The 58,829-nt window shown below is 31.0% G+C and overlaps 7 protein-coding genes across 7 annotated transcripts; 2 read left to right on the forward strand and 5 right to left on the reverse strand.

Moving 5' to 3' along the window:
* Positions 1-9,069: 9,069 nt before the first annotated feature.
* LOC145325547 (uncharacterized) lies at positions 9,070-14,878 on the reverse strand. Its single transcript, XM_080168525.1, has 3 exons — positions 14,820-14,878; positions 13,495-14,236; positions 9,070-9,987 (listed from the first exon to the last, which is right to left on the reverse strand). The coding sequence occupies exons 2-3, from the start codon at positions 14,209-14,211 to the stop codon at positions 9,082-9,084; spliced, it is 1,623 nt and encodes a 540-aa protein (XP_080024651.1). The 5' UTR covers positions 14,212-14,236; positions 14,820-14,878; the 3' UTR covers positions 9,070-9,081.
* A 1,859-nt stretch (positions 14,879-16,737) lies between these two features.
* On the reverse strand, positions 16,738-17,954 carry LOC145325741 (uncharacterized). Its single transcript, XM_080168682.1, has one exon. The coding sequence runs from the start codon at positions 17,930-17,932 to the stop codon at positions 17,072-17,074; it is 861 nt and encodes a 286-aa protein (XP_080024808.1). The 5' UTR covers positions 17,933-17,954; the 3' UTR covers positions 16,738-17,071.
* A 1,051-nt stretch (positions 17,955-19,005) lies between these two features.
* LOC145325740 (uncharacterized) lies at positions 19,006-21,328 on the reverse strand. The gene has a single exon (XM_080168681.1). The coding sequence runs from the start codon at positions 21,305-21,307 to the stop codon at positions 19,925-19,927; it is 1,383 nt and encodes a 460-aa protein (XP_080024807.1). The 5' UTR covers positions 21,308-21,328; the 3' UTR covers positions 19,006-19,924.
* A 2,920-nt stretch (positions 21,329-24,248) lies between these two features.
* Positions 24,249-26,280, reverse strand: LOC145325742 (uncharacterized). The gene is made up of 2 exons (XM_080168683.1): positions 26,191-26,280; positions 24,249-25,793 (listed from the first exon to the last, which is right to left on the reverse strand). Exon 2 carries the CDS (start codon positions 25,791-25,793, stop codon positions 24,420-24,422), a length of 1,374 nt encoding a protein of 457 aa, XP_080024809.1. The 5' UTR covers positions 26,191-26,280; the 3' UTR covers positions 24,249-24,419.
* Positions 26,281-27,023: 743 nt separating this feature from the next.
* Positions 27,024-30,516, reverse strand: LOC145325743 (uncharacterized). Its single transcript, XM_080168684.1, has 3 exons — positions 30,428-30,516; positions 28,491-29,919; positions 27,024-28,071 (listed from the first exon to the last, which is right to left on the reverse strand). The coding sequence occupies exon 3, from the start codon at positions 28,044-28,046 to the stop codon at positions 27,099-27,101; it is 948 nt and encodes a 315-aa protein (XP_080024810.1). The 5' UTR covers positions 28,047-28,071; positions 28,491-29,919; positions 30,428-30,516; the 3' UTR covers positions 27,024-27,098.
* An 8,003-nt stretch (positions 30,517-38,519) lies between these two features.
* On the forward strand, positions 38,520-40,341 carry LOC145325744 (uncharacterized). Its single transcript, XM_080168685.1, has 2 exons — positions 38,520-38,642; positions 39,114-40,341. Exon 2 carries the CDS (start codon positions 39,139-39,141, stop codon positions 39,937-39,939), a length of 801 nt encoding a protein of 266 aa, XP_080024811.1. The 5' UTR covers positions 38,520-38,642; positions 39,114-39,138; the 3' UTR covers positions 39,940-40,341.
* A 3,060-nt stretch (positions 40,342-43,401) lies between these two features.
* Positions 43,402-51,437, forward strand: LOC145325548 (uncharacterized). The gene is made up of 4 exons (XM_080168526.1): positions 43,402-43,466; positions 43,991-44,091; positions 44,362-44,789; positions 50,750-51,437. Exons 2-4 carry the CDS (start codon positions 44,016-44,018, stop codon positions 51,278-51,280), a joined length of 1,035 nt encoding a protein of 344 aa, XP_080024652.1. The 5' UTR covers positions 43,402-43,466; positions 43,991-44,015; the 3' UTR covers positions 51,281-51,437.
* Positions 51,438-58,829: the final 7,392 nt, after the last annotated feature.

The following is a 58,829-nucleotide window of genomic DNA, read 5'->3' on the forward strand; positions in this document are numbered from 1 at the left end:
CCATGGTTAATATCCGGTTAGACCCAGAATTGGATCATGTTACTTGTCGATGCAGCGCTTATCACATGTTACTTGTAGATGCAGCAAACTCATACATGTTACTTGTAGGTGCAGCAATATCCCCCCTCCATTCCCTATAGATATACTAATAAAAAAGTGTAGAGATAATAAAAAAGTGGGACGAGTTTTTCTGGTTTAATTTGGTTGGAATAGAAGGGAGGGAGGGGGTTGTACCTGAAATTGCCCTGAGTTATGTTTTATAGAGGGTGGAGATTTTTTAAATCAAAGGTTTAATTTAGAAATTGGTGGAAATTTCTCAGGAGAAAAAGAGTGGGAGGAGTTTTCCTTGTATAATTTGGTTCAAGATGAAGGAAGTTGTTTGGGGTTTTAAAGTTCTTCAGAAATGACTAAAAAGCTTATTTTCGATAAAAAATATAACTAACATTGTCTGCCTATCTCCTTTTTTTTATCTCCCTTTAACATGTTACTTGTAAGTGCAGCATAGTTAAACATGTTACTTGTAAGTGCAGCGCTGCATCGACAAGTAACATGATCCCCAGAATTAACCTAGCAGCATGCATTGAAGAAAATCAATGGGTAAACTTTACCTAAAAACAAACTAAAACATTTGTTTGTCTAATCAATAACTCTACAAAACCAGCTAAAAATTATTAACAAACACTTGAAATTGAATAATTCCTATCTGCGTAAAAAGCATTAAAGGTACAAAAATTACAGTTGATTCATTAAAAAAAAAAACAAGGATGGCATCCATAAATACCTAAGAATAGATTAATTACAGAAAAAAATTTTTTACTTTTATCTATATTATGTAATATGACTGACGGAATAAGTGGATGCTCATTAGTAAAGGAAATCATCACACACAAAAATTCAGCCATCTGCATTAAATAGCAGCTGAGAAAATCACATTTCCCCCATAACATTACAGACTGACTGACTGTAGGACAGACAAACTAAGTTAACTATGGAATATTTTTGCAACTAAAAAAGGTTTTGGATTGTTGGAGTTTAGCCCATCACAGGACATTTCTTTATGTCCAATGTAAAGATATGTAAACAAGTAGCGAAGCTCAAAAATTATGAATGGATATCTGGAAAAAATGTACTATGGAGTAGTGTCAAACAAAAATCATTAAACTTCATAAGGTAGAGAAATCACGAAACTTTTAAAATCATGCAACCTGTAAATCACAAAATCTTAAAAATATAGAACCGATTGATCTAGCACCGTAATTAATGGACAAAACTTGATGGAAATATGTAGAATAAGGAGCATATTCAATCCCTGAAAATTTCAGCTGTCAATCCTGAATAGAAATAGATAAAATCACAAAAACCTAAAAATCTAGGAATCAATCTAGCACCCCAATTAATACACAAATCTGAATAAAACTCGGTGAAAATATTGTAAAATTAATAAATCCCTGAAAATATCAGCTCTCTATCTTGAAAAGGAGTTGCAAAAATTAAAAAACTTGAAAAACATGAAATCGATCTAGCACCCCAAATAACAGTCATATGGACAAAACAATGTATAGATTAGATGGGCATATGGCATAGAAATCTTTACTAAAAATTTCAGCTGTCTATCTTGAATAGGAGCCGAGAAAATAATGTTTCCCCCAATTCATTAATTACGGCAGAGGGAGGGACATTTGGAATTATAGAGTAGATTCGCTACTAATAAATAAGGATGACAACATCCATAAAAGCGAAGCACTGAAACGGTAGGACAAACGGACATTAACAATTGTATAGTGTCTGAACTGAATAACTAGAATATATAAGTATAAGAGTCGAAACAAAATTATAAGTAAATTTGCTGAAAAACTGCTTGATACAGGATAATGTTTATGGACATACTTACATTTTCAGGGCTTGATTATAGAGTTGCTTTGCTTAAATATTATTCTTTGTTGTCCCAGGAATCAATATACCAAAAATTAAATCAAATGGATAATAAGACCACATAAAAATTTGTTTTAAAAAAAGTAGAAAACTCAACGTGTTTAAAATGGACGTACGGACATTCAAGTTATGATTATAGAGTTGCTACGCTTTCTAAATCCTACCTAACTACTACAGGAATCACCAGGCAAAGTCTGAAATCGATAGGACAATTCTAACATGCCTAAATTAACGAATAAAAGCTATCTATCTCGGACAGACGGACGTACGGACCGACCCTAATTATAGAAAAGCTTCGCTTTTATAAAGCAGAGATTTCTAACAAAAAATTTTTGAAGTCCGACCAAATACTTGGGAGGTGGTAATTTGTAAGATTGATAGAATATCAAATACTTTAAAAATAATAAAGAAAAATTTTATTTAAAAAAATCCCCCCCCCCCCCTATTATCTCAGCTTCTATTAAAGCTACAGGGATAAAAAAAATTTGTTTTGCTGAAAATGTTGATCTTTATGTAAATTTGATATTAGAAATCTCAAAATATAAATTTCGGTGGCCGCAGCTGTACTTGGCAACTGCCAGCCGCCGCAGTCTGTGGTCAGCCGAAAAACGGCGGCAGATCTTTTGACATGTTATGTGGACATGTAAGAAAAGCTCAAGTTTAAAATTTTAAGTCTCTAAGGAAAAAAATTCTGGAGACCTGCAGGACCATACCTGGAACCTAAAATTGACTTGAACATCTATATTTCATATAAGGATTTACTACTAGAGGATATGTTAGTATTTTGGTTAGCTAAATTACGTTCAACATCCCCCTTCCCCCACCCACCCACAATATTTCTAAAAGTTCATTTTGTACAATTTTAAAAACTTCCACGGTGCTTTGCCAATGCTTTAAAGATATGAGGTTGTTGTTATTTTGGCTGCTATTCCCTCCTATAGACCTAATGTAGGGTAATCTTTTAATTATATTAATACAAATATCAACTTTAACACATATCTTAAATTTTTATAACAATGTTCTACTTCCGCTGGAAGCAAAGCCTTGTGTAAACACTTAATTAACATAAATTAATAACAGTTAGGGAAATTAAAGTACTTACACATCAATTAGATAAGTTATTATTATCAGAATCTCAAGAAAAGAAATAAAAGTATTTACAATTAAATCAAATTTTAGCTTTTTAAGTTCTTTAACCAATATTTGTTCTATAAACAAAGTCTTTTATCCGAAGGGATGAGAATGTGAGCTTAATATTTGATGTTAATTATAAATGACCCATCTTATAAACAATCTATTAAATGATATTATACTATATTTGTAATTAATGTTTAATTGATCCATAAAGTAATCCATTATGGCTACACTAATCAAAGAAAGAACTTTTATTAACCCAACATTAAGTTAAACAAATTGTAAAATGTTAGTTTATAATCAAAATAATGTTTCACACATAGGGTTGTGAAGATTTTCATTATCACATAATAAAGTTTTTAGCTCTTAATCATTGTAAACTTTACAGCTAACCTGTGTTGTGAAGAATAACATAAATTTTAAAAAAATGCTTTGTTAAAGTCAAAAAAAAAACATTTAGATTTTTACATGGATTAAGAGTTTTTTTTTACCTTGATTACCCTGCAAGGTTTGCTGGCATCCTGTGCCCGCCAGTATGAATTGGAGAAATTTAAAAAAATTACAACTCTCAGTTATGTGTCATAACTATATTTAAAAAGTCACTGAGTTATAGCCTTCTATCTTTCACACACAGAAAAAAAAACTGGAGGGGGAGTTTTCAATGCCTCCTCCCCTCCCACCTTTAAAGGTTAAGTTTTATTTTTTTAACTTATATGAAATATTCTATCAAAACACTAGGGTATGTAACTATAAACATTTGTTACCATGGAAAATGTTTGCTTAGAACACCAATATTCAACATTAAAAGTTACAATTTACCTTCAACCTTCTAATTGTAAAGATAACTTGAGTCACATAATATAGTACAAGAATAGGGAATAGCTAAAGAATAAAAAAAAGCTAATTTTAGCTGGTTTGTGGTATTTTGTCAAAAGAATCTTACCTTCTACCTAAAGCTTTAAGACCCAAAAACAGAGGATTCTAATCCCTAGTTTTAAAAACTTAACTTTTAATTGAATCATCACATCATTCAATATAGTTCAATGGATCTTCAAAATATCCTTAAATGTTTTGTCTCCATAATTTCATTTGTCATGTTTTGTTACCAGCTAAACATTGCTAAACTTGATGGATCCTCCAACAGTTTTGTCACAGTATGAGAGAGATGCCACTTATGATGATATGCCTATCATCACAGTATGTCCTACAAATCAGGCAAATATCACAAGGCTTTGGGAACTAGGATATTCTGGTTATGATTGGATGCTTTTTGGAAATGCAATATGTAACAATATTATGTGTACATCCTGGGGAGCCCATTTGGGTCTTACTTTTGATGAGCTCAAAACCCAAGTATTTGATTTGGACAAAGTTGAAATGTTAGATTTATATCAAGGAGGAGAATTTAAAGATAGTCCAGTATTCCTACCTGGATATGGATTTTGCAAAGAAACAAAGCTTCAAAATTATACACAATTAATGAGAGTTGATAATTGGAATCCAAATGATGCCATAGTGTCCGTAACAGACAGAAACTACAGAAGCTTCAATATGCCTGATATTGCTTCTCATATTGGAAGTAAAATAGTTATGAAACCAGGCACAATGCATTACATCAATGTTAAAATCCAAGAAAGGCAATACTGCAAAAATGATGAAAATCCTGTGTCAGAGGCAGATCATAAGAAGTGCGTTGATGATAAAATTCAAGATGAGTTTGAGAAAAATAATATTAGCTGTATTCCTCCATGGTTGTCAGATATGAACCAATGTACACAAACATACCCTGAAATGACGAAGTTCTATGGTAAATTTTTGGATGTATTTATTACAGACTATGTAGATAGAGTTACCATATTGAGAAATATGAGAATTGAAGATGAGCGCAGACAATCGTGCAAAGAAATGACTTATATTGTAGATGAAAAGGGTTCTAAAGATAGTTATGCCAGTATGGCTTTTCTTTCTTTCAATCAGAAAGTCTTAGTTACAGATAAGGTGCCAAACTATGACATGTTCAAGTATATTATTGATGTTGGCAGTAGCTTGGGACTCTGGTTAGGACTTTCTGTCATGGGACTTCATAATCTGTTTGTCTGGGCTGTTCAATTCATCAACAACAGCTTCATCATTAAGATGATAAGATCTGTAGTCACTAAATAAGTCAAAGGTATTCTATTTTACTAATAAACTTTAGTCACTTATTCGAAGAAAAAATCTTTTTGTAAAATATTTGAACACTGAGTTTCATCAAGGGGGGGGTTTTTAATGCAACCATCTCGTAATCAGTGATTACATGGCACTTAGAATTCGAATTACGATCAGAAATTTTGCATGAATAATCCTTGGTAGGTCTATTTTCCCTAAATCGAACAAAAAGTTGGAAAAGTAACGGCTAACGGCTGGCGGCTCAGCTGTTTTGCCATTTTATTACTATCTTAAGAGCAAAAAAGTCACGAAACCTATCTTCACATAATACTTTTTCTCACTCAAAAACCTTATCAAACGGTTCTAGCCGGTAGCTTTTGGTACTAGAAATTTAAAAATTGGTTATTGCTATCATTTAACAAGAATTAAACCAAAAATATGTTTTAAAAAGTTGTTTCCTACGTAATTAATGATGAATTTGCCCTGAAAATAGGCAAAAAACGGCTAAACGGCTTAGCCGCCAGCCGTTACTTTTCAAACTTTTTGTTCGATTTAGGGAAAATAGACCTACCAAGGATTACTCACGAAAAATTTTGGATAGAAATTCGAATTCTAAGTGCCATTTAATCACTGATTACGAGTTGTTTGCATTAAAAACCCCCCCCTTTATAAAAAAATTATGATATTAGGGAAAGTATTTAATTTAATTTTGCTATAAATATGTATAAATGAAATAATATACTTTACATATTAGAAATTACATAATATTTTTCAAATTTGTTGAGGAATTAAACCAATGTTTGAGACTCTCTTAACCCTTGACAATTATACACATAAATTGGTCAGCAAAAAGTTCTCAAAAGCAAGTTTATATTAGCTTGAATTTTGAAACCTTATTTTCAAAATTAAAAAGATTTACTATATTTTCATTGTTCTCAAGGTATGACAATTAGAGAAGCTTCATTTGCAACATCCACCATTTTCAAATATCAGAAAGCTTTGGTATGAAGAAAATGGCTAAATTCATCAACTGTAAACCATTTTTTTTGCATTTTTTTTGACAAGTTTTATTAATCAACTAAAATAAACCTAATACATGATTATTGAAACATTGTTTAAAACATTTTTTATACTGTTAAGTATTACATTACATTTACAATACATTAGATTACATTGATGTTAATGCACATAAATAGCAATTCTTATTGTTTGTAAGATTATATGTCATCATAATACAATTAATGTTTCCTTTTTAACCTGAACAATTACTTAATATCATCTTTAAAATGAATATTGTATCCACACATTGTGTCTACATAGGATTGACCCAATATGATATCAAAGAACATGTTAGATTATTTATTGATGTTTTTTCATTATTGTAATTAACTGTATATATATCATTATTAGCATACATTTATTATTTCAACAAACACATCATTTAACTAAATGAACATAGGTAGTGAATAGGTAGTTAAAAAAAAATGTTACATATATTAGATTGCTTTTTACGGATGTTTTAATAACTGTAATAATGTTTTTGATTGTATATTAACATGTATCATTTTTCTCTCACACAGCATTTAAATAATTAAACATAAAAAGTAAAGGTTAGCTTTGTTTGATTAAGGTTTTTTATAGTTAAGTTATGAATCATATCCCCTGTATGAGACATCCTAATTGCACCATGATAATACATAGATTGTAAAAATCTTTTTCCGTTCATTTACAAATTAAAATAAAAGAAATTATTATCAAAATTTTATATTTTTTTATATAAACTTAAATAACTTTAATGTCTATTTGTTTTTGTTTTTAAAAATTTTGGTGTTACATCTGAAATAGCATATTTTTTAAGGGAAAATATTTTAATTGTAATTGAAGTTCAAACAATAAGAGAAATATTCAAAATAATATTTAGATTTAAAATATTTTATTAGATAATAACATAAATGTAATAAATGTTGATTTATAATAAAACAATAAAAACAAAGAAAATGCTTTGATCAATTATTTATTTAGGTAGATAGATGAATAACAGAGTCATGTTTCAACAAGCCGAAAATTCTCAACTCACTTAGTGCACCTTGACCGTAATCACTTTAAAAACAAGGACGACAATATCCATAAAAGTTTAAAAGCAAAGGTCTTTAAGAAATTTATATTATTGTTGTACCTTGTTATCCTATGGATCATTATTAAAAACTAATATAATAGCATTTTTTCATAGACTTACGGACTTTTTGGTAATGATCATAGAGTTGCTGCGCTTTTAAATTGTGCTATAAAAACATAATACCCAGTTTGAAATCAATAGGACGATTCTATCTGTCTAAATTAAATATTAGATAGGTACATCCATTAACCTTAATAATAGCAAAGCTTGATATAAAAAAAATAAAGGACGATTTTGACATGACCAAGTTATTGATAATAGCTATTCTTTGCCTGCTGACGGACAGACCCTAATGGTAGAAAAGCTTCTTTCTACTATTCTTTCTGGCGAAATAATCTCTCCACTGTACGGGCCAGCGAAGGGGCTGGTGATAATTATGCCACTGCTGTAACTTCTTAAGCTTCAACTGGTGCTAATCTAAACACATTCAAAGCGATCCAGTATTCTGCGTTTTCCTACGGCGTGACGCAGCCACTCTACACCAAGGGTATGTCTGTCATACATTCCTATTTATTAATATTATAGCTTGTGTCTATCTATAAATATAATATGTCCAAGCAACTTAATAAAAAGACTAAGTTTCATATTTTTATTGATAGATTTTAAACAAGGTTGACAATAACTAAAAGTAGAAAAGTACAATAAATCATGGATGGATAAATGGACAAATTGAGTTATAGAGCTGATGCTCAGTTGTTATAAAAAAAGAAGGAGAGATGATATGCCAAAATATCTTAGAATATAACAAAACATAAAAAAAAGTCAGAAGTGTAGTTTTAATATTTTTGGCATAATTCACAAGATTAAATCTTTTTACAAGAATAGATCTCAGTGTGTCTAAATGTATTCATAATGCCAGAAAACTTTTTTTCACAAGAATCACAAGAGTATGGCTTCTCTCCTGTCTGGATCATCTAATATGAAAAGCTTTTATAATATATATTACAAGAATGTATGGCTTTTCACTTGTATTAATTCTGATAACGTATCGTTAATATACTTTGTTGTGAGAAACCCTTTTCACATGTTTCACAAGAGTAAGACTTCTCTTCTGTATGATATATTTTGAGTCTTGTCAAAGCACTAATATGTAATATCTAAAGATACTAAACAATGGTTTCTCACCAGTTTTAACCCTGATATGTTTTATTAAATGTCTCATGTAAGATAATTTTCTGTGGCAGATACGACACTTGTTCATTGTTTTAATCTAAAGTAAAAACAGTTTTAGCAAAATTAATAAATCGATAAAAGTGTAATCTTACTCTAGCGGCTTTTTCGTATCCTAATTTTTATGGGTGGTGGAGTGTTGTTAAATGTTTATACCTGCCTTGTAAATAGAAGAATTTACACTAGAAAAGTCAAACTTTTTACTGCATAGCCTCTAAGGGGACAGGCAAGACACATACACTGGCAGACATTGTGTTACTTTTGTAAAAAATTATTAATATCATAAAAGAAAAAAACAGTATAAGAAATATCCTTGTTTTTACAATATTTTTCTGTTTTGTTAGCTACACTCATGCATTTCTTTATGATTTCATTTTATTCATCTGAAAAAAAATATAAGATTTGGAAAATGTGAAAAAAATGTGTTATTTTAGTTTTTACATAACATCACAAAACAATTATTCATATGAATAGTATATATTTTAACTTCATTAGGATTCTCTTTAAGTTTCTTCAACAGTTTAAGCCTCCATGTTGATAGAAAGAGGATCTTCATCAATAGTTTCTTCTTCTTTTATCTCTAGTTTAATATCTGCTTCACCACAATCAACAAAACTGGTAGAAGTAGAAGATTGAACTGTATTCTCAGTAGATTCTAACTTCTTGAGATGTACAGCTGATTTTTTATGCCTTGACAAGTCTGAACTGGAGTAGTAAGATTTCTGGCATAATCCACAAGGGTATGGCTTCTCTCCTGTATGGATTCTTTTATGAAGAGTTAGTGCACTTTGTTGTGTGAAAGCTTTTTTACACGTATCACAAGAGTATGGCTTCTTTCCTGTGTGGATCTTCATGTGATTTGATAATGTACTTTTGTCTGAAAATGAATTTTCACATGTATCACAAGAGTATGGCTTCTCTCCTGTATGAATTCTTTTATGGACAGTCAAATGAACTTCTTGTGAGAACGCCTTATTACATGTATCACAAGAGTATGGTTTCTCTCCTGTATGGATCCTCTCATGAAGAGATAATGCACTTTGTTGTGAGAAACACTTTTTACATGTATCACAAGAGTATGGTTTCTCTCCTATATGAATCCTCTCATGTCTTTTCAAATCACCATTTGTACAGAAAGATTTTTTACATGTATCACAAGAGTAAGGCTTCTCTCCTGTATGGAACCTTTTATGGACTGTTAATTCACTTTTTGTACGAAATGCTTTTTCACATGTATCACACGAGTATGGCTTCTCTCCTTTGTGTATCCTTATGTGCTTTGTCAATGTACTATTTTCTGAAAATGTCTTTTCACAACGATCACATTTGAATGGCTTTTCTCCTGTATGGGTTCTCATATGTCTTGTTAAATTGCCCTTTTGGGAGAATTTTTTTTGGCAAATATCACACGAGAACATGATGGATTGTTATTTGTTCTTGCACCTGAAATAAATAATATTTAACATAGTTCCAGAGTAGAAAATAATGATTCTGTGCCTGTATTATTTCATTCTATTATTGGCTATGCACAAGTATGTAGGGGAGTTGTTCTACTTACAATATTGATTCTTATTTTCCTGCTTTGCCTTAAAGTGCCCAGCAAGTAGAAGCAACCTCTTCCCCCTCCTTATAAAAAACTAATCCTACTCTGTAGGGCCTATTCAGTTGTGCTACCTTGTACCTAATATAACCTAAAATAAAACAAATAAAGAACTAACAAACAACATAGAAGGGGGGGGGGGGGCAGTTCTAAGCTCAACTAGGCTCTTTGTGGAAAACTTTCTATTCTTAAATAAAAGAAAAAAGAATTGTAAATTTTTCTTGTTGCCGTTTCCTATAAATGGTTTGTACTACACTCCAACAAAAAATATACTTACACTTATATCAAGATATTTATTTTCTTTTTATGTTACAATATAATTCAGTTTTATAATCTTGAGTCTTATTTCATTTTATATTCTGTCTGAAAATAAAATACAATTATTAATTTACAAGTAACACAATTTTAATTTTGAGAACAAATAAATATGAGAAAATGTGAAATACATATTGGTTAAATACCAAAAATTTAAATGTGTAATAAAAAAACCATTTTTTCAAAATATCATGATTTTTTCTTTAAAATTGATTTTGGAGAAGCAATATTTTTTACACATATTATCAAATCTTTAATATTGACAAATATTTAATAAAGAACATACTAAAAGACGACGTTTACAACAAATTGGCAATTTAGGTTCATTTTTTTAACAAACAATAGCGGCTACGCCCGTTGGAGTAATTTTTACTAGGGGACGATTTATATTAAGATGGTGGTGGTAACCGCCCCAAAATAGTTGGTAACCTTCCTGGGGACTATGAAAAGCTACCCTGTTAAGGAGAACCTGATCAGTTCACCAAATAGTGAGATTCTTTGCTACAAACATACAGACAAACACAAACAGACAGACTTACTTACTTGGGATACTTGATGTTGTAATTCTCTGTGTCCCCAGCTAGGGGCCCTGTGAGAATGTCTGATATTCTGTTAAACTCGTAACTGCATCCATTCAACCAACTTTTGCTTGAACTTTTTAACATCTGGTGTGTGTTTGATGTCCGAAGGAATTAGGTTCCAACCCTCCACTACTCTCTCGCAGAAAAAATTCCTTCTAATCTCTAGATTACACCTAGATTTAACCAGGTTTAGAGGTTCAGCTCGAGTTCTAGTTAGATTATTTTCTCTGTTTTGAACAAACTTCAGACCACATTCTACATTTCCAATTTTATTTACAATTTTGTGAACTTGGACCATATCAAACATTTTTCGGCGCTGCTCAAGGGTCCAAAGATTGAGCTCTGTCAATCTGTCTTCATAGGTTCTTGATGTTAGGCCTGAGATCATACCAATAGCTTTCCTTTGCACATTTTCCAGACTCTGTATGTCAAGAATAGACCACGGAGACCACACACACACCCCACCCGAAGGCGTGTTAGGTTAGAAAAAACCCCCCGCAGAAACGGTTTACACAGGATGTACTGGGACCTTATGGTGGTTTCAGAACATGCTTTCCCTAAATTGAGTTAGTACCTTCCCATAGTTGAAAATTTTAAAATTACTTTTGGTGATCAAATATTACTTTTATTTTTAGACTACCTTAACCTAACCTGCTTTATTGTCTTATTTTGTCTTTCATGTTTATCATGCAAATTCGCTGACATTGCAGTTGAAATGTCAGATATTGGAGCTTTCTAAAAAGGTCTCTAACATTTTTCTAGCTCTAATACTTTTTTAGATATCTTATTTCACAGTATTGCTGTAAAATCATCTTTTACACAACAAAAAGTTGAAATAAAAAATTAGTTATTTTAGAGTAAATTACATGTATCTTCATATAAATCACTATAATTTTGCTCCAAATTGACCAAATTGGACAGTTAAGGTGCCTAAAACTATCTACATTCAATGGACAATCCAAATACATAGTTTTTAAGACTATATAAGCCAATAGGAGCATGCTGAATCCAAATACACACTTTTTGAGACTTTATAAGTCAACAGGAGAAGGCTAAAATGAAATATCAAAGAAACAAATGTAATTTAATTTTAATTAAAAATCACTATTAAGGCATTTTTAATAATGTAAAAGGAGTATTAAGGTACAAGAAACTCATAATTAATTATGATTTATTATTTTTAAAAATCTCAGCACTAGTTTAGAGTACCTAATAGTGTTTATCAACAAAAAAAATGTGGCCTAAGAATAAATTGTTTCTTTTATTATATGTGAGATCATCCATAAAAGTCTTTTAATTACTATGTTTTTTTTAGTTAAGATGGCAAAAACTAATTTTGTTTCATAAGGTTATAAAAAATCAAAAAAGCCAATCAACTATTCCTATAAAAAATTACTAGAATTAGTAGATTACATTTGTAACCTGCTTGGAAATGATTAAAATTCTAACCAATTTTTGGTTTATTTTCAATGTTTATGTCTATTTTTCATAAGATATGTTTCTATTGGTTCAAAATATCAGATGATTGTGTTTTATTGGCTTTCTAATTACAAAGTGACAACTTTATACACCATAACTTACCTTAAAATCCTTTCTAAAGTCGATTAAATTTCAATTTATTTTAAAAAATAGGAAATATTTTTTTCCTTTAGCATTTTTAAAAATCATTTCAGCATGCTCCTATTGGCTTATATAGTCTTAAAAACTATGTATTTGGATTGTCCATTGAAAGTAGATAGTTTTAGGCACCTTAACTGTCCAATTTGGTCAATTTGGAGCAATATTGGAAAGATTTACATGAAGATACTTGTAATTTTCTCTAAAATAACTAATTTCATATTTCAACTTTTTGCTGTATAAATGATGATTTTACAGCAATACTTTGAAAGAAGATATCTAAAAAAGTATTAGAGCTAGAAAAATGTTAGAGACCTTTTTAGAAAGCTCCAATATCTGACATTTCAACTGCAATGTCAGGGAATTTGCATGATAAACATGAAAGACAAAATAAGACAATAAAGCAGGTTAGGTGAAGGTAGTCTAAAAATAAAAGTAATATTTGATCACCAAAAGTAATTTTAAAATTTTCTACTATGGGAAGGTACTAACTCAATTTAGGGAAAGCATGTTCTGAAACCACCATAAGGTCCCAGTACATCCTGTGTAAACCGTTTCTGCGGGGGGTTTTTTCTAACCTAACACGCCTTCGGGTGGGGTGTGCACAGAGCTAGAAAACTCTAAATGTGGCCTTACAAACTGTTTGTATAGCCTCAGAAAAACAACTTTATCTCTAAAGTGAAAACAGCGAGTTATTTGGCCCAACACTGCTCTGGCTCTGCCAACACTTTCCTGAATATGTTGAGAAGGTTTAAGGTTTGAGTGAACACAGACTCCAATATCTCCAAGACCGACATCCTGTTACTTTATTTTTATTTTATGTACTTAAACTTATCTTCACTCTTAATTCCTTCTTCCTCCTTTATTTCCTCTTTTATAATTACTTCCACACTCTCAGCCTCCATCTTTATAAAAAGAAGGTCTGCATCAAGAGTTTCTTCTTCTTTTATCTCTAATTTTACTTCAGCTTCACCACAATCAACAAAACTGGTAGAAGTATATGTTGGAACTGTATTCTTAGTAGAATCTTTCTTCTTGCGATGTCCAGCTGATTTGATATGCTGTGACAATTCTGATCTGGAGTAATTAAATTTCTGGCATAAATCACAATTATAAGGCCTTTCTCCTGAATGGATCTTTCTATGCCTTGTTAAGTCACCAATGTTAACAAATAATTTTTTACAAGTGTCACAAGAGTATGGCTTCTCACCTGTATGGATCCTGCTATGACGAGTTAAATCACTATTTATACGGAAAGCTTTTTTACACATATTACAAGAGTATGGCTTCTCACCTGTATGGATCCTCATATGACGGGTTAGTTTACTATGTTGTTTAAAAGCTTTTTCACATGCATCACAAGAGTATGGCTTCTCTCCTGTATGGATCCTCTTATGAACAGTTAAATAACTTTTTTGTAAGAAAGTCTTTCCACATGTATCACAACAATATGGCTGCTCTCCTGTATGCGTTCTAAAGTGTCTTGTTAAATTACTCTTTAAAAAGAATTCCTTGTGGCAAATATCACAAGTTAACATGATGGATTCTTATTTGTTCTTGCACCTGTAATAAATATTTTTTTACACAATTCCACAATAGAAAGGAAGAAAACAATAAATAACATATTTTTGATTTTTATAAATTATTCTAATATGGATGACAACATTCATGAGTAGAAAAGCTATAAGATAAAAAAGACAAGCAAAGCAAATGGAATGAGAAAACTGTCAAAAATATCATAATAAAGTAATTGCAATGGTTATATATATCAGATTAATGTGCTTAATAAATTTTTTTAATAATCCTTTATAAAATTGATGAATTCTTTCTTATTTTTTACTTTGAAGTTTTTTTCTACATGTACATTAAGGCCGGAAAATATGAAATAGCCTAAAACCATCCACAGACCATTAATAAACATTTAGTCATTTACAAGATCTTAACAAACAATTACTACTTTATGCCCTTCCCTCCTGAGATAGTCTAAAACCATTAATAGGTCTTTAGCCCTTTACAAGATCTTATGGGACATACAAAAATACAACCTACTACTTTTTACAAGTCCATTCCTAAAGAAATCCTTCATCTTTAATAACATATTGACTCACTCTAATGCCTAACCACATAACAATGGAGTTCTAAATACCTGTTTTTATTTGTGATATTTTAATTATTCCATTTAATTAGATTTCATTTTTGTGTTCTGAAAATATAAAAAATGATCAAGAAATAAAATATTTTAAGTACTGATTACAAACAAGAATTACAGATGTACACACAGAGATAACTTTACAATTCTTATTTAATCAATTTAATAATGTGTAAGGAAATAAATAGAATGGAAAAAAGTTCTTGCTTATGTAACAAAGAAAAAAAAACTTAGTAGGTAAGTAATATATAAACTTTTTATATAAAACAATTTAATTTATTAAAACTTTATCTTTCTTATCAAATAACATTCTTTTTTTTGATAAAATAAATACTATCATAGAGTTAATCATATTCAATTTAATGTTTCACAATGTCAATACTATTCATATAATCCTAATCAGGATTCTGCTCACAAGAATTAGAATCTTTATCCTGGATTTCTACTTCTTCTATTTCCTGTTTTATAGTTTCTTCAACATTCTCAGTCTCCATGTTGATAGAAAGAGGATCCTTATCAAGAGTTTCTTCTCTTTTCATTTCCAGTTTAATATTAGCTTCACCACAATCAACAAAACTGGTAGAAGTAGAAGATGGAACTGTAGTAGATTCTAACTTTTTGAGATGTTTAGCTGATTTATAATTTATTTTCAGATTTGTTTTATAAGAAAAATATAGTAAGCTCACAAAACAAGCAATCCCAATATCTGGCTTAATCTCAGAGATTACTATCCTTCTGTGAAAAGCCAAACAGACCCAGGTAATATTTTCTGAAATTGATAACAAGCTAAACAAGTTTGATATCGATATGAAGCACCCTTACCCTATATAGTGACATTAAATCTATAAAAACTAACAGAAAAAAATCTTCTCTGATTGACGTTTGTAGTAAGATATTAGACTTGTACAGACTGACATACTATCAGAAAGACTACTAATAAAAAAAACCGCCAATCACCAGTTAAAAAATCATCCCTGTATCAGTGCACAAAAGTATACTTTTATAAATATTTCTACCAAATAAAGGGGGGGGGGGGCGAAAGTGACACTTTTTGAAACCAAAACTAAAAGTCAAAGGAACTTAACTAAAAAAAGAGTTACAGGTCTGACATTTTGCATGGCAGTTGCTTTAGAGGGGTACAATATGGAACTGTGAAGAAACGGCGTCGCAACCGCCGAAAACCGCCGTGAAAAGGCAAAAAAATTTCGGCGGGAAACGGCGGTTTTCGGCGGTTGCGCCGCCGTTTCTTCACAGTTCCATATTTTACCCCTATAAAGCAACTGCCATGCAAAATCTCAGACCTGTAACTCTTTTTTTAGTTGAGTTCCTTTGTTGACTTTTAGTTTTGGTTTCAAAAAGTGTCACTTTCGCCCCCCCCCCTTTATATATCTGTACCTAGCTACTTGTGGATGTTGTCATCCTTGGTAAAAATAAAAAAAAAACTAACTTTGTTGGCGAACTTACTTCTATTTGCTAATCTGAAATTACTCGTGTTATCTTTCTTATATAATCCCAAGTCTTATTTCATTTTATATTTTGTCTGAAAATAAATATAATTACTATTTTACAAGTTTGATAATGAGATCAAAATCAATTTTCTTTTAAAAGAAATATTTTGCTGAATAAAACATTAAAGAGGTAAAATTAGCTTTGTTTTTCTTACATCTTATAATGATGCAATTGATAGAAGGCAGTGGATAAAACAAAATTCTTGTGATAAAATTCTTCCTATAGTAAGAATATGAGGGGTAGAAAAGGTTTGTAGATTTATACATATTAAATTGTTACTTGAAGTAATAGTAAAATGAGGGAAATTAACAAAAAAAATATCTAAACATTTATGAATTCATAATAGTGAGTTAGGATTTTAAAGATTTTTGAAATAATATAAAAAAAACTTTACTAACTTCTAGATGTAGGTCATACCTATTTGATTTCATACTAAAAGTATAAACATGTTTTGGTTTTAACACAAAAAGAAAATAAGATATTATACAGAATCTATTTACATATAACATTGAATAAATATAGGAAATCTTTGAAAATAAATTGAGTAAAAGAATTTGTACTATTCTTTTATACTAGGTTAGGTTAAGTTAAACTAGGTACTGGGTAGCAACTAGGTAGTAACTACATGTATGGGGCATTGTAGGTACTTATTATAATAACAAGAATATTTACATTATTTAGTTAAAATTAATTAAATACATTATAAAGTAAATTTTAAATATCCCCTGAGAAAATATACATTATATCTCAATCTTATTCTCCACAATATCAATCGTGGTAATTATATCCTCATCAGGATTCTGTTCACAGGAAAGAGAATCTTTATTCTGAATTTCTTCTTCTATTTCCTGTTTTATAGTTTCTTCCACACTCTCAGCCTCAATGTTGATCGACAGAGGATCCTCATCAAGAGTATCTTCTTCTTTAATTTCTAGTTTAATATCAGCTTCACCACAACCAACAAAACTGGTAGAAGTAGATGGTGGAACTGCATTCTTTGAATATTCTAACTTCTTGAGATGTCCAGCTGATTTATTATGATTTGTCAAGTTTGAACTAATGCAAAAAGATACATGGCATAAAACACAAGAGTATGGTTTCTCTCCTGTATGAATCCTTTTGTGGGTTATTAAACTACTACTAGTAGTAAATGTCTTTTCACATGTATCACATGAGTATGGTTTCTCTCCTGTATGAATTCTCTTATGGTCATTTAAAGAACTTTGTTGTGAGAAAGCCTTTTCACAAGATTCACATTTGAATGGCTTTTCACCTACATGAATTTTCATGTGTGTTATTAAACCACTTCTCTGTGTACATGCTTTTTCACATAAATCACATTTGAATGGCTTCTCTCCTGTATGGATCCTTTTATGTTCAGTTAATAAACTTTGTCGTGAGAAGGTCTTTTCACATGTATCACAAGAGTATGGTTTCTCTCCTGTATGGATCCTCATATGACTTACCAAATGTTGTAGTAGTCTAAATGCTTTATCACATGTGTCACATTTGAATGGCTTCTCGCCTGTATGAATTCTCTTATGTACTGTTAAATTGCTTTTTGTAGAGAATTCCTTGCTACAGATATGACACTTGTTCATGATGGATTATTAATTATTCTTGCACCTGGAATAAATAGCTAATGTTATACTTGTGTAGATTTTGTAAGTTTGTCACTAGGAAAACTATCTTCTCACATCCATCTTATTTTGTATAGCTACTCTATATGTAGGGTGTGTCCGTCACTATGTAGGTTAATGTATAATACAGACATGGTATCCTATTTATATTGTTATTGACATGATCATCCTTGTACATTCGGCTACTGCATGACAAGCCCTGTTGCTTATAAAGACAGCTGCACTGTAACAAAAAGAAACACTGAGTCAGTAACAGGCTGGCCACAGTGTTTTTTTTTCAAAATAGAATGCAGGAAAAAAGTGAATAGTATGCAATAGTATGTAAAATTTTTATAAAATAGCATGCATTTAAAACAAAATAGTATTAAATAGCATTTATTTAAACACAATACATGTATTTGTATAAACTATAGCTCATGCCTCTAGCAGCTTAAGTCTAAAAAATCTGCTCTGATGATCAAATGGTTTAAGAGATACCTAAGGTTTTATTGAGACACGGAGGGCTAGGGGGGGATGCAGTAAGAGGACTTCTAAACTAAAAATCGGTTGATACCAAGGGAGGGGGGGGAGTTCTGACACTTTTGCGTACACAGTGATTATATGCTTTGTCTTTGAAGTGAAAGGATAGGTTATTTCACAAAAAAAAGTTTTCCTTTTGGGATGTAGTTTCCCTATATTTAAAAAAAATGGATCTGGCCTCCAGGTTAAGGTGCTGCAGGACTCCAGGTTATCTCTGGACAAAAGAAGATTTGTTTTTAAGAGTTGAATATCTGCACGGTACCTTAAGGGTTTCCAGAGAAAACTAATGTATAGAGTTTTATGAAGCCCCGGAGGGCTGGAATGGGGGGGGGGGGGCTGCACCGGGATTTTACTTTTTACTTAAACTATATATCAAGCCTCTGGTGGCTTTAATCCAAAAGTATCTGCCCTTTTAATTACATTGATTATGATATAAAAAAAAGTTTAGATTCAGTATTTTAAGCCTCTTGGGGGGTGTGTGACTTCTAACTTAAAGTTTTTTTATGCCCATAAAAGCCTAAATCCAAAATATCTGCACGGTTCAAATGTGATTCTAGAGAAACCTAGAGGTTAGGTCATTTTTTAAGTCTAAAATATCTGCAACGTTTGTTAAGTGGGTTTAAAAGAAGCTAAGGTTCTATCCACTCACATGTACATGTATATTACTTGATCTACTTTTGATGTTTTATTTTATGTCCATCTTCACTTTTTATTAAAATACGTACTATAAAAAACAACCATCCCAAACTGTTTTTATTTTTTTTTCTATTATAGAACAATATTCACTTTTATTATATCTTTAATATTGATATTCTAAAGATTCTGCTACATAATATTTGTAATATAGAAAACTAACTTACTTTACTTTGCTAAACTCAAATCTCTATTTTTTTCCTTCTTTAACTTTTTCTTTCTTTTTATAATCTTAGCGTCTCAATTCATTTTTATTTAGTCTGAAAATAATTATTTTAATGATTTCACAAGTTACACAATTCTAATAATGAGGTCCGACTAATTGAAAATATTTTTACATCAAATATTCCCAAAACGTTGGTTAAAGTAAATTAGGTATGTACATGTACAAGGTAGCGCCGCAGGGTTCAGGCAACACAGATTTATGTTTGAACAATATACAAAAAAAGCAAACAAAGTACAAATAAGAGCCTATTTGCACATTATTAAAATTTATACAAATAACATTTTGAAAATAGTTTTCAAAAAGAGTAATATCATTTACAGTTTACATCATAACTTCAATACAAACATAAATATTTGAATAAGCATAAAGAATTGTGATTTTTTTAGAAATGTCTTTGGAGAAGTAATAGGTATAATTCACACATTAAATCGTAGCTTAAATACAAACATAAATACATATATAACAAATTAGCAATTTAGGTTTATTCATTATCAAACATTTTTATTTTTATCTACTTAAACAAATTTTTCACTCTCAATTCTTTCTTCATCTTTTATTTCCTCTTTTCTAATTACTTCCACACTCTCAGCCTCCATCTTTATAAAGATAGGATCCTCATCAAGAATTTCTTCTTCTTTCTTCTCTATTTTCATCTTGTAGCTTAACTTTTGTTCTAGATGCAAATTCTGTTCACAAGAAAGAAAATCTTCATTCTGAATTTCTTCTTTTGTTTCTAGTTTTATAGTTTCTTCCACATTCTTAGCCTCCATGTTGATAGTCAGAGGATCCTCATCTAGAGTTTCTTCTTCTTTTATTTCTAGTTTGATTTTAGCTTCACCAAAATCAACAAAACTGGTGGAAGGTAATTTTAATGGTTTCTCACATGTATTAACCATCTTATGACGAGTTAATGAACTACGTCGTGAGAAAGTCTTTTCACATTTATCACAAGAGTATGGCTTTTCACCTGTATGGATCCTCTTATGAACATTTAAATGACCTTGTTGTGAGAAAGACTTTTCACATAAATTACATTTAAATGGCTTCTTTCCTGTATGTATTCTCATATGTCTTGTAAAATTGAACTTTGTAGAAAAATCCTTGTAGCAGATATGACACCTGAGTAAGACACAAGAGTATGACTTTTCTCCTGTGTGGATCCTCTTATGGGCGGTTAACTGACCATTTGTTGTGAACACTTTTTCACATGTATCACAAGAGTATGACTTCTCTCCTGTATGGATCCTCTTATGCACTATCAATGCACTTGGTTGTGAGAAAGCCTTTTCACATGTATCACATTTGAATGGCTTTTCACCTGTATGAATTCTCTTATGTTCAGTTAAATGATATTTTTGTGAGAAAGCCTTTTTACATACATAACAAGAAAATTGCTTTTCTCCTGTATGAATCCTCTTGTGGACAATTAACTCTCTTTTTGTAAGGAAAGCTTTTTTACATGTACCACAAGAGTATGGTTTCTCTCCTATATGGATTTTATTATGGACATTTAATTGAGCTTTTGTACAGAAATTTTTATCACATGTGTCACAAGAGAAAGGTTTCTCACCTGTGTGGGTCATCTTATGAACAGTTAAATTACTAATTGTACGAAATTCTTTCTCACATGCATCACAAGAGTATGGCTTTTCTCCTGTATGGATACTCTTATGCATTATCAATGCACTTGGTTGTGAGAAAGCCTTTTCACATGTATCACATTTGAATGGCTTTTCACCTGTATGAATTCTCTTATGATAAACTAGCGCATTTTTGAGTGAGAACGCTTTATCACATAAATCACATTTAAATGGCTTCTCGCCTGTATGAATTCTCATATGCACTGTTAAATTACTCTTGTAAGAGAATTCCTTGGAGCAGATATGACACTTGTTCATGATGGATTTTTAATTGTTCTTGCACCTGGAATAAATAATTTTTAATGTAATACTTGTGTGAATTAAAAATAATAAATTCAAATTTTTATTGTATATTCTGAATAGAATAGTTTGCAGAGAAATTTTCCATCTGACTTTTCCTTTAAAAAAATTATACTACACCTCAACAAAGAGTAAAACTGAATATCAGTGGTAAGCAAAGTTATTTATTACAGATAGACAGACTTTGAGTTACTTTAATCTAATAAACTTACACTAAAGTTTTCTTTCTTTTGATGTTTATAATTTTTATTGACTTCAGCTTTATACTGTTAAGGCGTATTACATTTTATGTTCTGTCTTAAAATATATATGATTATCATTTTACAACTAACAAAAGTCTAATAATAGGATCTAAATAAATCAAACAAAACTATTAACAAGATTTGAATAGAAATATTTTAATTTAGAAAAAAAGACATTGTAAGAAAATTATGAGTAAAAGCTGTCTCTAGTAACTAAGTATAATTAGAAATAGGATTTGTAGACTATTTTAACTGATATTATCAAACATAATGAAAATCATTAAAATAAGAATTTGAATTTGATAAGATCATATAACAATCATATAAACTTCTGAATTGTTTAATACATTGTTAATACACATACATAGTTAAAGCACTATAGGTACTACTTTTGAAAATAGGAATATATAAATAATTTTGTCACATAATTTGCATTTCACACTTTTAACTGTCTTGTGTCTGTAAAAACTATCTATCTGTGAGAATGTAATACTACATAATAAATACATCTAACACAGGCATTTATACATCCAAAATTGCCAATTTTACATCTATTTCTTGCCAATTTTACATCTAAACTTTTTTATATGTCATAAATACATCTTATACATTATAATTAATAATAAACAATAGAGAACTGTCTGTAAGTATTTTATATGTTCGATCATGTATATAGCCATAACGCTGTGAAAAATGCTTACAAAATAAATTTTTATCGACCTAAAATACTAAAACATCTTATTTACAAGTAATCAGTTTTGTAATATCTTTCTATTTCGTGGAAAACTATTAAAAATACTAAAATACTTTTTTAAAAGGGATTTATGCAACAATTATTAAATAATATAATATTAGTTAGATATTAATTGTATTTCATAGAAAGAAAATTTGGAAAATAAGAAATTCGACCTCTATCACTTGAGAGGACAGCTGCCAACCTCCAGTTTACAGGATGTAGTAAAATACTTGGTAGAGATAATGATTAGCCAAGAAAGTAAAACAAGAAGTTTTTTAATATGGTAAAAAAATGATAATCTAAATCTTAATTTTGGGGATGATGATCTTAAGGCTCTTACTGGTAGTGATGATGACCCAGATGGTATCAAAATACGTGAGAATTGTGACAACTCATCTATTAAACTATAGTCAGATTTTTGTATTTGTAACATTCTCCAATCAAGAGAAATCCCTAAACATACAATCATGGTTTTTAAATTTTCCAAATCATAAGGTAAATAAAGTAGTTTTTAAAAGATGGTTATATTTATTGTTACAACTTTTTACTGGAGGCTACTACAAATACAAAAATTGGACCATAGTTCAATAGATGAGTTGTCATAACACTCATGTCCTGTAATACCATTTGGGTCATCATCATCACCAGTAAAAACATCCTTAAGATCATCATCCCCAAAATTAAGATTTAGATTATCATTTTTTTAATAATATTCTTGTATTATAAATATCTACTTAACAGTTTACTATTGTTTATTATTGATAAAAATGTACAGGATGTATTTATGACATATAAAAAAGTTTAGATGTGAAATTGGCAAGAAATAGATGTATAATTGACAATTTTGGATGTTTAAATGCCTGTGTTAGATGTATATTTGTCAGCATACCTTCGATATATAGTAAATTACTGTCGAATTTACATCCAGACAAACAATTTTGACAAAAATACATCCAATGTATTTCTGCCAGTTGCAGGAACGGCAACGTCCCTACTACACATTTCACATTTGAATGGTTTTCCATTTTTCTGATGAGTATTTATGGTCAGGACAGGTGATTTACCCTTAAACTATTATAAAATTGAATACAATCATTAAATACAATGAATACAAGACTAAAATGTCTATATTAGTTTGATAATAGATGTGTTTTCTCTAGCGTCGCGTTTCCTGTGCATTACAGAAATTGTTTCATATTGTTTGTAGGTCATATTGTATACATTTTCCTTTACATATCCCACAAGATTTTTTCTCAACGTATAATTTAATGAGAGTGGAATCCCTCAATCAAACATAGTATAAGTTTTTATCAAAATAGCCTCAAACCATCGCAGAACCTATTGGAAGCTTCCTTAAAATGAAGAACTTTGTTTTGTGCTTAGTAAAATCTTACTGTATATCCTTATAATAAAGTAACAAGATGTCTGTCTGTTTGTCTGTACAAAGGAAATCGCTAACTGATCAGGTTCTCCTTAACAGGGTATCTTCGCATAGGTCCTGAGAAGGTTTGTAACTATTTTGGGGGAGGGCACCACCATCCTGAATCCTCCCAAGAGAAATCACCCCAAGAATAAAATTTCCCCCCTTAAAAAAAAATTAAAGCTAAAATAAAAATGCGATAAAATTTTTTTAAAAGCCTTTTCTAATCTAATTTAATTGGGACTCAACTCCCCTTTCCTCAAGTGCTCCAAGAGGCGTCTAGAAATGGGATAAAATAGTAAAAATAATCTATAAAATATAGTAAAATTTTAAATTTTCAATACCTGATTTTGGATGACATAAAGAAGATGTCAATCAAATCATTTAATTGTTTAGCTATGTCTGAAAAAAAAGAGACAATATAAGATAAATATAATGTTCCCCTTTCTATAGGAGAAGAATAAAAATAGTAAAATAAATACTTAATTATTGACACAAAGTTTGATTTTAGAGAAATTGTACCAAAGCAAAAATTAAAACAATACAAAAATTATTTATGAAATAATTTACATTGATTAATAAAAAGTAAAAAAAAAACAGTAAATACACGATATCATTAGTTAAAAATATTTGTGATTAACATTAAAATTACAAAAATAGAAAGTATTTTGTTTATGATAATTCAATCTTGTGGTCAACAATGTCAATTGTGTTTATGTAATCTTCATCAGAAATATTAGAAAGAGAATCTTTATCCTGAATTCCATCTTCTTCTATTTCCTGTTTTATAGTTTCCTCAACATTCTCAGCCTCCATGTTGATAAAGAGAGGATCCTCATCAAGAGTTTCTTCTTCTTTTGCCTCTAATTTTACTTCAGCTTCACCAAAATCAACAAAACTGGTAGAAACAGAAGATTCTGTATTCTTCGTAGTTTCCAATTTGTTGAGATGTCCAGCTGATTTTTTATGCCTTGACAATTCTGTACTAGTTTTATAAGATTTCTGACATAATTCACAAGAGTATGGCTTCTCTCCTGTATGGATCCTCTTATGTTCAGTTAATAAATTTTGTCGTAGGAATGTCTTGTTACATGTATCACAAGGGTATGGCTTCTCTCCTGTATGAATTCTCTTATGGTCAGTTAAATTACTTTGTCTTGAGAAAGTCTTTTTACATGTATCACATTTGAATAGTTTCTCTCCTGTGCGGATCCTCTTACGGCGAGTTAGGTCACCATGTTGTGTGAAAGCCTTATTACATATATCACAAGAGTATGGCCTTTCTCCTGTATGTATTCTCTGATGGACAGTTAAATCACTACTTGTATAGAAAGCTTTTTCACATACATCACAATGGTATGGCTTCTCCCCTGTATGAAACCTTTTATGTACAGTTAAGTTATCATTTGTAAGAAAAGCCTTTCCACATGCATCACAAGAGTATGGTTTCTCTCCTGTATGGATACTCTTATGGTCCTTTAATTTACTTTGTTGCGAGAAAGTCTTTTCACAAGTATCACAAGAGTATGGCTTCTGTCCTGTATGAATCCTCTTATGAACAGTTAACTGACCATTTGTTGTGAAAGCTTTTTCACATGTATCACAAGAGTATGGTTTCTCTTCTGTATGAATCCTTTTGTGGGTTATTAAATAACTGCTAGAAGTAAATGCCTTTTTACATGTATCACAAGAGTAGGGTTTCTCTCCTGTATGAATCCTTTTGTGGGAAGTTAAAGTACTTAGTTCAGAGAAAGCTTTTTCACATGTTTCACAAGAGTATGGTTTCTCTCCAGTGTGGATCCTCTTATGGACAGTTAACTGACCATTTGTGCGAAAAACTTTTTTACAGATTTCACAAGAGTAAGGCCTCTCACCAGTGTGGATTCTCATGTGATCGTTAAGCTTAACTTGATAACAAAACGACTTTTCACAAAAATCACATTTTAATGTTTTTGAATGAACTCTTAAATGGTTTAGAAAATACTCCTCGGGAGAGAAATACTTGAGACAGATATGACACTTCTTCATTATGGATTGTTCTTGCATCTGAAAATAAAATACATATTTAGTTTAATATATCCGATTGTTTCCCTCTATCTCTCCTATGTACTCTCCTAAGTCATATGGACGCAGACATCTATGTATATGACACACATATAGCAAGTATCATTATTCACTTTGCTGTTTGATATAATGTCCAAAAGGACAGTTGCACGAAGTGTATTTAATGAGTTTGGGTAATGAGGTTTGGTTAATTAACCTTTATTGTTTAATTTAATGTCCTTTAACATTTAATTCAAAAAGTATCTTAGCAATAATTCATGATAACAATATTTTTTTTAAATGTTTATAATGCAAGGGGCTAAGCCAAAAGAAAATATTTTTAGCTTATTGTGGTTTGTTATGGACCAAATTATTCTTGTACTTGATAAAAAAAACTTACTTTGTTTCTGGACTATCGGTGATTTGTTCCTCTTTATGTTGTTAATGACTGTTTTAAGATCTTGAGTCTTATTTCATTTATATTTTATCTGAAAAAAAATATACATATTTTTTTACATGCAACACATGTTGGATAATAATGAAATAATGATATATAGATAAAAAAGGAATATATATGTGATAATGCTTTTTAAACATTGGAAAAGTTGCACCAAGACAACTCACATTGGATAAATGACAGGTTTATAACATGAACATCACTGACACTCTTTTAAGAATAACAAAATAATACATATATGAAGGCAAATCAAATCCTAAAATAATCTGATAAAGGGAGATCAAATGAAACAAAAGTTAAAATGGCAAAACAAAGAAATTAAATGAACAGTAATAGTTTAGTCAAATTAACTAAAACTGTAAACATATAAAAAATGGATTCACTAAATAATCTACAATTTAAAAAGGAAACATTTGATACTCATTCCAATCCATCAAACAACTCGCGTATGTACATTAGTACTTAATGCCGCTTTTTTTTGAAAAATGCCTCAGTTATAATGGCGTCTTCAAAAATAATTACTTGAGCTATAAGGATTATCATATTAAATTACAAGAGGAGATATTTTTGCTACAATATCTTTGCAGAGAGAGGAAACAAAATTAAACCTTATGAGAATAAACAAAATTTGATTTTATGGAAGTTGAAATTTCTTTTAAAAAAATTCTTATCAGTAAAATTTTGTGTTACATAGTACTTATCTAAAACTTAATCAATCAACAAAGAAAAAAAATAACTTTGTAGGTAAGTAATATATTGTCTTTTTATATACAACACTTTAATTTACTGAAAATTAATCTTTCTTTTCAAATGACATTCTATTTTTTGATAAAATGAATACTATCATATGGTTAATAATATTCAATTTCATGTTCCACAATGTCAATACTATTTATATAATCCCCATCAGGATTCTGTTCACAAGAAAGAGAATCTTTATCCAGAATTTCTTCTTCTATTTCATGTTTCATAGTTTCTGTAATATTCTCAACCTCCATGTTGATAGAGAGAGGATCATCATCAAGAGTTTCTTCTTCCTTTATCTCTAATTTTACATCAGCTTCACCAAAATCAACAAAACTGGTAGAGGCAGAAGATGGAACTGTATTCTTAGTTGATTCTAATTTCTTGAGATGACCAACTGATTTATTATGCATTGAAAATTCGGAATTTGATTTATAATATTTCTTGCACATTTCACAAGAGTATGGTTTCTCTCCTGTATGAATCCTCTTGTGTACAATTAATGCACTTTGATGCGAGAAAGCCTTATGACATGTATGACAAGAGTATGGCTTCTCTCCTGTATGGATTCTCTTATGATCAACCAATGAACTTTTTTGTGAGAAAGACTTTTTACATGTATCACAAGAGTATGGCTTCTCTCCTGTATGGATCCTCTTATGGTCAGTTAAATAATCTTGTTTTGAGAAAGTCTTTTCACATGTATCACAAGAGTATGGCTTCTCTCCTGTATGGATCCTCTTATGTTCAGTTAAACTACCTCGTTGTGTAAAGGTCTTTCCACATGTATCACAAGTGTATGGCTTCTCTCCTGTATGGATTCTCCTATGGAGACTTAACTCACCATATGTACGAAAATCTTTTTTGCATGTATCACAAGAGTAGGGCTTCTCACCTGTATGAATCCTCTTATGGGCAGTTAATGTACCTTTTCGTGAAAAAGCTTTTTCACAAAAATCACATTTGAATGGCTTCTCTCCTGTATGTATTCTCATATGTCTTGTCAATTCACTCTTTTTAGAGAATTTCTTGCAGCAGATATGACAATTGTTCATGATGGTTTCTTAATTGTTCTTGCACCTGAAATAAATTATATTTAATGTTATAATTGTGTAGAGTTGGAAAAATAATTTTAAAGCATTTTTAATTTTCAATAATCATTTCAAATACTAGAATTCTAGAATCTGATATACCTTCTGTATGAAAACTCCCCTCTCACACTTATTCTTATCCCACTTTCTCTTCTATCTACTCACATGTACATGACTATAGCATTATTAATTGATCTACTTTTGATGTTTTATTCAATGTCCATCTTTAGATTTTATTTAAAACACATACTATAAAAGAAACCATCCCAAACCCCAACTGTTTGAATATTTTGATTACAGAAAACTAAATCAATTCTATCACAGACAGACAGACATCCTACATCATTAATACTAAGATTCCAAAGATTCTGCTAAATATAATATTCGTTTTATGGAAAACTAACTTACTTTACTTTATAAACTCAAATCACCCGCGTTTTCTTTCTTTGCATAATCTCAGAGTCTCAATTCATTTTAAATTTAGTCTAAAAATAAATATAATTATAATTTTACATGTAACATAATTCTAATAATGAGATCCGACTAATTGAATATAAGAAAATTTAAAAATTAAAGTAGGTAGACAAACTTTTGCACTAAAGAACAGAAAAATGTATAAACTGAAACAGTATCTAAATGATTTTGTTGAAATAAAATTAATTTTTACAATTTTTTATCAATCAATATTCCTTAAACTTAGGTTAGGGTAAATTGGTTTTGTACAGGGGCGCAGGGTTATGGCAACGCAGATTTATGTTTAAACAATAAAGGAAACAAAGTATATATGATACTAGTCTTCTTATTTAAACATTTTAAAATTTTTAGGGGTTATCTAGGTGCCAATTTTTTTTCAGTATCAGGATTTTTTGTTAAAAATCATTTTTAGAAAAGTAATATAAGGGACAGTTGCACGAAGTGCATTTAACGAGTTCCCCCTTAAAGTAGTGAACCTCTAAATGTTTTTGTAAAATAGGAGATATATACTGGTTAACTATGAAGATATTTGAAATAAAATAAATTACCAGGCAGAATTGAGATACTTTCCTAAATCTCTAATTTGTGTAAGTAAAAATCACTATTTCAGTCTTGATTTTTTAAAAACTAGTGGTTGGTAATTGAAATTTTTTAAATATATGCCCTATAAGGAAAGTTTAAACAATTAAACAGGAAAAAATATGTTGTTTAATAAATTCAAGTTAAATGCATTTCGTGCATCTACTCCTTTACACATTTATCAAATCCTAAAAAAATAAATTTTTAACAAAGCACTTGCTAAAAGACATTTATAACAAATGTTTATCCAAATTCTTCCTCTTCTATAATTACTTCCACACTTTCAGCCTCTATCTTTATAAAGATAAGATCTTCATCAAGAGTTTCTTCTAATTCCTTCTCTAGTTTGATGTTAGCTTCACCACAATCAACAAAACTGTTAGATGAAGAAGGTGGAACTAAATTCATAGTAGATTTTAACTTATTGAGATGTCCAGCAGATTTGAGGTGTCTTGTCAAGTTCGATCTATCATTAAAAGATTTCTTGCATAATTCACAGGAGTATGGTTTCTCTCCTGTATGAATCCTCTTATGTTCAGCTAATACACTTTGTTTTGAGAAAGCCTTATTACATGTATCACAAGAGTATGGCTTTTCTCCTGTATGGATCATCTTATGACCAGTTAAATGTCCATTCGTACGGAAAGCTTTTTTGCATATATCACAAGAATATGGTTTTTCTCCTGTATGGATCCTCATGTGCAATGTTAAATTACCCTTTGTAGAGAATTCCTTGTAGCAGATATGACACTTGTTCATGATGGATTTTTATTTGTTCTTGCACCTGAAATAAGCATTTATTTTAGTCAATTCTTGAGTTGAAGGAATATAATAAATCTTTATTATTGTATCTTTGAATGATCAATCAAATTAATTCTTACTTTGCACTCTGAAACTCCCATCTACTTTTTAAAAAAATTACGAGATATTGAGTTTTTTTCTTGAATCATGCTACCCTGTACCCAATATAACCTAGCCTAACCCAAAGTAAAACACAAACACATAAAAACATCCACACAATAAAGAAGAAGGGGGGGGGGGGGTCTGATATCAATTTGACACTTCATGGAAACCTTTATTTTCTTAAATAAAAAGAATAAGAATCGTATATTTTCTTGTGGCCTTTTACCATTAAAGATCCATACTACACTCCAATTAAAAGTAAAAAATATATACCTAGACTTATATTGAGATTCATTAAAAGATAACTGAATTATTCTCAGTGGTTAGCAAAGTCTTTTATATGGACAGACAGACATCTACTTACTTCAATTTGCTAAGATAAAACTTACTTTAGTTTTCTTTTTCCTTTTATGTTTCTATTGAATTCAGTTTTATGATCTTAAGCCTCAATACATTTTATATTCAGTCTGAAAATAAATATAAAAATTACTTTATAAGTAACAGAATTCTAAAAAGAAGATCTAAAATAAGAAAATAAGAAATAATTAAAAATTTAAATAAGATAAATATACATTTGCAGAGAGGACAGAAAAGTTTTAAACAGTATCTACACGATTTAGTTGAAATATAATTAATTTTTACAATTTTAAATCAAAGTCAAACTTAGGTAAGGGAATATTGGATATGTACAGGGTAGCCCCACAAGGTTGGGGCAACGCAGATTTATGCTTAAACAATAAACAATAAAGCAAACAAAGTAATATATAAAATTTACAAAGTTTTTTTTTTGATGAATTATGATTTTAATTAACTTTAAATTTGTTTTTGGAGAAGTAATATTATATACACATTTTTCAAATCTTAAATAAAAACATAATTAAGCACTTGTTAAAAGACATTTACAACAAATTCACAAACTTGGTTCATTAAGGGGGAGGTCATTTTCTAGTAAATTCCGTAAAGGTGTGTGTGTTATAAGGCCTAAAAATAGTAGTAGAACGATAAGGTGCTCTACATATTTGTATTCCCTATTGAATAGAACAATAGGGAGCACCTTATCGTTCTACTACTATTTTTAGGCCTTATAACACACACACCTTTACACGGAATTTACGGAATTTACTAGAAAATGACCTCCCCCTTTATCAAACATTTTTATTTTTATCTAATTAAACAAATTCTTTACTCTTAATTCCTTCTTCCTCTTTTATAATTACTTCCACACTCTCAGCCTCTATGTTGATACACCGAGGATCCTCATCAGGAGTTTCTTCTCTTTTTATCTCAAGTTTTACATCAGCTTCAACACAATCAACAAAACTGGTAGAAGCAGATGGTGGAACTGTTAATTCTAAATTAAGAAGATGTCCAGCTGATTTTTTATGTTGTGTCAGTTCTGAGTTTGAGTAATAAGATTTCTAGCATAAATCACATGAGTATGGCTTATCACCTGTGTGGATTCTTTTATGGACAGTTAACTCACTATTTGTATGGAAAGCTTTTTCACATGTATTACATTGGAAAGGCCTTTCTCCTGTATGGATCCTTTCATGTAAAGTAAATGTACTTGGTCGTGTGAAAGCTTTTTCACACAAATAACATTTGAATGGCTTATCGCCTGTATGAATTCTCATGTGCATTGTTAAATCACTGCTTTTTGTAAATGCTTTTTCACATAATTTACATTTAAATGGTGTCCTTTATGTATTCTCATATGTATTTTTAAATAACTCTTTTGAGAGAATTACTTGCAGCAGATATGACAATTGTTCATGGTGGAATAATTCTGGAATTCTGGAATAATATTAACTCTCAATAAAAACAATTTATGTAAAAAGAAAATATACCCCAGATGAGAGTCTAGGGTATTTCAAGAACTTTTCAATATTATGACTTTGTAGAAAAAGTATCAAAACTCTACTCCTTATATCCATATCTTATTTATATATGGTCACTTATTATATATTATTCACAATTAATGTACAAGTATAGTATTTTGATAATACATAACAAATTTCAAACACTTACTCAAATTTATCATTGTACTTGTTAGGTATAAACTAACTTACCTACTTTTTTTTGAACTCAAAATTGAAGATTTTTTCCTCCTTATGTTTCAATTGACTTTAGCTTTGCAATCTTGAGTCTAATTTCATTTTATATTCTGTCTGAAAAACAATATTATTATCAAAATGTGTATTTGAGGGTTGTGACTCAAGGGACTGACTGGAAGATTTCTTCATGGCTCATGCATGCATCAGCTGCATCTACATACCCTTGGTTGGTTAATGAGTACCTATTTTTGATCAATAGGCATGTAAAAAAAACATTGGCCTTAGCTTCTCTGCAAAGATCATAATTTATTAGTGATTTAATTTGGGACACCTGCCATACTCAGAAAGGTGAGGTAATAGTAAGGAGCTGTATGAAAACATATCAAGAACTTATGTGCATAAACATGGAGCTTGAGCTAGCCAAAAGGACCTAATGAAAAACATTATGAAAACTATAGTCTATTAAAGTCTTAGGGTTACCTAGGTAGCTAATAATGATATTAAAATTGAGGTTTGAGAGGTGTCTATACAAATACAGGTACCAAGCTAATAAAACATTGAGAATATGGATGGAGAGGTGTATGAAAAATAAGGGATTTTCCTCATCTCTGCTCTTTATTCCTAAAAGTGTTCTATTCAAAATGGAACACCTGCCATACTCAATAAGTCCAGAGTGATGTAATAATTTAGTGGCTTCCACAAGTAACATCTGTGCTTGCCAATATTACTGTATATCTTAATCCAAACACAAGAGAATTAGGACTAATCATCATATGGAAGTTTTCAAAATATGAGTCTAAAGATTTATAAGACTAATTTGTGGTTGTTTAGGTAGCCATTTTAGAAAAATAATTGCAAGCATAATCACCAGAAAACTGTTATACATTAGTATTTCATAGGTAAAAAAATAATAAAAAAATATAGGCGGCACTAAAGAATTTGTCAAGCTGTTTTGAGGAAAATGTTACATATTTAAAAGATGCATATATCACTTGGTGTTATGAAAACAACATGGTAAAAATTTCAATTAACTTATTTATATGCTCTATAAACACATATGAAATATTAGAAATATTGTGTTTACTAATCTATATCCAATGTAATTATTGCAAATGTCCCTTTTGATAATAAGAACATATTTAAATCTCTTTACTTATTTACTTACCTAGGTATTAAGTATATATGCAAGGGTCATGATTCAGCAAATAAAATCCATATGAAATTAATCAAAATTTGCTCTGCTCTGTAACTAAAGGGAAGTGGGTAAGAAGGAGGGAGGGAGAGGGGAGAAAGAAGTGGGTCAGGTGAAATTTTTACTAAGAATTATTTGTCAGAATTACTGTCCCTGAATATATGTCTTAACAAGATCATATTGTAATAATTAGCAGCAATTTTTTACATTATCAATGGTTTGATACCAGAAAAACATACATTTCTTTTTCTAATATTTTTCTTTCAATTTTACATACAATAAACCCCCCTCTTAATTATTTCGGTAAACTGATGTGAATGTTTCTTTATCTGTAAGTTTTGCTTTATATTAAAAATTAAAATGAATAAGAAATTAAATATTTATAAATTATAATGATAATAATTAAAATTTGTTTTTTAAAATAAACATTTGTGATGTTAAAATAATCTAAAATTAGATATTCCTTCCTGTTATATTTGTCTAACCATATATTATAATTAATTCGTCACAAAAAATAAGCATATAATACAATTAAACATTTGTTTTGTTATTTAAATTGTTTTGAAAAAATGCTCTGTTTATTTACTTCGTACGAATGCCGCACTCTCTATTTATTATTAAATGTCGTCTTTAAAAAATGTTTGGTCGAAATATTCTATGTCATATTTTCCCACAAAACATGATATATTTTTTGACAAATGTTTCTTAATTTCTTAAGACAAATAAATTTCATTTGCTGTGTAAATAGTTTGAATACAATTTTAAAATCAAATTATAAATTATATTTGGATTTATTATTCTTTTATTTTAAAAATGCAATAGGAATTTTTAACATAGTTTTATATGTAATCAAAGACGACATTTAAAAAATGGCATAAAGTGCGGCATTTGAGCATTGTTTATAAACAAATATTTTGAATTACTATTAACTGTTATTGTTCACAAATAAATCAATGAAAATAACATATATGATAAGCAGCAAAAAGATAAAAAATGCTTTTAAAATAAATGAAATTTTAAGTTTTAAAAGTTTTTTTTTTAAATTGGAAACTGATAGTGAAATGGCTTATTAAGTTCAGCAAATACAAATAATATTTAACAATGAATATCATTAAGGGTTAAAAATTACAATCATGTGAAATTATTGGCAATCATGTTAGACAATTCTATAATCTCTTTAAGTCTTTATTATATTTAGTTATGAAACAATTATTTGAATAATTGGGAACAAAGCATAATTTGGTCACAATAGTATGGCAAAGCAACTTTTTAAGTTGGGTGCACAGGATTTTACCAATCTTATATCTCAATCATATATTGTTACATCACCAAATATAAACCTCTCTATATAACAGAAGCTCAAGCCTATGTGTTATACCTATCCATGATACCAGAGAATATAATATAAAAATAGACACCTGATAATTTATCTATAATTCTATGCCTATATTTCAGCAAGATATTCACACAAACCTACCACACCATCACACAAAGATGATACGGCCATACCATGTTGAAAGTACCAGTTCTCGTCTGATATGACCAACAAAACTATAAATACAGAACAACCAAACTTGTATATAAAAAAATTGCTTTTATAAATAATATTTTTGTTGTAAATAAGAAAAAGAAGTAATATATAACGAGATTTTTTATATTATATGTTAGATGTAAATATTGAATTTTTATATAATGTTTGTAATTGTAAATATTGCTGGAAACAAGGAATACCATACTACTATTCACTAAAACCAATGGTTTGAGCAAGGCAGTCAAGAAGCGAGAGTGAACTAGTGTAGTGGTGTTCCATTCCTTATCCTAACAATAAAATTTTATATATCTTGTGATTGGAAGCAATTCCAAAGGTCACTGAGTACTGTACATGTTGCAAAAATAAATAGTTGAAAATTTCCAGAATAGATCCTTTAATTTTATTTATCTCTTTGATATTTTTTACTTTTCTTAAATTCCCCTCTGAGGTTGTTTGAATCATACATTTTAAAAGGTCTTCGTAAAAATAATTAAGAAATCTAAAAAACTGAAGAAATAAGTAAAATCTCTAGATAATCATTTTTTCTTTCTTTTTAACATTAAATAGGCAAAGTACTTAAATAATAAAACTTTTTAAACCCCAAAACTCTTTTTTTAGTCCCCAACAGTTGGCTCCCCGACCGGGAATCGAACCCGGGCCTTCCACGTGACAGGATAAAAATAGACACCTGATAATTTATCTATAATTTATGTATATACAAGGATTTTTACCTCCTACACCTTAAAGAAAGGTGTTGGAATGTATATATTTAGTTTACAAAGGAGAATATAAAAATATTGATAAATCACTGCGATCTTACCAAAGAAAAGTATTTTTATATCCACAATACAACTTAATGAAAGTTGTAGACTATACTATAATGAATAGTATAGTCCTCCTTATCAAACAATTTGTTAAATAACAACAGAAAAAAAACATCCTGTTACTTGTCGTTTAATTTGCAAAATGTTTTAAATAATACATTTAGTTTTATTTTATTTTCAAGATTATCTTTCATTATTTAAAACATAATTCGTAATGGAAATTTTAGAATTCAAAATCGTAAATTTGTTAAACTTCCATTAAATAGATATATTTCATCATTCATTTAGTAAAAAATCAAATTATAGTTCATAAATAAATTATTTTAAGACGTGAAACATGTTCTATAAAATGTAAGTTAGACTCATAGCGCTTTATAAGTGTATGCTTCGCTTAATGACGTCACCCTTTTCTTTTGCTTTTCCATTATTAGAATGATTAAAATTTTTAGCGTATCTAAAATTTGTTTCCATTCATTAAATTGTACAATTAAATGTTCACAACCATTTTCACTCAATTCTTGGAGGGAGCGGACAATGACAAACTAATTAATAATCTTATCTCCATAGATAAAATATGTTTTATTCTTTACATGGTAAAATCATATTCATTTAGTCTTGTTATTTCCCACCATTTGTTCTGAACGCATATAGTTAGAGTTCAACATAAACTTTTAAAAATAGCACAAATAGAAAATAAAGATTTCCCCATGTATGGATAAATATAATTTTATGTATATTACTTTTGATGTAAAAAGAAACCCAATTCTTTAACACTGTACAGTCGCTCTATAACGAAAGTAAGGCTGTCTGACTATATAAAGAACCTTATTTTACTTAAACAAAAACTTTAGAACCACAGTTTACCTTTTGAAATATTGTCATTTTTAAATTTCTCTAATTAAGTTTTTAACCCCTTCCTTTACTTTTCTTTATCATTTTTTTCTTGACCTAGTTCTTTAATTGCCCTATAACTGTTTTCACAAATATTTCCAGAAAGACATTTATATAAATTTGCTTGTCTCTCTTTAATTTTATTAAAAATTAATTTAATCGCTGTGCTACTTGTGGACATTGTTGTCCATGCTAGTCTGACAGAAAGAATTTATTAAAGATAATGTTCAATATCTTTCAAATTACAAAAATCATTTCTGATATACATTTCAAGCAAAAAAAAAAAATTAATAAAAACCTCTTATGTAAAAATTTTTCTAAATTCGATTTTTGTGTTTATTTGTAAAAGCTCTTCTTACCCCAGGAAAACCTAAAAAAGAATCTAATTTTTTTTGAGGGGGGAGAAAGGGAGAAATCGATTTAAATTACTTTTCAAAATAAATTTTAAATGCCTCTACAATAAACCAAACATCACGCTTATAAAAATCTACTGGATATTGGCCGTACTGAAAATCATTCATCGTATTGTATTGGAGATGATTTACTGCGGATGTTGGAGCAGAAAATTGTAATATTGGTACCAGTTTTGTTGGCCCGAGCTAGCAGAGCCGGAATTGATCTTATAGTTTGTTGTTTTACTGTCAGCGGATAGCTGTCTGTAATACGATACGATAAATAAACATTTTACATGCGATTTTTGACATTTGCTGAAACATGCAATCAATTGATTGTACTTTTCAGAGAAGCTTTATAAATGTATTTGGTTGCTTTTTGGGCTATTAAATTTAAAGCAATGCTTTATACAATTCATGTTCGCCTGTCCGACCTTATCTCTTGTACTGCCATGTTAAGCAACAAAATTATTTCTCATTCTTTATAAAATGTAGGACAGACCTGCATTTAAGGGGGGGGGGAGGGTGGTGTAAAACAGGATATTTTAAAAGCTAATAAATGTTCTAATTAAAAAAGTTTAACCAACTTCAATACATTCTCAATCTCAGAAGTTTATTTAGTTAGGTACCTACGCCCTTTTTGTATATATATGCATACAGCAAATATCATATATATATTATCTGTAGCTGGGTAGTCTGAATAAGTACATTATAACTTTTCTTTTAGGGTAAAATATTGTTAGGGGAGTGTGCCTTCTTTTTAGTTTAGGGAAGTGTGGATGTAGTTGTAAGATGACAACATTCTCTGGTTTTCTCCTCTAACCAATTAAAGATATGTCAGCCATTTGGCCATTTAGCCTCAAATATTTTACTGAATAATGACTTTTTGAGAATAGGTACCTAGGTAATATTTTTTTTGTTAAAATACATGGAGTACAGCTAATCCAATTTTATGTCTTCTTAATCCTATAATAAACAGTAATATCTTGAAAATTAATGTTCAAAATTATTATACTTTTCAGTGAAGCTGTAAAAATCTCAAGGAGTGTAGGCTATTTATCTAATAGTATAAAAAAGTTGCAATTTACATTCATAACCACAGGTTTATCTCTACTTTTACCAGCCAGCTTCTAAAATTAGTTTCTATAATTGCAATAGTAAATATTCAAATATTGACTTGTTTGAAACATTACAAGTGTTAAGTACTATTAGGGAAATTCTTATGAAAACAAAAGTTTAGCCCAGATGATTGAAAATTGTCTAATTTGGCGAATAAAGGCAAAAAAAATAGGCTGGAAACGGCGGTTTTTGGCGGGAGCGGCTTTTGATGATTGTAGGCATTAAATTATTATAAAAAAGCAGATCCATACAGATGTGTAGCTATTCCAATGTTATTTATGTTTGACATCTCCTAAAAATAGGAAGCTAATCTTTAATCCAAAGTAGAACACTGTCTGTCCACCTGTCAGTCAAAAGCTTAAGATCTAATCTATGCCAAAAAATGTCCTCGTTATTTTTGATGATCTATCTCTTGTTCATATAATATCTTGGGATATAATTATTCATTTATGGTAAAGATTGTGTTAGTAAATATCTCATTTAATTTATTTTCAGACTAAATGTAAAATGAAATAAGACTATATATAAAGATTATAAAACTAAAGTCAGTAGAAACATAAAGATAAAGAAAAGACAAGTAAATTGAGTTTATCAAATTAAAGTAAGTTAGCTTTTTTATATATAAAAACAAGTTTGAAAACATCCATAAAAGCAATGTAATTTAATATCAGATTGTTGGACATACAAAAATTTCTTGAATAGATGAAAAAGTTTTAAGAATAAAGTTACATTTTTAGTACTTGATAATGGAGATGCTTTGCTTACAACAATCTACATCGTTGTCCTAGGAATTATCATTAAAAAATCATATGAGTAAAAAATCAACATATTTTAATTTTTTTATGTACAGAAATACTGGTAACAATTATAGAGTTGCTATGCTAGTTAAGATTTTGATATAAGGAGAAAGTTTTCATAAAATACTATTTCCTTCGTGTTGAAGGGCCTTCAGACATGATCTTAAATAAATCTTAAATTAATAAAAATGAAATGTTTTAATACTGATGATAAATAATTGGAATTATTATCTTTAAATGTAAACTGGTATTACTATAAATATTATTTATTCCAGGTGCAAGATCAATTAATAATCCATCATGAACAAGTGTCATATCTGCTGCAAGGAATTCTCTACAAACGGTAGTTTAATAAGACACATGAGAATTCATACAGGAGAGAAGCCATTTAAATGTGATCTTTGTGAAAAGACATTTTCAGAAAGTGGTAACTTAACTAAGCATGAAAAAATTAATACAGGAGAGAAGCCATACTCGTGTGAAATATGTGAAAAAGCTTTCCGTACAAAGTATGATTTGAATCATCATTTTACTGAGCATGGTGAGCCATTAACTCTACACAAGTGTAATATCTGCTGCAAGGAATTCTCTACAAAGAGTAGTTTAACAAGACACCTGAGAATTCATACAGGAGAGAAGCCATTCAAATGTGATTTTTGTGAAAATGCATTTACACTACAACAACATTTGGTAAGTCATATGAGGATTCATACAGGTGATAAGCCATTCAAATGTAATTTGTGTGAAAAAGCTTTCTCACGATCAAGTTTATTAACTTTACATAAAAGGATCCACACCAGTGAGAAGCCATACTCTTGTGACTTATGTCAGAAATCTTTTTACTCCAGTTCAAACCTGACAACGCATAATAAATCCGCTGGACATCTCAAGAACTTAGAATCTACTAAGAATACAGTTCCAACTTCTGCTTCTACCAGTTTTGCTGATTGTGGTAAAGCTAATATCAAACTAGAGAAGAAAGATGAAGAAACTCTTGATGAGGATCCTATATCTATAAAGATAGAGGCTGAGAGTGTGGAAGTAATTATAAAAGAGGAAATAAAGGAGGAAGAAGGAATTGAGAGTGAAGAATCTATTTAAGTAGATAAACATAAGAATGTTTGATAAATGAATGAACCTAGTTTGCGAATTTGTTGTAAATGTCTGTTAGCAAGTGCTTTGTTTTATATTTATGTTTTTATTTAAGATTTGATGTAATGTGTAAATGATATTACTTCTCTAAAATCAATTCTGAAGAAAAAAATCATAATTCTTTGAAAAAATGTTATTCGTAAAAATTTGTAAATAGGTAGTATCTTATATATTTTGTTTGCTTTATTGTTTAAACATAAATATGTGTCGTCCTAACCCTTCAGGTCTATCTTGTATATACCCAATTAACCTTAACCTAAGTTTGAGGAATACTAATTGATATAATATTGTAAATATTAATTGCATTTCCACTAAATCATTTAGTTACCGTTTCTGTTTATACATTTTATTATTGAGCAAGGTATTTCTACCATTTCTAATTTTTATTATATTTATTTTCAGACTGTATAAAAAATGAATTGAGACTCAATGATTATAAATAGAAAGAACAAACGAATTATTTGAGTTTACAAAGTAAAGTAAGTCAGCTTATATATAATACAAATATTATGTAGCAGAATCTTTAAAATCTTAATATTTAAGATAAAGTATGTATCATAAAAGTGAATTAGTTTGCTGTAACAAAAATATCATGAAAAAAGCAGTTGGGGTTTGGGATGATTGTTTTCTATAGTATGTATTTAAAATTAAAGCTAAAGATAGCGGACACACCCTACATATAGAGTAGCTATTAAAAATGATGTTGCTTTAATTTTTATTTTCAACTCTACACAAGTATTACATTAAATATTATTTATTCCAGGTGCAAGAACAACTAAGAATCCATCATGAACAAGTGTCATATCTGCTGCAAGGAATTCTCTATAAAGAGAGACTTAACAAGACATATGAGAATTCATACAGGAGAGAAGCCATTTAAATGCGATTCCTGTGAAAAAGCTTTCTCACAACAAGGTACATTAACTGTCCATAAGAGGATCCATACAGGAGAGAAGCCATTCTCTTGTAATACATGTGAGAAAGCTTTCCGCTCAAATGGTGAGTTAATTGTTCATAAGAAGATTCATACAGGCGAGAAGCCATATTCTTGTGATACATGTGAAAAGGCTTTTTCACAACAAAGTGCATTACATATACATACGCGGATTCATACAGGAGAGAAGCCTTACTCTTGTGGAACATGTAAAAAGACTTTCAAGCAACAAAGTGAATTAACTACACACAAAAAGATCCATACAGGAGAGAAACCATTCAAATGTGATTTATGTGATAAGGCTTTCTTACAACAAATCCATTTAACTCATCATAAGAGGATCCATACAGGAGAGAAGCCATACTCTTGTGTTACATGTGGAAATACTTTTTCACGAAAAAGTGCATTATATATACATAAGCGGATTCATACAGGTGAGAAGCCATACTCTTGTGAATTATGCCAGAAATATTTTTACTCTAGTTCAACCTCGAAAAATCATACAATTTCAGCTGAACATCTCAAGAAAATAGAATATACAAAGAATACAGTTCCACCTTCTACTAGTTTTGTTGATTGTGGTGAAGCTGATGTTAAACTAGAAATAAAAGTAGAAGAAACTCTTGATGAAGAAGATCCTCTCTCTATCAACATGGAGGCTGAGAATGTTGCAGAAACTATAAAACAGGAAATAGAAGAAGAAGAAATCAAGCATAAAGATTATCTATAATACAAAGTAGAACGATGTCTGTCCGTCCGTCTGTCTGTCCGTCCGTCCCTTAAGATCTCGGTAACCACTGAACCGATCGGATTCTACTCTTGAGGGTATATACCTATTGGTCCTGTGGTGGTTTTAAGCTATTTTCTTGGGGGGTGGGACACCCCCAACCCCCCCAAAAACAAAAAAATCTCCCCCATTTTTTTTTTTTTTTTTTTTTTTTTGTAGAAGAATTCTTTTATAGAAATATTCTTTTGTAGAAGAATTCTTTTGTAGAAGATTTCTTTTGTAGAAAATTTCTTTTGTAGAAGATTTCTTTAGTTCTTCTTATTTTTTTTTTGAATTTTTTTTGTTGTCATCTCTTGGGGCAAAGCCCCTAGAGGCTAGGGGCGAAGCCGCTAGTATTAATATAATAGAACATAAAATTTAAATATTATGGAATACCAAATTTTGTAAATATTTTATTATTTTTAATGAAAAAAGGGGGGAAGGAGTTTTGCCACTTTTGCTTAACCCATACTTTTTTAAGCTTGATATTAATATTACACTATATTTTAGGTTATTTAAAATAAATTACTTTTATGTTATATTGTCTAACATTATAACCTTTCCAAAAATCTCGGAGTAAGTGAAAGTGGCAAAACTCCACTCCCCCCCCCTCCCCCTCCCGAACATTACTTTATCTTTATGAAATCTGTATATACAGCATGACCCTCGAAAAAGTATTTTTAAGCATCTGCAGCCCTTATTTCTCAATGAATTATTAAAAAATGCATATGTCCATAGTATTCCACGTAAGTAGATATAAAAATATTTTTTTTACCTCCATTAACACCGGAGATTTTTAGAGCTAAAGTTTTGAAAAAGTGACTGAGAAAAAGAATTTTTTTTGTTTCTCTTATTTTTTGGATGGTTATATTATTTTTTTCTGGCAACTGAATAATGAGACACAAAGAAAAACAAGTTAACTAATTATTTCTTTTTTATTCCACCAAAAAATATGAATTTTTAATGGCAAAAAATACTACTGAATGAATTGATTATTTGCAAATTTTAGGTTATTTATTAACCCTTATTTATAGAAAAGGATTAATTATGACAGTTGCTCCGCCTACTTTTCTGACATCTCAATTATTTAATAGGGGGTAAACTAAGCTTTTTAGACTAAAAAATCATTACGTTTATTTTTATTTTCTTTATAACTTTTTTGTTATTAAAGTTAGGATTGTGAAACAAAAACAATTTTCCTGCTATATTCATAGAGATTTATTTGGTTTTTTAATCTTAAACAATTTTGCTTAATAAGTAAGTTTTTCAAAATATCATTAAACTAAAAAGACTCAAAAAATATGTGTAAAAAATGCTTTTTACTCAAAAACTAAATTTTTTATTTAATTTTTGTATAAAGTTTCTGCTAGTAACAAAAATAAAAGGATTTCTAGCTTAATTTTGCTAAAAAAGTCGTTTCATGTTAAAAGTTACTTTTTCCTCAGTCACTTTTTCAAAACTTTAGCACTAAAAATCTCTGGTGTTGATGGAGGTAAAAAAAAATATTTTTATATCTACTTACGTGGAATACTATACAGAACAAGGACATATGCATTTTTTAATAATTCATTGAGAAATAAGGGCTGCAGATGCTTACAAATACTTTTTCGAGGGTCATGCTGTATTATTTTTCTACTTTTGCTGCTTAATTAAGATTATTTATTTAAAATAATTTTTTTCTGTTTGGAAATGAAAACTTTTGATTTTTTTCAGATAATGGATAACAATGAAATGAAAGTAGAATTCTTGCAGCCTTTATTTGAATAAAGAGCTAAGGTAAATGTGATTACTTTCATTAGTTGTGCCAGAATTATTTTTCAAAATTTCTCGCAGAATCAGACAATTTGGAAGCATTTGAGATAATTTTTTTCTAGATATTCCCTTGCCAATTAACCCCTATGAGACAAGCTTGATGTTGATTTTATTAGTGGTGAGCTACTCACTTCAATTTAAGATATTTGAACAAAATATATTTTTTTCAGTGCAGCTATCTTTATAAGCAACAGTGCTTCTCTCTTAGTAGGCAATGAGTCCATACAGGGGTTAGTTAGAATAGATTAGGTTCAGAAGTAAGTTAGTTTTTAACATGTGTACTAGGATAATTTTGTCCATAACAGTAAATAAAACAGCACACCATATCTGGAATACTTTTACTTATTTATTGATGGACTCACCCAACATATAGAGAAGCTATACTAGTTTTCATAGTGACAGACGTACAAGAAATCATGATTATAAAGTAACTAAAATTATTATTTTTCATTCAACACAAGTATTACATTAAATATTATTTATTTCAGGTGCAAGAACAATTAAGAATCCATCATGAACAAGTGTCATATCTGCAGCAAGGAATTCTCTAGAAAGAGTGTTCTGATAAGACATATAAAAATTCATACAGGTGATAAACCATTCAAATGTGATACATGTGATAAGGCTGTCCGAACAAGTTATGAGTTAACTGTCCATAATAATTTGGTTTATTTACTATGATATACGTAAATGAAAGTATTCTGATTTCATTACATTAAGGAGATTAATTTTACCTGTTCTAATCCGTATTTAAAAAAAGGTTCAATTCTAAAAAAGTTATAATCCTAATCAATCAAATTTGATTTTAGTTCTTTGTAATATAGAAAATCAATTTTTCTGAATATTTTTTTTATTTCAGGTGCAAGAACAAAAAAATCCACAATGGACAAGTGTGGTCTTTGCAAGAAGAAAATCCCTATCAAGGAAAACTCGACATTACATATGAGAACTTTTGAAGGAGAAAAACTGTTCATTTGTGATTTATGTGAAAAGACTTTCTCACAGATAGATCACTTGAAAATTCTAAACACAGATGAGAAAATATTCAAATGTGGAATATGTAAAGAAACTTTCCATACAAATTGTGAGATGACTCTCCATAATTCGATTCATACAGGAGTAAAGCCATATTCTTGTGATACATGCGAAAAGTCTTTCAAATCTAAAAGTAATTTAAATAACCATAAGAGGATCCATACAGGAGATTACTCTTGTGATACATGTGAAAAAGTGTTCCGTACAACAAGAGAGTTAACTGTCCATGAGAGGTTCCATACAGGAGAGAAACTATAGGGTAGTGCGGGGTTATTCCGGTCAATTTTTTGCTTCAACTTAAAAAAAAACATACTTCCCAAAAACTTTTTCCGGTTTTTAAGAGTGCAAATGAACGATATGGCAATAACGAAGAAGCCTGTCTTGGTCCCATTAAGATCTCGCAACTAGAAGTCGGTCAAAAATCGGTTTTAAGGGCGGCGGTTGGCCTATACCGGAATAACCCCACCGGTGGGGCTATTTCGGTCAGTTGACTTTGGGGGGGTGGAACACCCCCTTAAAATATTTTTTTTTTAACATTTTAAACTATGAGTAGAAAGCTGAGGTCATTTCTAACGGTACTAGTCGCATGCAGATCAGAAAATTTTTTGACCACATTTTGCCCATTTTAAAAAAGTCGGTAAAATCGCAAAAAAAAACATCAATTTTTTTCATGCAAACTTTTTAAAAAAAATCATACTTTTTATTATATGATTAGGTTTTTTTTAAGCTTTATACATAAATTAGAGGCAATTTCTGATTCGCAGGTCTTGGAATTTATTGAAAAAAGTGATTTTTTCCCAAAAAATTTTTAACTTTAAAAATCCTGCCAGTTTTGACAGCAGTTTTTGATACATTTTTTCTCGTCTCAAATTGGCTAGGAATGACCTACAAAGATGGTTAAGGTGTCTAAAGATGCAGAATTACATGCCTGACAATTAACTCCAAATGATATGGGGTCTAACTCTAATATTTCAACACATTTTATGCAACAGGAATTTTGAAATTACAAAATCTTGAATATGTACTCTAAATCTTGGAGATAGAACCCATATCCTGGGGAGTTTTTGTTAGGACATGCAAAGAGCTTTCTATAGACACCTTAAACACCTTTCTAGCTTAATCCTAGCCGATTTGACATAAAAAATCCAAACTGCGCAAAAATCGCGAACACCCTCTTATACAAAAAAGATGCAAGGGTTTCATATGGAATTTTAAATCTTCTAGCGGTCTTTCTAATAGACATACCCCTTCTTACATGAGCCAATGCAGCTGATACATCTTCAGGCAAATATTTAAGGAGTTCCTTTGGGTGATATACTCTTCCCATTACTATAAAAATGTGTCTGAAAAATTTTTAATGTCTTTACAAATTGAAAAGCTTAGGCAACAAAACATGACATAATACAAGCAGTAAAATGACTAGTAATGTACATCACACAACAGGCAAGGCAATGATTAAAGCTTAGGTCATGCATTTGGGTTGTTCATGCTTCAGATCACCTAAAAAAAAATTAGGGTATTATACATTTATAAATACAGTAATAAAAAAAAGTAAAAAAAAGTGACCGGAATAGACACTTTTTTTGAGATGAAAAAAAAATTATGAAAAAATCAAGTTAGAACAACGCCTCCAATTGCAAACGATAAATGAATGCCATATCTTTCATTTTACAAAAACCCGGGGGTCAATAGGACTTACCATTTTTTCACAATTTTAGATTCGCCAATGTCTTATCGCTTTAGATGCCAATTTTTTGTCAGGCTTATAAAAGCTTGGCTTTTATAGATGTCGTGACCAATGTTTTTCTTGTATAAAAATTATTTTCAGTTCTATGTATTTATTTATATACTAACTCATATACGTCCTGGGATTAGGATAAAGGGGTGCTGACCCCAAACTTTAAAATCCCTCATTTTACTCCCATGCTTCATATATTACATTCTTACTCTGCCCATTCATCAGTGATTTAGAACAATTAAGTCGCTAAGTATTATAAGAAATAATTATAAAAACTAAATCTGGGGAGAGGGGGGGGGGGAAGGTTGGGTTATATAACCAAAAGATAGGGGGGGGGGGGTAATAAAATCGTAACAACCTCTGTTCTTTGCTTTTATAAATGTTAACATCCTTGTTTATTAATTTCTTTCTACAATTTTTAAAAGCGAAGCTTTTTTACATTTTTCTGTATGTCTACATATACATATATAACACTGTGACTGAAGATTGCTTAATGCATGAAACATGATGTTTTACAAATAAACTTTTGTTCATTCTATGTGGACTATAACACTGTGACTAGCTCTTATCGTAAATTTATGCATGTCAGAATTGTTCTGATAATTCCTTTAACAATAAGTTAAGAATCTTTTGTCATTGTAAAAATATTTAGCTTTATTGGCAACAACTTGGATATGACTTTTATAATTTTCTTGCTTGCTTGAATGCCTTTTTTTTCTTGCTTTGCTTCTTTGGAATTATCATCTTTTTAGTTTTTCCTGAATGTTGTGTTTTTTTGAAAATACTGAAAAAACTATAATTTATGTTTCTATTAATTAAAATATTATAATTATATCAGGAGATTGCAGAGGATATACCAGCATGAATACCTGTGATATTTGCAACAAGAATTTTACACGGAGAGATAACTTGGTTGTTCATATGAGGGTTCATACAGGTGAGAAACCCTACTCATGTGATCAATGTGAAAAGACATTTGTACTGAAAGATAAGTTGATCCTTCATGAAAGAATCCATTCAGGTGAGACACCATACTCATGTGACCAATGTGGGAAGACATTTTTTCGGAATGGTGATTTGACTAAACACAAACGGATCCATACAGGTGAAAAGCCATACTCATGTGGTCAATGTGAAAAGACATTCAGGCAAAGTGGTGAATTGACTAGACATAAAAGAGTCCATACAGGTGAGAAGCCTTTTTCATGTGATCAATGTAAAAAGACATATTACTGGTAGTAATTTGACTCAACACAAAAGAATTCATACTGGTGAGATGCCATACTCATGTGATCAATGTGGAAAGTCTTTCTCTGATAAAAGTACTATGACTAGACACAAAAGGATCCATACTGGTGAGAAGCCATACTCATGTAAACTTTGTGACAAACATCATATCTCTAGTTCAGCCCTAGCATATCATAATAAATCCATTGGACATTTAGAAATGATGAAAACTTGTAATAATACAGATCAACCTTCTGTATCTATTAGTTTAATTAAATGTGAAGAAGTTTATATCAAGGAAGAAATTAAAGAAGAAGAAATATTTGAAGAGGATCCTCTCTCTATCCAGATGAGAGCTGACAATATTGAAGAAAATATGAAACAAGAAATAGAAGATCATCTTTCTTGTGAACAGAATTATGATGAAGATAGAATTGATGATATTGATATTGCTCATCATAAAATATAAATATAAAGATTTAATTGTCATAGGATACAAATGTTTATTTAAAGAGACAGGATTAATGCCAATTGCTCAGTTTAAATAAAAATCTAAATATCATTTTAATTGTTAAAAAGCCATTTACATTACAATCATTAATTTATTGGTTTCTGTGTGAATAGAATATTTAAATATATTATTTTCAGATAAATTTTTAAAAATGCACCAAGTATAGATAGCAATGTTACAAAGAAAACAAGTTTCCTACCAATATTGTTTCTAAATGCACAGGTTATTTATTTTTATACCCACTAAAAGCTCCACCTTATTCTCTTGGGGCTTCACCTTAATAGGATTTAAATTGTTGGTTCTAGAAAGGGGGAGGTATCTTTCGCAGAATTCCGTAAGGATGTTAGTTTTAAGACTTTAAAAAAGGAGAAGAACTCTATAATTCGGTAAAGTAGTTGCTTTAATTGGGTATAACGTAGATTTGTGAAAAAAACGGCGACTGAACCGCCGCTCCCGCCAAAAAACTGCCGATTTTTTTCTCGTTTTCTCCCCAAACTAGCAAATTATGAATCATTTGAGACAAACTTTTATTCTATAAAATTTACACTATATTTTCTCCGGAAACTACTTTTTTTTGTAGAGTTGGGACCTATTTTTGATACTAAAAAAAGTGTCCAGAGCCAAGAAAAGGTCAACATTATTAGAAAATAATAAGTTTGTCTTAAATGATGCAAATTTATGTAAGGGGGGGGGGGGGGAAGTTTTGACACTTTCACTTACTCCGTGATTATTGGGCTAGGTATTAAAGTTAGACTATAGGTTATTTGGGATAAAAGTTTACTTTTGGTTAGTACTTCACGGATTTTTAATCATTTTTTGGATAACCCCACCCCCTAGCCCCCCGGGGCTCAAAATCCCCCTAAAAATGAACCTAACCTTAATTTTCTCAGGAACCATTTGACCAACAGAGATGATTTCTTAAACTTAAGTTTTTATGCTTACAAACTAACTTCTGATTTAGAAGTCACCCCCCTGCCACCAACCCCTAGCCCTCCGGGGCTCAAAAAAACCCTAAAAATGAACCTAACCTTAATTTTCTCAGGAACCATTTGACCAACAGAGATGATTTCTTAAACTTAAGCTTTATGCTTATAAACTAACTTCTAGTTTAGAAGTCACCCCCCTGCCGCCAACCCCTAGCCCTCCGGGGCTCAAAAAACCCTAAAAATGAACCTAACCTTAATTTTCTCAGGAATCATTTGACCAACAGAGATGATTTTTTAAACTTAAGCTTTTATGCTTATAAACTAAGTTTAAGTTTAGAAATAGCCCCCCTGCCGCCAACCCCTTGCCCCCCGGGGCTCAAAAAAAAAAAAAAAAAAAATGAACCACTCTGGAGACAGGTAAAAATTAAAATTTCTTATTTGAAGAGTTAGAGGTACACTTATTAAACCAAATATGCTTCTTTTTGGATGTTATTGACATATCTGCTGAACCTGGAGGCCAATTCTAATTTTTTCAGCAGATATGTCAATAACATCCAAAAAGATGCATATTTGGTTTAATAAGTTTACCTCTAATTCTTCAAAAAAGAAATTTTAATTTTTACCTGTCTCCAGAGTGGACCTGGATGCCTGCAGCACCTGAACCTGGAGGCCGATTCTAATTTTTTCAGCAGATATGTCAATAACATCCAAAAAGATGCATATTTGGTTTAATAAGTGTACCTCTAAACCATCAAATAAGAAATTTAAACTTTTACCTGTCTCCTGAGTGGACCTGGAGGCCTGCAGCACCTGAACCTGGAGGCCGATTCTATTTTTTTCAGGAGATATGTCAATAACATCCAAAAATAAGCATATTTGGTCTAATAAGTGTACCTCTAACTCTACAAATAAGAAATTTAAATCAAGGTTAGGTTCATTTTTAGGGTTTTTTAGAGCCCCGGGGGGCTAGGGGTTGGTGGCAGGGGGCTGACTTGTAAACTAGAAGTTAGTTTATAGGCATAAAAGCTTAAGCTTAAGAAATCATCTCTGTTGGTCAAATGGTTCCTGAGAAAATTAAGGTTAGGTTCATTTTTAGGGGTTTTTTTGAGCCCCGGAGGGCTAGGGGTTGGCGGCAGTGGGGTGACTTCTAAACTAGAAGTTAGTTTATAAGCATAAAAGCTTAAGTTAAAGAAATCATCTCTGTTGGTCAAATGGTTGCTGAGAAAATTAAGGTTAGGTTCATTTTTAGAGTTTTTTTGAGCCCCGGAGGGCTAGGGGTTGGTGGCAGGGGGCTGACTTCTAAACTAGAAGTTAGTTTATAAGCATAAAAGCTTAAGTTTAAGAAATCATCTCTGTTGGTCAAATGGTTCCTGGGAAAATTAGGGTTAGGTTCATTTTTAGGGTTTTTTGAGCCCCGGAGGGCTAAGGGTTGGTGGCAGGGGGGTGACTTCTAAATCAGAAGTTAGTTTATAAGCATAAAAGCTTAAGTTTAATAAATCATCTCTTTTGGTCAAATGGTTCCTGAGAAAATTAAGGTTAGGTTCATTCTAGGGTTTTTTTGAGCCCCGGAGGGCTAGGGGTTGGTGGCAGGGGGGTGACTTCTAAACTAGAAGTTAGTTTATAAGCATAAAAGCTTAAGTTTAAAAAATCATCTCTGTTGGTCAAATGGTTCCTGAGAAAATTAAGGTTAGGTTCATTTTTAGGGTTTTTTGAGCCCCGGAGGGCTAGGGGTTGGCGGCAGGGGGGTGACTTCTAAACTAGAAGTTAGTTTATAAGCATAAAAGCTTAAGTTTAAGAAATCATCTCTGTTGGTCAAATGGTTCCTGAGAAAATTAAGGATGAGTTAACTTCCCATAAGAGAAACCATACAGCAGAGAAGCCTTACACTTGTGATACATGTAAAAAGGCTTTCTCGCGACAAGATGCATTAGCTAAACATAAGAGGATCCATACAGGAGAAAAACCATACTCTTGTGACACATGTGATAAGGCTTTCTCACGCCAAAGCAACTTAATTGTACATAAGAGGATCCACACTAGTGAGAAGCCATACTCTTGTGAATTATGTCAGAAATCTTTTTACACCAAATCAAACCTGACAACACATTATGAATCAGCAAAACATCTCAAAAAGATAGAATCTTCTAACAATAAAGTTCCACAATCTGCTTCTACCAGTTATGTTGATTGTGTTGAATCTGATATAAAACTAGAGATAAAAGAAGAAGAAAATCTTGATGAGGATCCTATATCTATAAAGATAGAGGCTGAGAGTTTGGAAGTAATTATAAAAGAGGAAATAAAGGAGGAAGAAGGAATTGAGAGTGAAGAATTTGTTTAAGTAGATAAACATAAAAATGTTTGATAAATGAATGAACCTAGTTTGCGAATTTGTTGTAAATGTCTTTTAACAAGTGCTTAATTATATTTGTATAAAGATTTGAAAATAGGTGTAAATAATGATAAAATCAGAATCCTTCAGAATCAGGTAGGTAGTATCATATATATTTTGTTTGCTTTATTGTTTAAACATAAATCTGTGTTGCCCTAACAGTTGGGGGCTACCTTGTACATATAACTAATTTACCCTAACCTAAAATTGAGGAATACTAATTGAGATAAAATTTTAAAAATTGAATATATTTCAACTAAATTGTATAGAAATTGTTTTTTTTATACATTTTTTCTATCCTATTGAGCAAGGTCTGTCTACCATCTCTAATTTTTATTATTTCTCATTTTCTTATTTTCAATTAATCAGATCTTGTTATTAGAATTGTGTTTCTTGTAAAATTATTATTATATTTATTTTCAGACTGAATATTAAATGAAATGAGACTCTGAGATTATATACAGAAAGAAAACACGAGTAATTTGAGTGTAGCAAAGTAAAGTAAGTTAGTTCTCTATATTACAAATATTATGTAGCAGAATCTTTAGAATATTAATATTAAAGATGTACGATGTCTATCTGTCTGTCATAAAATTGAATTAGTTGTCTGTAATCAAAATATTATTCAAACAGTTGGGGTTTGGGATGGTTGTTTCTACATAGTATGTATTTTAAATCAAAGCTGAAGATGGACATTTGATAAAACATGAAAAGTAGATCGGGTAATAATACTATAGTTATGTACATGTACATGTAAGTGGATAGAAGAGAAAGTTGGATAAAAATTTGATGTAAGAGGAGAATTTTCATAGAGTTCATCTGGAACATTTTTACCTAGATAGTGACGGACACACCTTACATATAGAGTAGCTATATTATATAAGATATGGTTGTGAGGAGATGAGTTCTCATTGAGTACTTTTAACAATTCATTGAAAGACGTAAGGACACACCTTAATTATAGAGTAGCTATTACAATAATCAGTATTGGAAATTATTCATAAAAAAAAGGATTGAAATTATAATATTTAATTCTACATAGGTATTACATTAGATTTTATGGTATTATCCTCTTAGAAATTGAAAAAAATCGAGAGAAAAAAAATTTTAAGAGGATAACGCCGATTTTATTTATTCCAGGTGCAAGAACAATTAAATCTATTATGAACAAGTGTCAAATCTGCTGTAAGGAATTCTCTACAAAGGGTAGTTTAACAAGACATATGAGACTTCATACAGGAGAGAAGCTTTTCAAATGTGATACATGTGAAAAGGCTTTCTTGCAACAATGTCATTTAAATGACCATAAGAGGATTCATACAGGAGAGAAGCCTTACTCCTGTGATACATGTGGAAAGACCTTCTCACGACAAAGTGCATTAACTGAACATAAGAAGATACATACAGGAGTGAAGCCATACTCTTGCGATACATGTGGTAAAACTTTCCGTACAGATAAAGAGTTAACTGTACATAAGAGGAGTCATACAGGAGAGAAGCCATACTCCTGTGATACATGTGTAAAGACTTTCTCACGACAAAGTTTATTAACTGAACATAAGAGAATCCATACAGGAGAGGAGCCATACTCATGTGATACATGTCAAAAAGCTTTCTCTCATCAAAGTGCATTATATGTACATAAGAGGATTCATACAGGAGAGAAGTCATACTCTTGTAATACATGTGAAAGAACTTATAATGATAGTTCAAACCTGTTAAGACATAACAAATCCGCTGGACATCTCAAGAAGTTAGAATCTTATAAGAATTCAGTTCCACCTTCTGCTTCTACCAGTTTTGTTGATTGTGGTGAAGCTGATGTTAAACTAGAGATAAAAGAAGAAGAAACTCTTGATGAGGATCCTCTCTCTATCAACATGGAGGCTAAGAATGTTGAAGAAACATAAAACAGGAAATAGAAGATGAAAGTCAGGATAAAGATTCTCTTTCTTGTGAACAGAATTTTAACGAGGATAGAATATCAACTGTTGATATTGTGGAATATAAAATTGAACTGTAATTCAACCTCTTTGTAAATATTTATTAGTTTATGGTAAATACTAGCGGCTACCCCCTAGAGGCCTCTAGGGACACTTGAGGAAAGGGAGTCAAATTTGATAACCTATGATCTTGACCTATGAGAAGCTACCCTGTTAAGGAGAACCCGATCGGTCCAGCGGTTAGCGAGATCCTTCAGTACAGATAGACATACACACATCCTGTTACAAGGATAAATCATAAAATTGAGATGATAGTATATATGAAGGGAGTTAGGATTATTGTGTTGATCCCATGATTCTAATTAATCCAAGTTTAATAGAAACTTGGATATCAAGTTGACGGTAATCCTTTTTCTCTTTCTCAGATGTATGTTTGACTTTGTAAATATTTTTGATTAATCTTATTTCAACTAAATCATGTTCGTTGTATTGATTGTAGTATAACATAAGGTGCAGAATTTTTATACTATAAATAAACAATTTAAAAAATTTAAAACTTTTCATCCCTGATATTTACAAGCATCAAAAGTTAGAATTATACTTATGCAATTTTTTTTCATCTCTAAATTATATCAAACTTTTCACATATTTCTTATTATTATTTTATATTCACTTAGATCCGATGATAAGACTTGTATTACTTGTAATAATAATTATATTTATTTTCAGACAAAATATAAAATGAAATAAGACTGAAGTTAATAGAACTGAAAGTGAAAGAAAACTTAAGTAAGTAAATACCTGTCTGTCCTTATAAAAAGACTTTGCCTACCACTGAAATGAAGGAATCTTGATATAAGTCGAGGCATAGTTTTATTTTACTTCCTATTGGAGCATAGTTCAAACCTATAAAGGGAAATGTCCTATTCTTTCATTTAAAATAATTATGATTTCCCTCAAAGTGCCCAGTGAAGCTCAGAACTCTCCCCCCCCCCCTTCTATATTGGTTAGAATTCTTTCGTGTTTTCGTGTTTACTTAAGATCAGGTGAAGTTAGAATATATTGCAGCACTAGTACACAACAGGTATAGGTTTGTTTGTTTGTTTAGCCCATTTCTACTCATCCATTATCGTCGTTGTCACGTGTGGCCAGGTTCAGAAATCTGGCAGCTTCCATTGGTCGGTTCCACAGATCATGGACAGTGAGGTCGGTCCTGTTATTTGGGCAATCAAACAGGTGTGTCGTTGAGTGTGAAGGGTGTAAACAGAGTGGGCATTTGTCCTGTATAGTTGGATTGATCCGGGACTTGTAACTGTACAGGTAGTTGCTGTATCCAGAGCGCAGCTGGGCTAATGTGGCTCTGGTGCATCTGGGGAGCTCCTTTTCAGATGCATGGATGGGTGGGGGTATACTGTTTAGGACTTTATTAGGCAGCATTTCATTAATTGATTGTTGGACAGACTTGGTGTGAATTAGTTTGAGCTTCCCTTTATACTCTTCCTCAGGGATATCAGGCCGGGACATCTGCCTGATTTCAGGTCCAAATCTGGAGGACAGAGTCTGCTTCATCTGACGGGGAGGGGGGGGAGCAGAGAGGTCGACTTTGTTAGGGTGGCTCGGTTTCTGTGTTGCCAGCAGAAATTGCTTACTAAGCATCTCACAATGTGCTTGGACCTTCATGACTTTTGTTTCAGAATGTAGATGGTCAATATTGGTCATTTTATGGCAGCCAGTGGCAGCTCTAAGAGCGGCATTTTGAGCTGTTTGAAGGCCTTGCCAGGATGTCTTGCTTAGTGAGGGTGTCCAGATATGGCAGCAGTAGTTCAGTTGGGATACACCAATAGCTTTATATGTATTAACTATTACTTCCTTTTCTTTGCCCCAGTCCGAGCCAGTCAGGGCTTTAAGGATGTTCGTCTTGGACTGGACTTTGGTTTTAAGGTCAGAGGCATGCTGCTTGAAAGAAAGTAGGTTATCAAATGTGATCCCTAGGAACTTTGGTTTCTTGACTGTTGGTACCTGTTCTCCGTTAATCTGAACATCTAGATCTAAGTTACACTCATTTGAAGATGTTGTAAAAAGTGTAGCTGAAGATTTTGACGGGGAAATCTCAAGGTTCCTGTTTTTAAACCAGATGTTCAGGGTTGCCAAGTATTGATTTATTTCCTCGACAACCGGTTCTATCTTGGGGCCGGAATTCAGGATGTTGGAATCGCCTGCATATGTTTCTAGTCTGATGTTTCCAGGGGGGGAGGGCATAGATGACATATATAAATTAAACAACATGGGGGAGAGAACTCCACCCTGGGGTACCCCTTGTTTAACTTTCCTGTATGAAGAAGTTGAATTTCTAAATACAACGTAGGTTTGTCTGCCTCTCAGGTATGCACATAAAAACCATTTTATGTAATCATTTAGGTTCAGATGTTTAATGTCGTCCAGTAGGATGTTGTGGTCCACCGTGTCAAATGCACGTGACAGGTCAATGGCAACACTTACGGTTCTATGGACAGGTTTTTTCCTGTTTAGGCCTCTGTTAATGTGGTCCAGAATACTCTGGAGGGCTGTACCAGTAGAGCGACCTTTGCGGAAACCATGCTGGTGATCTGCTAATTCTACTGCCTCAGTGACAGCAGGAAGAATGAGGGCTTCCAGGATTTTAATTGCTGGAGACAGTAAGGATACTGGCCGGTAGCTGGAGCCTTTATCAGCAGGTTTACCAGGTTTAAGCAAAGAGATGATCTTACTCGTCTTCCAGATGTTGGGAATGACGGATGTTTCCATGCATATGTTAAAGATGTTGGTAAGGTAATTGATGGCGTTTGGACCAATGTTCTTTTACATAATCGGGGACAGGCCATCAGGTCCTATGGCTCTGGAACTCTTGGACTTTTTGATGGCTTCTAACGTCTGGGCAGGTGTAAATGTAACCTTAGAGTCTTTAGGTTTACATTTCAGCTTTCGGAGGGTGCCTCTGAGAGCTTTGACCAGTTTCTTGTCTGAGGAGGGGGTGTATTGAGCGTTAAATTTGTTTGCAATAGATTTAGCATCAGTTGTACATTTATCGTTAAAACAAATACCTTGGTTGTCAGGCTGGACTGGGTTGTTATTTAAGCTCTTTATTGTCTTCCAGAGCTTCTTGGATCCTGCTTGACAGCTGTTGATGTGTTCCTTCCATTTCTGTTTCCGATGTTCACGGATTGTTTTTGTGATGTTGTTGTTGATTTCAGGAAGTCTTGGGTCATCAGGATTGTTTTTTCTGATGTTGTCTCTATCATCCATGAGTTTAGCAGTTTCAGTGGGGAAGGCGTTGAAGATTTTGGGGATCCTGCCTGCAGGTATGTACTTTTTGGCAGCATTTTGTAGGGTGTGACGGAAAAAGACCTCAGCTTTGTGAACACTTTTGATTTTTCTTGATTTTTTAAATTTATCTTCAACATATTTTTGAAATTTTACACGGGGGGGGTTGTGATCTTGGGGGGGGGGGGGTTGTTCGTTGGTGTTAGGTGTTTACAGCATGGTCCAAACCAGGTTTTAAATTTGCGTCGTTCTTTAGATGTTTTCAGTTGGGAACATTTAATGTGGATCCATTGTAAACAGTTGGTACATTGAACAGAAGTTGTAGATAGAATTTTTGAACAGATAACACAGTGCCAGATTTTGGGGCCTGGATTTTGTTCAATGCCAGCTCTAAGCAGAAGAAGCCGAATAAGGCCAGCTGGAGTTGCCTTATTCTTTGTCAAACATGTTAAAAACTCGATTCAGCTGAGGGATATTCCTCTTTGTCGTAGATATTAAAAAAAACCGATGGAAGCATTTGTGACGTAGATGGTGATGGTGACGATGTAGGTAAGGTAGATGGGAGATTGTAAGTGTTTGCTCTTGGCTTCTTCTGCTGCTGCTGATGGTGTTGCTGCTGCTGTTGAAGGTAGATCCGCGGCGTAGACGCGGCAAACATATGATCCCACAAACAGGTATAGGTCTTGCATGGTAGGGACCCAGGACAGGAGGGGCTTCAAGAAAAAATTCCCTAATTTTAACTTATTTTATTTGTTAAAAAGAAGGGTTTGGGGTTGCCTATACTCGTTAGGCACATTAAGGAAATGCACTAAAATGAGAAATAATGTTGTTGGTCACACCCCACCCGAAGGCGTGTTAGGTTAGAAAAAACCCCCCGCAGAAACGGTTTACACAGGATGTACTGGGACCTTATGGTGGTTTCAGAACATGCTTTCCCTAAATTGAGTTAGTACCTTCCCATAGTAGAAAATTTTAAAATTACTTTTGGTGATCAAATATTACTTTTATTTTTAGACTACCTTCACCTAACCTGCTTTATTGTCTTATTTTGTCTTTCATGTTTATCATGCAAATTCCCTGACATTGCAGTTGAAATGTCAGATATTGGAGCTTTCTAAAAAGGTCTCTAACATTTTTCTAGCTCTAATACTTTTTTAGATATCTTCTTTCAAAGTATTGCTGTAAAATCATCATTTATACAGCAAAAAGTTGAAATATGAAATTAGTTATTTTAGAGAAAATTACAAGTATCTTCATGTAAATCTTTCCAATATTGCTCCAAATTGACCAAATTGGACAGTTAAGGTGCCTAAAACTATCTACTTTCAATGGACAATCCAAATACATAGTTTTTAAGACTATATAAGCCAATAGGAGCATGCTGAAATGATTTTTAAAAATGCTAAAGGAAAAAAATATTTCCTATTTTTTAAAATAAATTGAAATTTAATCGACTTTAGAAAGGATTTTAAGGTAAGTTATGGTGTATAAAGTTGTCACTTTGTAATTAGAAAGCCAATAAAACACAATCATCTGATATTTTGAACCAATAGAAACATATCTTATGAAAAATAGACATAAACATTGAAAATAAACCAAAAATTGGTTAGAATTTTAATCATTTCCAAGCAGGTTACAAATGTAATCTACTAATTCTAGTAATTTTTTATAGGAATAGTTGATTGGCTTTTTTGATTTTTTATAACCTTATGAAACAAAATTAGTTTTTGCCATCTTAACTAAAAAAAACATAGTAATTAAAAGACTTTTATGGATGATCTCACATATAATAAAAGAAACAATTTATTCTTAGGCCACATTTTTTTTGTTGATAAACACTATTAGGTACTCTAAACTAGTGCTGAGATTTTTAAAAATAATAAATCATAATTAATTATGAGTTTCTTGTACCTTAATACTCCTTTTACATTATTAAAAATGCCTTAATAGTGATTTTTAATTAAAATTAAATTACATTTGTTTCTTTGATATTTCATTTTAGCCTTCTCCTGTTGACTTATAAAGTCTCAAAAAGTGTGTATTTGGATTCAGCATGCTCCTATTGGCTTATATAGTCTTAAAAACTATGTATTTGGATTGTCCATTGAATGTAGATAGTTTTAGGCACCTTAACTGTCCAATTTGGTCAATTTGGAGCAAAATTATAGTGATTTATATGAAGATACATGTAATTTACTCTAAAATAACTAATTTTTTATTTCAACTTTTTGTTGTGTAAAAGATGATTTTACAGC

The sequence above is a fragment of the Acartia tonsa genome, chromosome 8 (assembly GCF_053477335.1).
Source record: "Acartia tonsa isolate MP-2025a chromosome 8, ASM5347733v1, whole genome shotgun sequence".
NCBI lineage: Eukaryota > Metazoa > Arthropoda > Copepoda > Calanoida > Acartiidae > Acartia > Acartia tonsa.

Excerpts from the sequence above, each read along its gene's own strand:
- LOC145325547 (XM_080168525.1), bottom strand. The coding sequence starts at position 14,211 with ATGTTAACTTGTGATATTTGCCACAAGGAATTCTTTTTAAAGAGTAAT. Across the intron at positions 9,988-13,494 it reads GTGAAGATAAGTTTAAGTAC|CAATCCATCATGTTCTCGTG; the intron begins ATAAAATAAAAA and ends AAGAACAAATAA.
- LOC145325741 (XM_080168682.1), bottom strand. The coding sequence starts at position 17,932 with ATGAACAAGTGTCATATCTGTAGCAAGGAATTCTCTACAAAAAGCAAT.
- LOC145325740 (XM_080168681.1), bottom strand. The coding sequence starts at position 21,307 with ATGAACAAGTGTCATATCTGCTCCAAGGAATTCTCTTACAAGAGTAAT.
- LOC145325742 (XM_080168683.1), bottom strand. The coding sequence starts at position 25,793 with ATGCAAGAACAATCCATAATGAAGAAGTGTCATATCTGTCTCAAGTAT.
- LOC145325743 (XM_080168684.1), bottom strand. The coding sequence starts at position 28,046 with ATGAACAATTGTCATATCTGCTGCAAGAAATTCTCTAAAAAGAGTGAA.
- LOC145325744 (XM_080168685.1), top strand. The coding sequence starts at position 39,139 with ATGAACAAGTGTCATATCTGCTGCAAGGAATTCTCTACAAACGGTAGT.
- LOC145325548 (XM_080168526.1), top strand. The coding sequence starts at position 44,016 with ATGAACAAGTGTCATATCTGCAGCAAGGAATTCTCTAGAAAGAGTGTT. Across the intron at positions 44,092-44,361 it reads ACATATAAAAATTCATACAG|GTGCAAGAACAAAAAAATCC; the intron begins GTGATAAACCAT and ends TTTTTATTTCAG. Across the intron at positions 44,790-50,749 it reads GGTTCCATACAGGAGAGAAA|GGTCAAATGGTTCCTGAGAA; the intron begins CTATAGGGTAGT and ends ATCATCTCTGTT.